Source organism: Macrotis lagotis, chromosome 1, assembly GCF_037893015.1.
Source record: "Macrotis lagotis isolate mMagLag1 chromosome 1, bilby.v1.9.chrom.fasta, whole genome shotgun sequence".
In the NCBI taxonomy this organism is placed as follows: Eukaryota; Metazoa; Chordata; class Mammalia; order Peramelemorphia; family Peramelidae; genus Macrotis; species Macrotis lagotis.
The window spans coordinates 832,432,090-832,504,178 of NC_133658.1; the positions used below are offsets into that span (position 1 = coordinate 832,432,090).

The following is a 72,089-nucleotide window of genomic DNA, read 5'->3' on the forward strand; positions in this document are numbered from 1 at the left end:
TGAATATTGTGTAAAAAGTCTGAGTCTACTCTATATCCTTCAGTGATTTAATATCTTTCATAAAGAAATTTTCATTTGTTTTCCAGAATGAAGTTATGTTAGAAAATTTGTCCCAATCTATTAGCTCCTCTTTCTCACCATTCATTTTAGTTGTTCTTCTCTTCAACTTTTCCATTATTTTAAGCCTTTGTTGAACTTCAGACTCTCATACTGTTAGAATTTGCTATTTGAATATCCTGTGATATTGTTTAAGGAGAGAAAGTCTTTTTGATCCTTAGTATCTCATTATATTTTTATGCTATGGATTATATTAGGCTCATATCTTCAGGGAATAGAAGTGAATAATTTTTATTTTTCTCTTTTTATTGAAGTTTGTCTTCTGTTAGGTTTTAGCAGTTATCCTAGAAATACATTCCCCCCCCTCTAAATTAATTAATTTACAAAAAAGTTCAATTGCTATTCTTCTATCTTCTCACTGAGTCTTCAGTATCTCTCTGCAGCTTCACTCTATGAGCATAAACTATAGCATGTAACATTAAAAGTCAAACTAACCCATAGTAAAATTAAAACTGAACTGGAGATTTGGTCTTATTAGCACAGAGCTCTAAACAACTGAACTAGCTACCAGGAAATAATAGGTCAGTATAGTGAATATAATTTTGTGTGCCTTAGGAAGAAGAGGTCTTCTTCTATGTGTTTTGTTTATATAACACAGACTGAAGATAGTATATTGCACATATGCTGAAAGTGGGAAAACTATATCTTAATTATAGAAGTAGGTTTCCCTAAATTATATTTTCTGGGGGTGACAAAACAAACAGCTTTCTTTGCATATAAAAATACAAATGCTTTGGAATGTGGGCAACCTAAAACATGTTTTCTATTTTGTTTGAATTTTACTCCATGTAGAATCAATAAAAATACATTTGAAATTTTCAAATTATTTTTCTGACTTATATAGTGGATTAAAACAAACACTATATACAGATGAAATCCAGTTGTGAATCCTAACAATCAAGTTTCATTTTCTTTTCTTTTTTCATCTCTCAAGTTTCCACCCAGTTTAAATGATTGTTCATCCATGATATTTCCCCTTTAATCCCCCTCAAAAAATTCACATAGGATTTTGTGCTTCTTTAGTGCTCTTATAGGAGTAGACCTCACAGTTGATAAAAAAAATGGCAGTTATATTATTGATTGTATGATACTGAGAGATCTCCTTAATATCTCACTGAGCTTGTAAACTCTAACACTAGAAATTGCAGATCTGTGTTAGGAGAGGGATGTTTGTTATTAGTAGTTATCTATACCAGTAAAACATTAGATCTGATCTTTAAAAAGCATGCACACATTTTTAAACTCTATTATCTGCATTTTCATACTCTATGCTATAATGATATAAACCCTATGGTATAGCCATCTCCTCTTTATCTGGGATGACTCACTCATGCAATCTAGTATCATTCCAATAGGTCTGGAGTTCTCAGAGATGGCACAACACAATTTGATTCTAATTCAAACTCCCTCAGGTTCCTAGGGCTTGTCAATCTGTATGTATGTGTTTGCATGGAGATCTAGAGTGGGATGGGGGAAAATACTGTGAATTTGACCCTGGTTTGTTGACCAAAGGACATTCTTATGGTGAGGAATGTGTGACTTTTCCTGGTGATTTGGTTCTAGTGTACTGAAAACTTTACTGCAAAACAATATTATTCAGGTTAACAATGTGCAATGTGCATATGCATTAAGTCTACAATGAGGTGTTGGGGAAATAAAAAAAAATATGAGGAGAAAATTATATAATAACTCTTTATATATAATAAGCTTTATATATATGTCATATATAAATAATAACTTTAAGGAAATCAATTTGACTTTTAAGTAATTGATTATATTTATTTAATGATAATTTTAAAAGGAAACAAAAATAACTTAGTAAATTTAGCATGTAATTAGGCCTTTGTAATTAGAGATATGAAGTTTAAGGCAATATTAAAAATCATTAGGGTCTTATCTAGGAAAGGAAGAGGCAAAAAAATGTACTGTTTGATGTAGAGACAAAAAGAGTCACTATATGCTTCCTTTTGTTTTTGGTGGCTACTCTTGTCCCAAGGAGAGAGATGATCCTGAGGTCAGGGAATTAGAAGTTCCTATTTTCTATAGCCATGACTTCTTGTTCAGTCATTTCAGTCATGTCTAAATCATTGTGATACTGTGGATTTCTGTTCATGGGGTTTTCTTGAAAAAAAAAGATATTATAACAACTTGCCATTTTCTTCTTCAGTGGCAAACAGGTTAAATGACTTGCCCAAGGTCACACTTAGAAATTTCTAAGGAGAAAATGAACTCAGCTCTTCCTGACCCCAAATCCAGTTCTCTATTCACTCTGTCATCTAGCTGTTCAAAGCCAGGGCTAATATTTAAGGAATTTGATTTTATGTGGGAATGACTCTCAGTATCTAAATATCTCGAGTTGCTTTCAATTCATATGCTCTGATAACTCTTTTTCTACATTAGCTATAGAGGAATTTCCCTGTAAATTAGTTTCTGCTAACTACCTGGGTAGTTGACAATGACTAGAGAATTTCAATATTATGAATACTATGGTTGCTTTATGTGTGTAAGCAGACTTTGTGGTTTCTAAGTACATTGTTATCTCTAGAATAGAATCATTGCTCTTGATTCCAACCATGTAACATCATAACAAATTAATAATTAATCCACAAATATTTCATAGCACATCTCTAATTCATTAGGTTAAAATGGTAATAGCTCTTCTGAGAGAGTAACATTTTTGATTTAGGAAACTGGCTGACTCATATTCTTTCCCAAAGGTTGTAAAAACCAATTATGATTTTTATATGTAACATTCCTACTAATTATAGTGACTGTTAGACTAGAATAGACTTGCTATGTCATTGCATTGGGAAAACAATAACTAATGGCACAAAGTTATATATTAAAATAGCAACATGATATAGATTTTACGAAAGTACTGAATAACATGGAGAGTTGAATCTTGACTTGAAACACTCATTCATTGGAAATTATAGACAAGTAACAACTTCTTGTAACCTCAATTCCCTACTCTGTCAAGTAGGAATAATAATGCTCAAAGGAGTTAATTCATAGTTCATAGCGAGAATGAAATGAGATAATGTCTACAATGTCAGCTTTAAAATGCCATATAAATGAATGCTATTATTATTTTAGGAAATTTGGTTCCTGGCATTTTTCTGGGAAAAATAAAATTATAGTGGCCAAGTGGAAAGCCAGGATACCGGAATTATAGAATCATGAATTTGAATTGGAAGAGACCTTATCATCTGTCTAGTCCAAACCACACACACCAAAGCAGTTCTCACCACCAACATGTGGTCATCTAGTCTCTGCTTTAAGAACTCTAAGAAGTTGGAACCCACTACCTTTTATGGCAGTCACATTCCATTTTTGGATAATTCTATTTGTTAATTAGATTGGGAACTCCTTCAGGGTGAGAATCGACTTTTACCTCCTTTTAATGCTCAACACTTTACAGAGTATCTTACATATATAGGGATTTTGTTTGATTTTTGTTTTTGTTTTTGCAAGACAATGGGGTTAAGTGACTTGCCTAAAGTCACACAGCTAAGTAAGTATTAAGTGTCTGAGGCTGGATTTGAACTCCGGTCTTCCTGACTCCAGGACTCCCTATCCACTGCACTACCTAGTTGTTACATATAATAGATTTAATAACTTACTATTGAGGAAGCTTACTCTGATGTCAAACCCAAATTGGTTTCTTTACAACTTCCACCCATTGTTCCCAATTTTATCTATTTGGCTACATCTGAATACTGATCCACATTATAGCCTTTCAAGTACTTAATGACAGGCTGCTATTATGCTCTATCACCACCTGACCTTAGTCTTCTGGTCTACATGTGTCCCTTCAACTGATCCTCATGGTCCACCTTCATAATATCTCTTATGTTTCCTCTCTGTATTTGCATGGTCAACACAGTGGTACAAACCCTTATAACCTATTCTAATATACTCTTGGTTAGTATCCCTGCCTGAAGTCTCTCTCTACTATATTCTCCCTTCCAGATAGTGAAGGATCACATCAAATTACATCAAAGTGATTTTCTTTAAGTATAGATCTGACTGCATCTTGACTTATTACACTCCAGGGACATTCTCTAAGATAAAATAAAAAATCCTCTGTTTTGACTTTTAAAGTTTTCCCAAAATGACCACTGGTCACTTTTCTTACACTTTGCTTCCCTCTACATGTAGTGTGATCTAGCAATACTGACTTGAGCTCCCTCATGATATATGATGTTCATGTCCCAATTCTATGCTTTTTCACTGCCTGAATTCCCTGCCTCTTCTCATCTTCCTCCTGGTGTCTCAGGTTTCTTTCAGGACTCAGATCAGATTCTACTTTCTGCCAGAGACCTCCTTATTGCCTTTCCTTTGAAATTACCTTCCATTTACTCTGAATAAATCTTAAGTATCCATTGCTATTACATTTTGTCTCTCCCTTAGAATGCTAGCTCCTTGAGGGTAGGAACCATGTTTTTGCTTTTCTTTGTATCTCTGGTAATTAGTACAGTTTCTGATACATAGTAAGCACCTAAGAAATATTTGTTAGACTGATAATATATGAAATTAATTCCCTTCACATTCTGATTGCTAATCTCAACACTCTTCAATCTGTCATCTGGGTAGTGCAGTGAATAGAGTCTGGGGCTAGGGTCAGGAAGACCTAAATTCAAATCTGACCTCAACTCTTACTAGCTGTGTGACCACGAGCATGTCATTAAATCTCTGTCTCAGTCTCAACTGTAAAGGGTGCCAATAAAAGCTACCTGAAAGGATTGTTGTGAAGATGAGATATGATAATATTTATAAAATGTACTTGGTAGCCCAGTAAAGACAAATATTAAGTACTAATAAATATGCTAATTATCATGATCATCAATTTTCTTATATTGTAAGAGTCTACTCCAGCTGAGGTTTGGCATAGGCAGAGTAATGTGGGACTGTCACCTCCCTCTTTCTGGTAGCTATGTTTCTTTTAGTGTAGCCCAAGATCCTATTAACTCTAATGGCAGTCACATCACATTTCTGGAACATATTGATTTTCAATCGCAGTTTGAATGAAAGAAGCAGCTAGGTGGCACAGGAGATGACATACTAGGTCTGGGATCAGGATGATCTAAGCTCAAATCCTGCTTCAGACATTTACTGCCTAGGAGCCCCTGGCAAAGTTGCTTGATCCCTAGTCACCTCAGTTTCTTCAATTATAAAATGGGAGTAATGATAGCACTTACTTCAAGGGGTTGTTGTGAGATATTTATAATACTTGTAATGAGATAATATTTGTTCAAAATCACTTAGCAAAGTGCCTGATACTTACAAATGCTTATTCCTATCTCATCTTCATCCCAATCCAGTAAAAAAAAAAGCAAACCAATAATTTTTCCAGAAAAAAATAACTCTCTAATCATAGTACCATTATCTTCAGCTTTTAAAGTTGATTATACTTTTACTCTAATTTAATTCTATTTTATTAGATTCCTAGCCTTTCAAAATCCCTTTGGATCTTGACTCTGTTGTTCAGTGCAGGCATTATCCCTCTCAATTTTTGTCATCCCCAATTTAAATGAGCACTCTGTCTATGGTTTTTCAACAGAACATTAATAACAAAATGGTGAAATGTTACAGTCAAGCCAGATCCTTGGATTTCTTTCTCCATTGAAGTCCTCCTATCAAGTTGACATTAGCTTCTGAGTCCAGTATCTGATCATTTCTGAATCCATTTAAATATATCATCTGGTCCACTTCTCTCCATTCCCCCTCCTCCCAATAATGGTAGAGGACAGTATTAAAATCTTTGCTGGAAATTATATACAGTATATCTACAGTATTCCCTTCAGCTACCAATTCCATAATTTTATTTTAAAAAGTAAATGAGATTAGAATGATGTGACAGATTTCTGATGAAACTGAATAGGTTCTTTGTAATCTATAACTTACCTTTTTAGATGTTTGCCAAACATCTAATTATAGCTTCTACAAAATTTCCAGGATCTAAAATCAAGTTCATGGTCCTATAATTACAGACTCATTTTTTTTCACATTTATTAAGCATTGGGTAGTTTGCCCTTTTGCTACTTTATGACAATTCTGTAGTTTTCTATGACCTTTCAAATATTTCTGAAGATGATTCATCAGGAGCATTTGCTAGTATAGATATAGATCATCTGTATAAAATGACTCAAATTTATCAAAGCAACCAGGACAAGTCCCTAAGTGCTCCCTTTCAATCTCTTTATTTATTGTTGGCATTTGTTATTGTTTACTTGTTTGCAGTCATGTCTTATTCTTTGTGGACCCTTTGGGATTTTTCTTGGCAAAGATACAGGAGTGGTTTGCCATTTCCTTCTCCAGGTTATTTTACAGATGAAGAAGTTGAGGCAAACAAGGTTAAGTGACTTGCCCCAAGGTAACACATGTGTTTAAGGTCTAATTTGAACTCAGGGAGATGAGTCTTCCTGACTCCAGGTCCAGTACTCTATCCACTGTGCCATCTAAATGAATCATTGTTATTAAATAAAATCATTTTCATTCAGTCATTTCAAGTACAAATATCCGTTTTTGAGGGGCTAAAAAGCAGAAGAAAAGTAAATGAGTAACTCCACTCTCTGTCTTTTTGTGAGTTATAATAATTCCATTCAACCCATACAAAGGTTCTGCCTCTCTTTTGCTACTCCCTTTTCCCCAATCTGGCTTTTAAACAAGCTTTTGTTATTCTGATCTTCAGACATCTTTTCTGTCTTCTGCAATTCATATGTAGCTTTTATTGCATTGAATCCTCTCTATCTTTCCACAGAATATTTTGAAAACAGCTTTCCCAAAATATAGGGTGCATGCCAGACTATACAGATTTCCTCACCATCTCTCTCACTAGCTACAAATTGCAGAAATGATCATCCTAATATTCTTCAGCACACCCATTATTTCTAATCCAACAACCAGTAAGAATCAAATCCAGGACACAATTGTACATATTCCCCTAACTGATACTATCACCTTTTGAAGAACAGAATTACCACTCTGATAAGTCAAAAAGTCATTATCAACTCTGATAGAGACAGAGATAGAGAAAGACTGAGAGATATAGAAAGACAGAAACACAGAAATATAGGCAGTCACAGAGAGATCCAATACATGTATATTGTTTCAGAATTGGAGTGAAATTAAATGTTTTTAGGTCACAAAGGATTGTTCAACAAAAGGAAGTTTTCTTAACCATATTAAGGGAAGGACTTTTAGGGAAAAAAATAGAATAATCATTGAGGAGGAAGCATTGATTCTCCTAAGTACAGTTCTCCTGATAAAGTTTATTCTCTTGATCTGAAGTCTAAGCCTGAAAGAGGAGCTCCAGTCCCCCATATCCTCACTGTTTCTGTACTTATTTGACCGGGGTATGACATCAGCATCTTGAAACTTAATACTCTGAGCAAATTAAATCTTGGTAATGCTTTCAATTCCCTTTAAGAAAAAAACTAGCCTAAACTACATGAAGTTCCCTGCTTTAGTCCAATTTATTCCATTCAAATCAATCTCTTTTCCTATTGCTTCTTCTTCAAAATCAAAAAACAGAGATCAATCCATCAACAAAAAGTATTTATTGGGGCAGTTAGATGTCTCAGTGGATAGAGCACCATCTTGGAGTCAGGGGGAACCTGAGCTCCAGCCTCAGAAACTTGATACTAACTGTGTGACCTTGGACAGGTCACTTAACCCTGTTACTCCACCAAAACAAATAAATAAACAATCATTGATCAAGATCCTCTTCTGTGCCAGATGAAGTACTAAACATTGGCACCAGTTGGTTTTTTTTCATTTTCAAAGAAGACCATGACATCAGGGAGGTGATGCCATGACAAGCATGTGAGTTGGATTTGAATGAAGGCATACTGAGCTAAGTAACCAACCTCACTTTCTCCTCCAGAGCCATTTGGGTCCAATGGCAAGATATGAAATTAGGTCAACTGGAGATAGCCCTGAATGCGAGGCAATTGGTGTTAAGGGACTTGTTCAAGGTCAAACAGCTGGTAAGAGTCAAGTATCTGAGGTTGGATTTTAACTCCTGTCCTCCTGACTTCAAGGCTAGTCCTATATCCACTGCACCACCAGTAATGCAAATTCAAAGGAAAGATAACTTAGTCTACTAATGAGGTAGACAATTTAACTGGGGTAGATAACAAATATATATAATGTATATATATATGCATATATATATATATACATATATATGCATACATAATGAATGTAACAGTAATACATACAAAATAGTTAAGGAAACAGGGCATTAACATTTAAAGGAATCAATAAAAATATCCAAGAGATAGTGATTCTTTAACTGTGTTTTGATAGAAGTGTGAGATTCTTTGAAATGGAGGAAAAATGGAAAGACATAGGAACTGGGATAGTTAGTCCAAAGATATGGAGTAACAAACTTGAGAAATATAAAGGTCAGTATTACTGAATCAATTCTTTACTAATGAAAGAACTCATTCTGAGAAGAGTTTTGAGTCAGCGATTGTTTGTCAGGTAGCTACAGATTATGTTTTGTAAATACAGTCAAACAATTTTGCTCTAAAAGATATATCATTGTGAGAACGGATTTAAGCCAGAGTAGTTTTTGCAAATATTTTTCTTTTCTAAAGGGAAAAGAGAAATATGAAAGTACTCATATATTTGCACATGAAAATGAGCCCCCCAAAATCACATAAGTCCTCATAAGTGCTAAATAAATATTTATTGAATAGAAGTCAATCAGGTAGAAATTTGATATTTTTACTATGAAAAAGGGTTTTTTCCCTAACCATTAATTACCATTTTCCATCCAAAGAAATAGTCCAGCTGAGCCCATGTTTTCATGAGAATATTGAAATGAGAAATCTGTGACAGCGATCTCAGAAAGAATGCTTTAATACAACATTACCATCAGTGTAGTGGGAGTTACATTCTTGGACTTTACATAAATCCATTTTAAATATCAGCCAGAGTGAATTTGCAGGTAGATAGATTTTAGGTGGCCCAGAGTTTTTCAATTCATGTTTATTACTAAAATTAACATGGCAACCTTATTTCCAAATTTAAAACAAAATGCAATTACATAATTATGAAATTATTTACATTGACAGTTACCTGGATACTTTTCCCAAAAGTAGAAGTGCTGGTATTACAAAGTAGGAATTTTAGGTTTTGGAAAGACCTAGTAACAAATGGTTAGTAATAGTAGAAAACTTTGGCTAGGGAATCAAAGGATTTGGGTTCAAATACTATCTGCATGATATTGTCATTTGATCTCTTCGAGCCTCACTTTCTACAAATTTAAAGTGGGTAGGTCAGAAGAAATAACTTCTCTGGTCCCTTTTACCTCGATAACTATGATGTTCTGTTCAATTACTCTTTGTACCTCTGAGACAATGACATGCCAGTCAATCCAATAAGTGTTGAGTTGTTTCAGGCACTAGTGGATAAAATTGTTTTGAGAGAATCTCTTCAAATGAAAATGATAGATCATCAAGTCACTAATACAGATATTTCAGTAGGAAAATAGTCTCTATATTTTCATGGATTCAGCAATTCTATGTAACTCTGTGTGGTGTTAAGCAACCTTCAAAGTTGGACCCTATACATAGACACACACACACACACACACAGACAACACAAGCACAAACACAAACACAAACACAAACACAGACAAACAAATCTCAAATTTCTAAAAGACCATCATAGGGTAAAAGGGAAATTGCTCTGTTGGTAATGAAAAGGTTGGTTTTTATTTTTTTTATCTGTTTTCTTTTTGTCTTAATTCTGCATGAAGAGAGAGAGAGTAAACAGTCAAGCAAAAAATTATGTTTCTGTTTCAGATTTATCACATGAAATCAAGGAGTTATTTTTGAATGGCACATTTGCAAGTTGCTCTCTTTCCAAACACCCTTTTATTTTCATAACTATCCATGTCAGAATGTAATGAAAATGAAAATAACACAGAGCAAAAATCCAATTATGGGGAAGATAGAGTAAATATTAGAAATATTTAAAAATATCAGAAAAATTGCTTATAAGTAAATTAATTCATTATACAATTTTTGTTGTCTCTATATTATTGAAATTTGACATAATTAATTTCAATTGGGGCTAATTCAAAACTCTGTAAGTTATAAACTACAGGGATCATTTTATGGAACATTTCTGTTAATGGGATAGTGGAATAATTTATGAACCCCTACTCTCCCTTCCATTATTTTGTCAGGATAAATGTCCTTTTTAGCTGCATCCTCATTTTCTGTGAATTCATTTGAAGTTACTTACCTGCATTAATAATGGGCATTTTATCACCCAAGAAGTTCCCTATATCAATTAAGTCAAGGACCTTCCCCATCTTTGTTTCAGGAGAAGGTCTCTCTAGAATCACTTTTCATTGCTCCTTTACTCTAACTTCTTTTAAAGCTATAAGACTCAAGATAGGGAAGAAGTCAGATTTAGGTACCATAGGGATTTGTCTATAGTGGGTCTTCAATAACTATGTATCAAATAAATGCATTAATATTGTCCCACTAGGAAAAATGCAAATTCTTTGTGTGGGTATAGTGCAAAGAAATCTGAAGCCCATTTTCTACTTCTATTCTGTCATTTAGTCCTCAGTTAGTTTATCTTGGGGAGCAACTAGGTTGCTCAGTGGACAGAGCACTGACATTAGAGTCAGGAGGAGAGAAGTTTGAGTCCAATCTCAGACACTTGACTCTTATTAGCTGTGAGACCTTGGTCAAGTCACTTAACCCTGATTGCCTTAGCATCCAGGGCCATCTCCAGTCATCCTGATTGATATCTGGGCAGTGGATCCAGATGACTTTGGAGGAGAAAGTGAGGCTGATGACTTAGCACAGCACCCCCTCACTCAAATTCAATTCATGTGCTTCTCATGTCATCATCTCTCTAATGCTGTGGTCTATTTTGAAAGTTAAGGACAAAAAAAAAACCCATTAGTTAGCTCATCTGTAAAATAAAGGGAAATTGGGTTCTTTCCTAGCTTCAAGACTTGCATTTCCATGATTCACTGTCACTGACATCACTATTGTGTATCATTGGACAGAGAGATAGTCAATAATGTTATATGAATTGGAATCTCAAATCTGTGAAGGGAGGATGAAAAATCTTGGTACCAATTAAAAGTGTTTAGAAACACCATTCAAAGACAAAGTAGCATATGCTACGTAATTGTATGTCTTCAGTCTGAAATGCCCTCCTCTCCTTTTTCCTTATGGTACTCTTGCATGTCAGAACTTACATATAGTGTGAGAAGGGCAGAGGATGACATGCATTTCAAGCTTTCATCCCTCAATACCAAAGGTAGTATTATATTTCATCCTACAATTTTCAATATTTCCTGTTTTACTTATCACTGAATCACAGAATCATTGATTCTTAGAGATATAGGTCTCTCCCAATCATGGAATCCCTTCCAAATGATGCCTAACAAATTATCATCTAGCTTCTACTCAAAAATTCCCAGTGACAATGAGACTATTGCATTTGGACTGCTCTAATTATTAAAGCATCTTTTTACATCTTTATATTTATATCTGTTCCTTCATAACAATAGATATCTGTTATCTATCTATTGGATATGGCATATATGCATTTTTCCTCTTTAATTTACTCTAGTTACTTCTAGAGCAGGATTGAAATTTTTATCGTCCACATGACTGTTTTTTGAAGAATTATAGTTTTTGCCTAGTTGAGGGCAATTTGTTATTTTTATGGGAAAAGACAGCAATTGAACTAATGTAAAAATCACTAATATTTAACTCTGAAATGCATTGTTAAATATTTGGGTATTACTGTCTCTGAGGTTAATGCAATTTGCAAAACCTTAAAAAAAATAAAGGAAGCCTGACCTTGAAGGTCTATCTTCAGGGGAGCTAAAAAAATTACTTGTCTTTTCCACCCAGGGCACAGAACTGGGAGTCAAGAGACTTCATCATCATCACCATCATCACTGTCATCACTAACATTTAGCTAGAGCATTAAGGTTTGCAAAATACTTTCTTTCCATATATTATTTCATCTTGTAACCTGGATTCTAGCCTCTCTGTCACTAATTAGCATACTTTTCTTCTCCACACACTTTAGTTTTCCAGTGATTAAGAGACATAGTAGGACTCTCCAGCTCTAAAATTCTTGCATCTTTTAATCTCTTCAATCATACTCCCATTCCTCACTTTAAGGTAGAAATGAAGGACAGGAAACATGACTTCTCAGACATGATCTCCCTGTTCTAATCTCAGAAACCTTCCTTGTAATAGAATTGAGGAAGGTGTATTGTTTTGAAAAGGATGTGAATAGAGCAGATGAGAGTATTCCCATAGGAGTGTAGAGCAGAACAGGTATCAAACTCTAGCACTAGGTTTATCCTCAACTGATCAAGGACTTAATATATTCTGTAAATGAATCTCAAAGAAGCTGCTCTAATGGATTTTATTATTTTTTTAATTACAAGAAAGAAATAAGCCTTGGATTTCTATTCTATTCTGAGCCTGAATTAGAACTCTGACTCAGGAAATGAGTTTGCCCATTTGCCCCTGGGCAAATCACTTCTCTCTCTAGACTTCAGGTTATTCTTTAAAATGAGAAAATTGGACTTGTTGACCCAGAGGTCCCTTCAGGTTCTATTATCTATTTTTTTTATACTCTTAGACTAGGTTAAAATGTTGAAAAACCATGAAATTTTCACTGACATATCAAGTAATTAATAGTAGACCACTGGGATTCTGCTTCTGAGATGCAGCATTGCCATCTAATCTCTCATAGTTCAATCATTTTGACGGCATATAATTCTGTGTTTGGACTTCAAGTTTCCCCGGAATTAAATGTTTTCTTTAATGTTTCTCTCTCTGTTTCTCTCTGGCTTTAGCTGCTTTCACAAATTAACATACAAAATAAAAATATCTACATGCTGTTTAAAGTATACTCAAAAATTGTTTATCAAGAAGGGAAAAAATGCACTAACTATTTTCAATGATTTTGACAGAAATCTAAGATTTCCTGCCTATATTTATCCAGGAAAAAATACTGTCAATGTCCTTAAATATTTTCATTTTTAATCAGTTGCTGGGGATAGAAACTTTTGCTGAATTGATCTACTTTTTTTAAAGTTGACTAAAGACTTTTCACAGGAATATTTGCATACAGGAGTAAAAAAATGAAACCATAAATAATTAGGTTAACCAAAGTTCTCAGTATATAGATATAGATATAGATGAGTAAGCATTGGTTTATACATATATATATTTATGCACATACATATATTTAAATATATATGAGGAATGGAGACAGATTGAGAGAGTGATGAAAGAGAAAGAATGAGAAAATAAGAGAGAAAAGTTTTATTATAGTCAGATTCTGTTTCAGAAATAATGTAATATTGGAGTGTGTTGTGGTTAACACAATTTGGAAGTTAGAAAACAGAGTTTATGTATATATATATATATATATATATATATATATATATATATATATATATATATATATGACAGGTATATATGACAGGTTCATACCTTTATCAAAAGGCATTCTTTTAGTAGTGGAGCTCCATCCATGGTGAGAAAAATATTGGTCTCAGTTTTTCAGATTCTTGCAGGAACTATCCACTGTTGCCAATTTATCTAAAGGATAAAATGGAAATTAATCTCCCCAAAAGCATATTTTAACACTGACTATAATAGTAACAACACTATATAAACTTTTAATATTTGTAAATTACTTTACACACATTCATTTTTCTCCTTTTTTCCTATCACACTACCTCTCCTCCCATCTCCCACCCCACCCCCAAAATACACTATCTGCCAGGGTTGTGCTGGTAAATGTTTAACAATCAACTCTATCTGTCTCTTTCTGTCACTTTCTCTTTCTCTGTCTCTGTCTGTCTTTTTCCTCTCCTCTCTCTCTCTCTCTCTCTCTCTCTCTCTCTCTCTCTCTCTCTCAAAAACCATTGAGATAAGTATAATAGATATTAACTCCTTTGTCTGGGTGAAAACTGAGATTAAGAAAAGTTAAATGACTAGAAGAAAGACAGTCAGGTAGTAAAGTGTCTGAAGCAGAATTTGAACCTGTGCCTTTCTCAATCTGAATGTAGTGGTCTATTCACTATGCCATTATGAATGGCATAGGAATAAATAACCTGCATACCCTTTATATCTAATTGCTTTCGATTGTGATAAAATCAATCCTTAAATGTTACCAAAAAATGTCAGGTTATGAAATCACATTTATAATGAATTTCTTTTTCTATTTTCAGGTTTTATATGGGGTGAAATTAAACAGATGTGGGATGGCGGACTTCAAGATTACATCCATGACTGGTGGAATCTAATGGACTTTGTAATGAATTCTTTATACTTGGCAACAATCTCTTTGAAAATCGTTGCTTTTGTAAAGGTAAGTTTTATATTACTCTTGGCTAAAGAAAAGGTTCTGATAACTAGCAGTTCTTTAAAAGTTGGTTATTGTAAAGATTTTAATTAATGAAAGCACCTAAACTCTTATCACATTATCAACATGCTCACAAAAGTCATCTGTAGCATTTTAGAAATAAATGAATGATTTATAGTCATAAAATTGAATTTTAGGAAGAGAAAAAGCTCATTACCCAATACCATCATATCTGTATCAATTTATGCCTCAGAATTACCTATAAGAAGTACTCTAATTAGTGTGTTCTTTCAAAAGCTAATGAAATTCCTCCCCTGCTCACATACTGGTTAACATATGGCAACCAAAATATCCATTTTTATCCTTGAGAAAATAACAGATAAAAACCTCATAAAGATCAAAATATTATACTTCCAAAACATTAGGATTATAATTTCAGACTAAATTAATATGATTTAATATCATTAAAGGGAAATAAAATTTCTTTTTTCCCCTGATCCCACTCAAGATGACAGTGCCTGAAACCACACACCCATTACTCCCCCCAGGTTTTATACAGCATCAATCTCACATTTAAATTACACACATTGCATAAAACAGCCTTTGTTCTTCAGTGACTAATGAAATTATTTTGTACTTGATAAAATTCTTACAACCAAAGTCACAACATCTTATCTTCTCCTCCTCCTCTTCTTTTCTATTTTCCTTTTCCTCCATCTTTTAAGAAGCATAGTGGTAAACTAAGAAAAATCCAAAACTTAAATATTAAGAATAAGAAGACTCAGCCTAAAGACCTGGATATGTCTCTTTCAGACTGTGTGAAATTTGACAAATTGTAGAATTTTGAGCTGGAGAACAATGAAGTAATTTTCTAGTCTAGATGTGTCCAATATACTGTTGGGTAAACATAATCAAGTTCAACCTGAATAAGATCTGGGAAATAGCAAAATAAGTAAAAATGAAATAACATAGGTAACATTTCACTTTAAAAATGTCATTATACAGTCAGTATTCATGAGAGGCAGAATTTCAGGTCTTCTTTTCTCCAAAAAAACAACTCTCTCTATATATAACATACTACCTCTTCCCCATCAAAATAATAATAATAATAATAATAATAATAATAATAATAATAATAAATAATGCACTATTTTCTGGAGTTGTGCTGCTTAAAGTTTAACAACCAGCTCTGTCTGTCTATTTCTCTCAGAAGCTCTATCTCTATTGTTATTTTGCTCCCTCTCCTTCTTTCCCTCTCTCCCTTTGGATCTCTGTCTGTCTCTAAATATAGATATGCATAATTATGTATGTGTGATTATATATGAACACTCATACATATGTATACATATATACATACATATGTGCATAAACATAAAACTATACTTTCAAGCTTAATATACATTATTAATATTTTATCCATCATTTTCTTAAGTCTAGTAAATCAACAAAACAAGAAATCAAGCCTTGATTTATAGTATTTTTGATTTCCAAGACATAAATGTTTACATTGAAAATTTAACAATCTCTTAGTAGCTCCATCAATATCCCTGTTATCTAATCCACTATGGAATTTTTGTGAGTTTGAATTGGTCTAAAACCAGTTTGTAGATTATTCAGGTCCATATCAGCATAAAATGAATTTTTCATTCTTTCTCCTGAGATAATTAAAAGTTCAATGGAAGTTAAGAAAATTTTAATTTGATTTTTCATGAACAATGAATTCAACTTAAAAATCTGAATGAACAAATGTCTGACAAACAGGCTAGCTTTGATTAGTTAAATTCTTATATATTTATTAAGCAGCCTATTTTGAGATAGAAAGAGATCATATATAGGTGATGTTGTGATATCACCATTATGAATTATGTGGGAATTATAGTTATATTTTTGCTCAACAAGACAATTCTATTGTTTTTACAATTAACTTAAGTTAAAAAGTGGTGTTTATTCACTAGATAACTTGTCTATTTCCATAGTTTTCATGGACGTTAAACTATGTTTTAAGAATAGAAAAGTTTAAACTTGTGAATTTTTCCTAAATTTTTTTGTTATATAATGATGAAGAGCTCATGAACACTGCAAGGATAATCATCTTTGTTAAATATAATGCATAATAATAGATTATATTTATTTTACAGTTTAGAATTTATTAAAAACTTCATACTAATAGTCATATTTGAAATCTATAACAATCCTGTGATATAGATAATGTAGCTCTTTTCATTATTGTTGCCTTACAGATAAGGAAATATAAATTTAGAGAGGTTGTGATTTGTCCAACATTAAACAACAAATGTAACCAAGAAGTGAAAAAAAACTATTTTGATTTCCATAGCTATTTTCTGACACCAGTCCAAGTTATCCTTGTTTCCAGTATATAATTCTTTTTTTCTATATTCATACTCTTCTCTTCTATACAATAACCTGTCTTTTAAATTATATGGGGACACTTTTCTTTTTTAAAAAAATTATTGTCAACTAAAAAGTAATACACTTTCTGAATCTGGAAAGTTAACCTAGTCCTAAAATTTAATAAAACACATTTACAACCCCTTTTGACATTATAAAATTATCGAGAAGAAATATATACATTATAGAATCTGATGAGAATTCCTTCCAGGTTTTAAGTCTAGACAACCATTAAAAATAATTATTTAATTCCTTGACAAACAACCTGGAAGTGAAAAAATGTACAAAGATAATTCTGACACAGAGAAGGCTTTTTGTAAGACATAACAATTGATTTGGATCTAATAGATATATAAAACAAAGGAAAGAAAAGAGAGAGGGAGGGTAGGAAGGAAGGAAAGACAGGAAGGAAGGAACGAAGGAAGAAAGGAATTGTGGAAACCTAAATAAGACCAAGATTCTCAGCTATTTAGTGAATTGTGGCAACATTGAAAGAAATAAGGTGACCTAGCAGAATATGGAACTCATTTGGAACCAGCTTGGTCTCTTACTAACCTGTGTGACAGTTGACTCTTATGGGATTTAACTTCCTCATCTGTAAAGTGAGAAGGTTGAATCAGGTGAACTTTGGTATCCCTTCCATTTCTTGTCCTGTTGTGCTAAAAAGGAATTAGTTTAGGTACAAACATTCATTTTTAGGTGTTTGCAGGATATCCATTAGGCATTTAAAAATGTGGTTCAGAAGATTGTAAGAGAGATTACAGCTGGAAATTATTTTTGGTAGTAAAACTATCATAGTTTAAACCATAATCATGGTTAAGATTGTTGGGGTAGGGAGTTTTAGATAGAAGAGACGAGTCAATGAAGAAGACAAGTTGCTGCAATGTCTAGAGAGTGTAGGAGCAAAGGGAGAATGATTTATCAAGGAAATGTAGGTGCTCTAATGTTTCAGATGATGTAGATATCTTGAAGGAGAATGAGGATTACATTTTAGAAGGTAGTTTCCATAGTGTGTTAGCAGTTCAATAGAGCAATGGATTCAAGAGGAAGTAGATATTTTAAAAAATGGAACTATAAGGACAAAGGTTAAATTTTCAACAAGTTTACTGGTGAATAGAAAGTGAGCTGTTAGGAGGAAAGGTTCATATATATACATATATATGAATATATATATATATACATATATATGAACCAAAAAATAAAACAAAGAAGACAACCCTGAAAAAATTTCTATCACTGAAAACAATATTGCCTTACAAAAGCTTATTTTCTGACTGACAGTTATGAAAATTTCTTTTACATGTTATATTTCAGTCTAGCATCTATCAACCATCAAGAAAATTTTTCAAATTTTCAATTTAAATATTTAATATATCCACCTTTTGTGGGTCACACTCAAAGATATTATTTTCCCCTTAGCTTCTCCCTAATCTTTTTACCTCCCTTTATTATCACACATGGAAGGAAATTAATAAAAGACCTATAAACATTAAATTGCTCATTGATGAATGATCAACATAGGAAATAGGGAATATGGATGAAGAACTGGCTTCAAAACCCGTAAGACCTGGGTTTAAGTCTCATTTCTGACTCTGGGCAATTAACTTAATCTGTTAGTGCTCCAGGCAATTCTCTAAAAATTTGATATTCCTTTAGCGGCTAACTCTGTGATCCCATTTGGGGTTTTCTTGGGAAAGATACTGGAATAGTTTACCATTTTCTTCTGCAGTTCACTTTACAACTGAGGAAACAAGGAGGGCTAAGTGACTTGTCCAGGATCACACAACTAGAAAGAGACTAAGACCAAATATGAACTCACAAAAATTAGTCTTCCTGACTCCAGGACTCTATCCTCTATGCCACCTAGCTGCCCAATGAGTTCCTGCCAAACTTCATTAGTAAAAGTACTTTCCTTATCTAGAACTTCCTTCTGCTAATGAAAAATGAACCCAGGTTCCTATTCCCTTATGAATTATCTAAATAGTAAGGAATCCATATAAAATAGATCACAGGATTGCAGACATCCTATAAGATAAGGAAGTATGAAGTATTTCTTCAGAATGTCTTGTGATTGTCTTTGCAACAAAGTTTTTGGTCACCTTTTGTTAATCATGTAGGACAATACTCAGCACTCTAATTTTTGGCAGATATCCTTTGGTGTGATTATTTTAGCATTTAAACAAAAAAGAAAAAAAAGGAAAAACAGCTTGCTTTCAACAGAGATCCCTCCCAGGCCACCTACTTCGCTTGTAAGACTGCTATTTGTATTAGCAAGGGATTTACAGTTTGTACAGGATTCAGTTTCTGAGTCCATCTCTATCTTTCTTTGTCTTTTCTTCTCTTTTTTCTCTCTCTGTGTCTCTGTCTCTCTTTATCTCTCTATGTCTCTCTCATTCTCTTTATATCTCTTTCTCTGTTTCTGTCTATCTGTTTCTCTATCTCTCTGTGTCTCTGTCTCTATGCCTCTGATTTCGTCTCTCTATGCTTAACTGTTTCTGTTTGTCTACGTCTCTATGTCTCTGTCTCTGTCTATCTGCCTCTAACTTTGTCTCTCTGTCCAGTCAGTCTGTCTTTGTCTTTCTTTGTTCTCTCTGATCAGCATAGATGTTTGATCTGAGCTGTGTCTAATATGACAGGCCAACTTGGGCAGTCTGGATGCACTCACAGAAGAGTCACCATATTAGTACTTTGCTCAGAATTTCTGACCTCTTGGAGTCACCAGCCTCAGGCTCCTGGAGTACACAGATTTAGACATGCATGGCTCACCTGGCAAGAACTGCTTCTTACTTTTGTCAGCTCATTCTATATTTTTCCTTTTACCTTCTAGAAGGTAGAAATTATAAACTGAACCCTGATATAGTGGTCAATTTTGTATTGTACAACATCCAGATGATTTATAGACAAAGTGTGAGTACAAAAAATGCTTCAGGTTTTAATGTGTTCAAAAATCTTGGCTTGAAGAGCTAGTGGGCTTTGGGATGTATGCCAGAATATTGTGATTCATTTGCATTTTGCAGTGCATGGACTTGTTTTAAAATGTGATTCTGAGATAGTATTTCTTTCCATAAATGGAATATTTTGATTATTTGTTCCCCTTTTCCCCTGATTTCTTCAGACTTGTTAGTTAATCCTGAGTTTGTTATTGCCTTGAGACACTGTTAAACTGTTCATGCCTATTTTGTTAACCTTATTATGCTGCTTCCTCTTTGAAGTTCTTTCCTTTTTTTCTGTCTTTGAAGTGTTTTTTCTCATTACATTTATTTTCAACATGGTGGCAGACAGGATGATATTAATAAGTTGTATATATATATATATATATATATATATATATATATATATATAGAGAGAGAGAGAGAGAGAGAGAGAGAGAGAGAGAGAGAGGGGGGGGGGAGAACTCAAGTTTAAAATTAGGCTTAGAGATCTAATAGCTTTTCTGTAGTCCCCCTTACAGAGCTGGAAGGGATTTCAGAGTGCATGTAGTCCAAAACAATATCTTCATTGCTATTTCTTTTACTCCAGTTCCCCTTTTCTGATAGAGAAGTTCATCCTGAACAAGATTCTTGCCTTTATGCATGTTGATTTATCTTTCAAAATTTTAAAAGAAATATTATTTTGGCAAAGATTGTTAGCCTGGTTCTTTTATAGAACTCTGAATAACTGTATATCATTAATCCCATAGATTCCAATCACATGATTAGGGGGCAAACGTTGCTATTTTTGTTTCACAGATGGAGAGACTGGTGTAATCTCCCAAATAATGTGATTTTCTAAGCACATCTTTGGATCTGTGCAAGTCATAGATATGTGATTTCCAGCAGTTTAATGCAATATTCTCTCCATTTGCCTTTTCCAGATTTGGAAATCTGGACAAAGTAGCAATACTAATTCTGTCTTCATCAGACTGCTAGGTGAAAAGAGAGAAGGGGTTTTGCCCTTATAATAAAGGATCATGACTTAGGTCTAGTTGAAGCACCACTAAGTAGGTGTTTGAGCCAGTAAAATATGTATTCATTTAATATGGAAATCAATATTATGTCAATTATTCCATGTCAATGAAGGCAAATAAACAAAATCAAATTATTCTATGAATGCCTACTAAATATAAACGTAGAAACACACCAAGAAGTGAGAGGTAAGCCCTTTCCCCACCCTACTGTTTTCTTCTAGATGAGGTGTAAATTCTCTGCACAAGTTGTGATTTTTGTTTACTGGAGTCTTCTTTACTCCTTTTTTTCTAACCCTCATTCAAGTCCACAGTTTCAAAGTTGTTTCAACACTGGATATCTCTGAGTGGACATCTTGGCAATGATAGAATTCATCTTTCTGAGTTGAACCTTTGGGAAAATAATTTGAAAAAAATATTAATTCAGACACACATAAGAGTGACAGTGAAGATACAGGAGATGGAGGAAATGAAGCTACAAAGACATAGACAAATGTGTGAGCACATACACAAACACAGATATCCCAGACTCCATGTGGACTTGGAGAAAAGTCTGTACATCCATAAAAACTTTCTCCAATCAGATGCACCTAGCAATAAAAACCACATAGAGATATGAAGATTAAAAAAACCAAATTAGCTAGAAACAAGAAAGGGAATTTGGTACCTTAGGGAGAAAGAGGAGAGGAAGAGATGAAGACTCCTGGCCTCATCTAAATCTTAAAAGAGGTCTATAAACTGATCATTTTTATAAACACAAAGGGGAAAAAAGGATGAATGCAGCAGGGAAAAATGCTCTGTGGAGCAATCAAGGTTATCAATTGGGGAAATAGAATTATGATTCCTTTATTTTGTATAGGCCCAGATGGAAGGACGACTTGGAAAAATTCTTGATACCTTCTAAAAAGGGGAGCTGAATTGACTCAGGCCTGAGCCCCTTCTATCTTTGGGCTGGGTTAGATAAAACTTATCATGTCCTATGACCTTTTCATTTTAGATTCTTACAGAAAAACTAAAAACACCTTGTGCAGAGAGAAAACCACGATCACAATTCTGGTATACCCAGAAGAAATCTCATATAAAGCAAGAAAACAAAGTATAAAGAAGGGTCCCAAAGTGAGTTCAGTATTTTGTGTTAGGAGTCAGAATCCAATTAATATAGGTACTATCTAACTCAGTTTTCTCAACTGGAAAATGGAGATAATCATAATACCAATATCTAGTGTTCTTTTGAGGACAAAATGAGATAATATTTGTAAAACATCTTACAAGTTTTAAAGCTCAATATGAATTATAATTTTATTATTGTTTTTAATTACATTAAAAAGTTGTAAATATACTAAAAATAGCATATATTATAAATGTAAAAGTTGGGCTTATTTGTATGAAATACCCACATACTTATATTAGAATGAATGAATGGGAGAGGACAGAAAAAGGCAAAATTTAAAAATTAAAGAATCTAAATAACAGAAAGATATTTTTAATAATGTTAATTAATGTGTAACTTGAGAAAAGTACCACATAAGAAATACTACAAAGAAACAACTGGGTGATGTTGAGGACAGAATACTGATTCTGAAATCAGGAAGACTCATCTTTCTGAATTCAAATCAGATTTCAGATCCTTACTAGCATTGTGACCATGGATAAGTCACTTAATTCCTGTCTGCCTTAGTTTCCTCATTTACAAAATTAGCTGGAGAAAGGAATGGCAAACTACTCCAGTAATTTTGCCAAGAAATCTTCAAATGGGGTAAAGAAGTATCAGATATGTCTGAAAATGACTGAATAACAACAAAGCAATGCCATGCTAGATGTGAATCAGAAGGTGAATAAGTCCATTGATTCCTTGAGTGAAGGAGACTCCTGGGACAAACTTAAAAATTGTGCTGTTTCTAAATAATAGAATATATACAATCATTCAAGCCAAATATTGGAGCTGGCTAGACATGGACCTGGAGGAGTGCCAGAGCTGGATCTGCAAAGTCCCTGAGGGAAGGAGCTCCCACCAAATGGAAACATGGAGCTCCAGGTGGTTTTGACCTGAAAGCTCTTTCTCTCTTCCAAAGAAAGCAGTTAAGCATGGGATTGGAACTCTTAACAATAAGCTGAAAGGATGAAGGATGGAGAGAGAAAGATCTGAGGTTTTTTTCCCTTTAGCAAATCCCAGAAATGAAGAGCAGCAAGGCTTCAAGCAGGCATTCACTTGGTTGACATGAATGACTATGAAGCAAAGCAAAAAGATGTTGGATTTGGCAGCAGAGAGGAGGGTGGCAGGGTAGAGATATTATTTTGCAAACAGGAAAAATTTCACCCTTAGAACCCAAGGCAGATAATTAGGGAGAAATTTTGATTATTTGGACAGTCATGGAAGGTAAGATCTCCTCATGTTGCTATCTATATAAGCCTACCTGTGATTCATGGGAAGACAAGGAGATATATCTCTGATATTTTGCCCATCTTTTCTATAGAGACCAAGTCCTACCTTGAAAAAAACCATTAGAAGGGATTATTTAATGAGACTGTTTATCATATTATCCTCTTTTTTAATTTTAGAAAGGTTTCATTTATTTTCAGTTTTACAATTTTTGCCCCAATCTTGCTTCCCTTCCCCCACCCCAACAAAAGGCAGTTTGTTAGTCTTTATATCATTCCCATTTTATGCATTGTTCTAAGTTGAATGTGATGTGAGAGAAATCATATACTTAAGAAAGAAACATATAGTATGAGATATAGCAGAATTACATAATAAGACAATTAAAAAATTAAATTAAAGGTAAATAGAAAGTCTTTGGTCTTTGTTCAAACTCTACAATTCTCAGGATACAGATGGCATTCTCCATCACAGATATCCTGAAATTGTGCCTGATTGTTGCCCTGTTGATATGAGCAAGTCCATTAAGGTTGATCATCGCCCCCATGTTGCTGTTAGGATGTACAGTGTTCTTCTGGTTCTGCTCATCTCACTCAGCATCAGTTCATGCAAATCCTTCCAAGGCTTCCCTGAATTCCTGTCCCTCCTGGTTTCTAATAGAACAATGGTGTTCCATCACAAAAAAAGTCTATCAGGCTAGGATTCTATTTGCCACCCTAAATATTGCAGGTCTAGGGGCATGATTTTTAAGTTCAAAAGCAAAAAGAAAATTACATTAGCTTCCCTGGTTGCTCTTAAAGGGAGAGGGTGACCCAAGTTTTTAGCTACAGTCTTGTCTCCTTTCCACCAAATGCTAGATACACACACCATAGTACTGTAAGTAGTAAATAAGTGTAGCTAGATTGCACAATGGTTAGAGCTCCAACCTTGAAGTTAGGAGGACCTTGGGACAGCTAGGTGGCACAGTAGATGGAGCACAGGCCCAGGAGTCAGGAGTACCTGAGTTCAAATCCGGTCTCAGACACTTAATAATTACCTAGCTATGTGGCTTTGGGCAAGCCACTTAATCCCATTTGCCTTGCAAAAAAAAAAAACCCTAAAAAAAATTAGGAGGACCTGAGTTCAAATTTGGCCTCAGGCACTTGATACTTACACCTAGTTGGGTGACTTTGGTCAAGTCACTTAACCCTGATTATCTCACATCAGGAGCTATCTTCAGTCATCCTGATTCATATCTGGCCATTGGACCCAGAAAACTCTGGAAGAGGAAGTTAGGTTCCTGACTTAACACAGAATCCCCCCTCATTCAAATCCAATTCAAATTCTTCTTGTGGCATTACCTCCCTAATATCATGATCTTCTTTGAGAATGAAGGACAAATGTCATCATTATTGGTAAATGAGTAAATCTATTTACCCAAGAAGATAGTAAATAAAACTCAAAAAAGTTCCAAAGATTAGAATATATCAGAAAATAGACAAGAGTGAAAATCTCTTTAGATAAGATTAAGATGAGATACCTCAGTCAAGAAGAAATACCCTAATTTCATCCAAGAGGAAATGTGCCACTTTCCCCTACATGTTTACTTCTCCCTCTCCTCTCCTCTCCCCTCCCCTCCCCTCCTCTCCCCTCCCCTCCCCTCCCCTCCCCTCCCCTCCTCTCCCCTCCTCTCCCCTCCCCTCCTCTCCTCTCCTCTCCTTCTCTCTCTCTCTCTCTCTGTTTCCCAAATTTTCATTTTCATCTCATCACACAGTCTCATAGGGTAAAGTCAGCATTCTCCCCATAATCCAGAATTATAACTTTTAGACATTATTCTTTTTTTAGGCAAGGCAATGGGGTTAAGGCTTAGGCAGTATTATTTTTAAAACTTTCCCTTCCTCACCCAGCATGGGTAAGAGTCAAAGTTTTCCGTACTATAGCATAAAAATAATAAAAACAAAATTTTGCTGCTTTCATTTATTTCTACATTAAATTCTTAAACTGAGATTGCATGTATGAACTCTCAAGAAATACTATCAGCTATCAGCAGATAAAATTAGAGAGAAATCATTTCTCTCCAGTGATAATTTCAGAAATGTAAGTAAAACAATAGTTTCCCATAGAAATAAGAAGAGCCCCTTCTGTACACATCCCCTACAGCTGTCTTTGGCTTAGTAGGAAGGATAAATCCTCTGTTCCTAAGATGTCTATTGGTAATGTGATAGCTACTACTATTTGCCAGGTTCAATGAGAATTAATTGGCTAATATTGGTAACACCATCTGGTGGGAAATGTAAAAAAAAAAAACACAGACTGATCTGAAAAATTGATTCATTCTGACCTCATTACAGACAAAATTCCCATTATCTCGATCTACTGTTTTTAAATGACAGTAATGAGGAAAAAAACAGAATCCAATGTCTTTTCTAGTGCTTATCCTGACCTCCTCCTATTTACCCTCCCCTAAAGTGAAGAACATTGGTATTCTCAGTAAAAAAACAAACAAACAAACAAACAAACCTAAGTATGTAGGGGGAAATAATTCCCATTTTTCTGATCATGCCATCACCTTGAGAAAGCAAACTCAGTTCTAACTTTGCTTTTAGTTTGCAGCAATATGCTGCAAGTCCCACTTTAAAAAAAAGACAAAACTGCACTACCTACAAATTCTACTCAGTTGAAGAGTTTCCAGACAAATGAACCTCATCCATCATTTACATATAAAAATCAATTTGTTTGGACAGTTGTGCAACTGTCAGCAATTAACTGTTTTTATTTGCTTGCTGTCATATACTTATTAATTTTCAAATATTGTTAATGCCTTTTTGATACCACAAGCATTTTCTAATATATATCATCTTGAACTCCCACCTCCAATGACCTAGTCTCAGAATGTTATATTTACATATGAACAAAACTACTAATGCCACAGTCAGATGAGTATAACCTACTATGAGATGCTTTGTCCAGATTATAGTGTTTAACAAAGTTATTTAGAACCATTTTTATTTTGGATCAGATTAATAGCATTACAAATGTGGAAGAAGTCTTGAAATGAAAGATTGTGCTTCAGATCTTTAAACAGATATTACAGAACTGAATTTTACATATACATGTATTTATACATAAGAACTATACAGATATGGTTTACTCTCACTTTTCTTTTCTGTTTTCTCCAGTACAGTGCACATAACTCCCGAGATTCTTGGGACATGTGGCACCCCACTTTGGTGGCAGAGGCTTTATTTGCTATTGCAAACATCTTCAGTTCCCTGCGTCTGATCTCACTGTTTACTGCTAATTCTCATCTGGGACCTCTGCAGATCTCTCTTGGAAGAATGCTGCTAGATATTTTGAAGTTTCTGTTCATTTACTGTCTTGTATTGCTAGCTTTTGCAAATGGTTTGAATCAATTATACTTCTATTATGAAGAAACAAAAGTATCAAATTGCAAAGGAATAAGGTGTGAGAAACAGAACAATGCCTTTTCCACGTAAGTTCCATGAATATTTCTTTTGGTTGGTAGCTTGGTATTGTGATGGTACAGTGTCTTTTTTGGAAGTTAAGAAATCTACAGTAACTGTGACAGAATGGGAAAGATAAGTCAGGAAATGCATTTGGATAGAGGGACGTGTTTTGCCAAGTAGAGACTGAATGATATTGAGCAAGTTGTTTAAACTTTGTTGATTCTCAGTTTAATCACTTGTAAAATGGGAATGATAGGTTCTCCCCAGTTACCTCACAGAGTTCCTGTGAGATGACCCTTGTAATAATCCTATTAAAGGTGAATGTCTCTTTTTAAGAGGCTTAATGTGGAAAACAAGGAAATGATCTCATAACAATAAAAAAATACATTAAAAACATAGTAATACATCTCTATGCTTTGTCTTAAAGACTACTATGATATTTATATTTCATAAAAATTAAATTTTTCATCTTTTTAATTATTTGAGAGTTTTGAAATCAAAGTGCAACTTAATTGAAAAACTTCAAATATGATATATACTTATATAGAATAAAATAATTTAACACAGACCTGAGAAGGTTGATGCTCAACATTTTAAACAGAATGCTATACTAAAACCTTTCTTTGCATCTCAATTTTCCCCCTTGAATAATACTTTTGCCACCTCCCAAAAAATTCTGGTCTCTGCTTTGATACAGATAGTGGTCCCTTATTACAGACTTTATGAATTGCTGCTGTTGGGGAAAATGCTATTTCTAGGCACCATGCCAAGTGCTGTAGAATGATCTCATTTGATTCTCACAATTCTAGGCTGAGTTTGTGGTGGGGTGGAGGGGAGAGGTAAAATTATTAACTTTCTACAGGTGAGAAAACTGAAGCGGAGGTTTAGTGACTTGGCCAGGATTGCACAGCTAGTAAAGTCTGAGGTCAGATATGAGTTCACATTTTTCTGACTTCAGAGGTAGCATTTTATCCACTTCATCACCTCATTGCTTCAGATATTCCTTTGATTCTGAGATTCCTTGTTATTCTTAAAAGTCAATGAACTAATTGTACAGCTAATTGATTTATTTGTGCAGCAGGATTGTCTATACATATAGTCTGTTGTCTGGATAACTAATATTATTCCTTTTATGGATACATATGTCTACTTCTGTATTTTATCCTAGCATAGAAAAAAAAGACAATATATTCATGCTGACATAATTGTCTTTTATGTTAACTGTTTTAACATCCTATATAGTGAGGACCTTATGTGTTTTATACTAAATACCTCCATACTGTATGATTTAGATAATTTTTCAGTCTCCATTTTTAATATTTTTCATCTATCAGCTATATTCCCACTGCTATGAATGTTTCTGGGTATAGTGACCCAGATTACCCATGACTTTCACTGACCTTTTGACAGCAACCTTGGAAGAACTGAAAGACACTAAGGGAAATCAGATAACCATAAATCATTATATTTCTTCCAGCCACAATTCCAAACCAATAGGCTCTTGATGGGAGCTGGAGGGTGAATGTGCTTTCCTGGTGAAAATTATTTAGACTTTGTGAGGGTTATTTTCCTTATACTCATAACCTTCTAGCAAACACTCTCTAAATCAAGAAGTATATAATATGCCAAGAACTATACTAGACACTGGGGAGGGGAGGAGGGAGGAAGGGAGAAATTTGAAATACAGGTAATGCAACATACCTTCTTCCAAGGAGCTAATATTCTAATGGGGTAGACAACAGTATATTGTAAATATACAATGATTAAATATACAAACAATAAATAAAGATAAAATAGTTAAATATATTGTAAATATATGATATTAAATATACAAAGAGTAAATAAAAAGTTAAAAGTAGCTAAATATAGGGGAGTTTCTAAGGTAGCATAAGAAATTGCAGGAGTCAGAAAGGTATTATGTAGAAAGTGCTTGAGCTATGTCTTGAAGGAAGAAAGATCTTTTTTGGGTGGGGGGGGAGAGGAAAGAGGGTATTCAAGAGACAGGTCATTACCTAACACAGAAATGGATTTGAAAGGACAAAAGTTTGTCTAAGTCATACAGACCAATCTGAGGGAGCAAGTAAGATAGAAAGATTGTTGTTGTTTGTCCATTCTTGAAGAGGACCATGACATCAGGAAAATGATGCCATGTTTGTAAGTGAATTGGATTTAAGTAAAGGGAGGGGGGATGAGCTCTACAAACCATCTGGATCCAGTGACAAGATATAGATTAGGTATGAAAATGTTAAACATGATCATACATGTACTACCTATATCAGAGTACTCACTCTCATGGAAAGGGAGGAGGAAAGGGAAAGAGGGAGAAAAAAATGTGGAACTCAAAATCTTACAAAAAAGATGAATGTTGAAAACTATCTTCACAGATATTTAAAAAAATAAAATAACATTTTTAAAAAGATTATAAGCTCCTTGTAGGCAGAGATCATGTTTCTTTTTTGCTCTTTGTATTCCCCAGTACTTTGCACAGAGCCAAACATCGAGTAGGCACTTAATAAATTTTAGATTGATTTATGAAAAAAATATATAGATTAGGACAACTGGACATGGCCCTAGGGGTAGTGGGAGAACTTAGTCTTTTTCAATCAAGCTCTTTCCCAGGACTCAGTTTGACTAAAGCAACAAAAGAAGTAATGAACAAAGAGGTTGGAATCACATTGTGAAAGGCTTGAAAAACCAGACAAATATAAATATTTTTTTCTTAAAGAAGTCACTAGGTTTTAGTGAGCAAGAGAAGCATGGGAATAAAAATTATTTCACTTTTTAAAAATTCTATTCCCCATGTCAAGGAGAGTCCCAGTCATAAAGCTAATAAATGCCTAATAAATGATTGCTTGATTAATTGATGACCCGATCTGTGCTTAAAAAATTTCATTTTGGTAGCACTATGAAGGATATAATTAAGAAGGGAAACATGAGGCAGGAAGAGCAATTAGGTTGTCATTGCAATAGAGTATAGATTAGTTTAGAGGTACTGCTGCATATAGCTCTGGATATGAGTTCAAATATAGTGTGACCCTGGGGAAGTCACTTAACATCCACCTGCCTCAATTTCCTCATCTGTAAAATACACTTAAGAGAATTGTAGTAAAGATCAAATGAAATAACATGTAAAAACTTTTAAACTCTACATAAATACTAGCTAGCTAAAGTACTATTTAGTTGTGTGAGGAGGTAGGGTACAAATATGAGAACTGTAGAAGTAAAAGCAGAAAGATTTGAAAACTTATTGGATATTTGCAATGAAAGAGAGCACGAAATTGAGAATTTGGGAAGAGTAGTAAGTACCTTAGGCAGCAATATGCAAGTTTGGTAGTGGAATTAGTTTAGTAGGGGTTTTAGAAGGGGGAAGAGAGAAAGTTCTGATTTGGATCTTTTGAGTTTTAAATGTCTCAAGAATATTCCATTTGAAATGTCCAATAAGCAATCAGTGGTGTGGCACTGACATTCAGGAAAGAACTGGGCTTGGATATATAAATATGAGAATCACTGGTACAGATATGATAATTGAACCTGTGGGAAATGACAGAACCTACCAAGAAGGAAAATATATATATATATAGAGAGAGAAGAGGGCTATGGGGGAAAAAAAAAACAACAGTTAAGAGGCATAATATGGATAATTAATTGGCTAAGGAGAATATTCCTGAAGTTTGGGCTACTAAAGCTTAAAATGCCACAGAATTGAAGATACTGTTATGTGCATTTCAATGTCACATTTCATTGGTGTCTGTCATAATATTTTTTCCTTTTTAGGTTCACTTTATGTTCTATGTGTACTGCCATTTCTATTTCATGGAGAACAACCAATAAATTATATTTGTTATTTTTCTTAAGTGTCTATTTGAATTAAAAAACCAAATTAATCATTAAAAGACTTTAGGGAATAGTTTCCACAAGAGACAATGGATTAATTGAATGCTAGCCTTAGTAAGGGGAAAAAAAAGCTCCTTAAACTTTGAACATAAGCACCAGGGCATAGTCTTCAAACAAGAGAAATCAGCTGTTGAAAGAAAGTTACAGCCTCCTCTGGGATTTTCTTCACTTATCTCAATACAAACCCTATGAAAGTAGTTCCACATGGAGGCAATCTATATTGAGATTTATTTTCATCACTTAGCCCTTGTGGGTACTGATTGATTCAATTAATTTAAGAATGACACAAGATCCAATGATGATGGAAAGCTAGAAGACTGATATCTTAACTAAAGGGGGAGAGAGACAGAGACAGAGAGAGACAGAGACAGAGAGAGAGAGATAGTTGGATTTGACAAAACATCAGATTGTTAACACCAAGATTAGTGGCTTAATTTAATTCAAGAATTTGCTAAACATCTTTAAGGTCAATGAGAAGTAATACAAGTCTAAATAGTGATTCATCTTGGTAAATAATAGAGAATAATGGGGTAGCAGCTCAGGAAGAAAATATGAGATAAAGGGATCATTGTAAAATTTGAATTTAGATTCTTTGTTTAAATTCAAATTGAAAAATTCAAATGAATGTTTTGCAGAAGGCTTCTAAATATTGCTTTTGTAACAGATGGGAATGCTTTAGGTATGAGTAAATAAATATTAACCAACCATAACAATGACATCTATTTTGTATACTATTTTCATTTGACATTTAAAAGTCATTTACTAAAATACTTACATCAGTTGGATTATGGAAGCTTTAGTAGGCAGCATGTTTTATTTAATGTCTATCTCTTTCTAAACTGTTATACAATGTAGAAACACAAGCTGAAGATTTTGTATTTGTGTATTAACAGTAGGAATACAGTGTTTGGCAAAGGAGATTAAGGAGATCATAGTAGAATAAGGAGAGTTCATTTATTGTCCAAATGTCACTATTACTTTTAATCAATGATTATTAAAGTTAACAGAAACAACTACTTCATTCCCAAGGATCAGATTTTCTTCTGTGAAGTTGAAACTTCCTCAATAATTGATTCCTTAACCCTTTAAATTGGATTAAGGTTACCCTAGTATTGTTGAGTCATCAGCAACAAGTAAATACTTAGAAGTAACCCAGAGAACAATGTACACATTAACAGCAACATTGTGAGATGATGAACCCTGATGAATGCAACTGCTCTCAGCAGTTCAGAGAGTGATGACAAGCCTATTAGACCAGCCATGGACAATGCTATCCGAAACCAGAGGAAGAAAAACAAAACAAAACAAAACAAAACAAAACAAAACAAAACAAAAAGCCCTTCAGAATCTAATGAACACTACATTCACTTTTTTAAAAATATCTCTTATGTTTCTTTCCCAATTCCTAATTCCTCATACTGAAAATGACTGATTTTTAAACATTCTTAACACAAATGTATATGCACAATATTAACCTGACTGTTCAGCACTGAGGGGGAGGGGTGTGGGAAAGGAGAGTGGAAGGAAATTTTGTACTTAAAAATATACATGTGCATATGGATGAATATTGAAAAATTTTCACAGCATGTTTTTGGAAAAATAAAATAAAATAAATGAATAGACATTTTAGTCTAGTTAAAAAAGTAAGATTTACTTCTCTCTTAAGAGTCAGATTTGGGGAAATAATTCTTAAACATTTTCATTCTGATATAGGACTCCTTTTGAATCAGGAAATAAGAATGCAAATTCTGTTTCTTACCTTAGGCATATGATTGAACTAATCAATTCACCACTTTTTACATGATTTCCCCATCAATGAAATGGGGAAGCTAAAAATTTCCCCATATGGCAAGGGGTTTTTGTGAGGCACAGTAGAGTGCCAGATCTGGTTTCAAAACCTAACTCAAACTTTTGTCAGCTGTGTTGTCTGGAAAGTTAATTAGACTTTTGACTTCATTTCTTCATTTGCAAAACAAAGAGGTTGAACTACTATCTTCTAAGATCTCTTCCAGCCCTAAATCTGTGATACTAGAGGTGTTTTGTAAACTGAAAAGTCCTATAGAAATGTAAATAATTTTTAAGGCAACATATTTATGGATTGAAGACAGTATATTCTTCCTAGCTCAATGAGATAGAAAGTTGTTTGAGAATATTTGTATTTTCATTAAAGTTCACTAAGTTCATGTAGAGTTTTCTTGTTTTTGTTTTTTATTTTTTTTATATTTTTATGGGGAAGTCTTTTTGACAGATAATGAGGTCCCAACTGAGGAACAATACTCTACTGGTGCAGATGAGAGTTACTTTGCAACAACTTACAGAATTAAACTTGACAGGATTTTGATAAATTAAAAGGGACAAGCCCACATCACACAGTCTCTTTGTGTCAGAAGTGGAACCTTAACCCAAATTATTCTCAGTCCAAGGCCACCTCTTTATCCATCATATCACATCATCATGGAGAATTATTTTTTTCAAAAGATACCTGAATGGGACAGCTAGGTGGCAAAGTGGATAGAACACCAGTCCTGGAGTCAGGAGGACCTGAGTTCAAATCCAGTCTCAGACACTTAATAATTACCTAGCTGTGTGATCTTGGACAAATGGATTAATCCCATTGCTTTGCAAAAACCAAATAATAAAATAAGTCACCTGAAGGGTTAAAGATAACATTTTGATTTCCAAATCTTCTAAAACCATTATCCATGCACATAAAATGGGTAGCAACATGATTTTAAAAGTCTAAAAGGAGGAGAAGGGAAGGAAAAGAGAAAGAAAGAAAGAAAGAAAGGAAGAAAGAAAGAAAGAAAGAAAGAAAGAAAGAAAGAAAGAAAGAAAGAAAGAAAGAAAGAAAGAAAGAAAGGAAGAAAGAAAGAAAGAAAGAAAGAAAGAAAGAGACAGAGAGAGACAGAGAGAAAGAAAAAGAGAAAGGGAGAAAGGGAGGGAGGAAGGAAGGAAGGAAGGAAGGAAGGAAGGAGGAAAGAGGGAGAGAGAAAGGAAAGAGACAGAGAGTTAGAGAGATTGAGAAAAATACAGAGAAGTTATTTTTTTTTTTAGGTTTTTGCAAGGCAAATGGGGTTAAAGTGGCTTGCCCAAGGCCACACAGCCAGGTAATTATTAAGTGTCTAAGACCGGATTTGAGCCCAGGTACTCCTGACTACAGGGCAGGTGCTTTATCCACTGTGCCACCTAGCCATCCCCAGAGAAGTTATTTTAAAATGATAAATTTAATTTCCTCAAATCTATAACTACAAAACTCATCACTTTTTACAACACTAGTAGATGTAGTGCTCTATTCAAAAGTTTACTACTTGGGACCAGTTTCAATTGTAAAAGAATTAGAATCACTTCTAGAAGTTTGAATACAATGTCCTATCCCTTATTTCAATTTTAACTTATACTTGCCTAAAAAATAGTGATGTTGTTGATATCATCATTAAATTATTCAAATGCATATATATATATACATACTATTTATATGTATTATCTATGTATAGAAATGTGTTTTATATTATGGTTAAGAGGTTTTAATTAACAATCCTTAATGATATTTTATCTTCCCCAGGTTATTTGAGACACTTCAGTCTCTATTTTGGTCCATATTTGGGCTAATTAATCTGTATGTGACTAATGTCAAAGCACAGCATGAATTTACAGAATTTGTTGGGGCCACCATGTTTGGAACATACAATGTCATCTCTCTAGTCGTTCTACTCAATATGCTTATTGCTATGATGAATAATTCTTACCAACTCATTGCTGTAAGTTAAATTCTTTTCTTTAAATTTAATATTTTGCCTGAAATATTCTCCTTTCTATCTATTCTCATGTTCCATGAAAATGTTTGGGAAATAACTTTCAGGAATGGTGATTTTAAAGTCACAGTAAAATTATAGAACTTTGTGAGTCTAATTCATTTTTTCTTTTTGTTTTCTTCATTTATTTTTCTTTCTTTTAGAGACTTCATCTATATAAAATAAACAATGCTGCCTGGTTGTTCCCTATCTCATTATAATCTGTGTCTATATCTTGCTGGTAATCTGAAAGATAGAAATAGATTTAAAGCTCTTGGTTAAGTAACTAGTCATATGTACCTAGTGAACAACCATCTTAGTAATTGTTACAGCTCTTATTCACCCTGACTTGTCTCTAATTGTTCTAAATGTTTTCTAATATTTGGTCAAAATATATAAAGCTGTTTGTCTTTTTTTTAAAGAAGTGTAGTGGTGGGAGGGGAAGGACTGATTGACCTAGATCATAGATCATGCTAAAATTTACCTTTCCTGGTAGATTACATATAACGTGAGCAATGTTGCCTGGTTGCTCCCTGTCTCATTCTAATCCAACCCAAGTGACAGAGTGATAGGAGCTAATTCTTGGTCCTGGAAGTTCTTTTGTCTCTTTGTGAAATGTTCACAAGGTTTACCTTAAGTATGTTTCTCTATGTCCCTTTCTATGCTTGGCATCCAGTAAATCCATTTGTCATGTGGGGCCCTGATCCCCTGTCTTTCTCATGAGAAAGTATTTCCTCCTTCTGTAAATATTTCCTCTGCCGTTGGCCATTTACTCTAGCAGATGCTACTACCAACTCCATTTGTTGGTGAGAGGTATTTCTGATGACTTTGCTGGATATCTAATTGTCATTGGACACCTGGGGACACCCACTTGATTCATATCATATCAGAAAAGAATAAAGACACAAGAAAGAATGGTAATATGTTTTGGCAGACACCTGGTGACCAGGTGGAAGGAAATCTATCCTCCCCACAGCAGTCTTCCTCGTTCAAAAAACACTGGGAAAGGGGATGGGGAGGGAGGAGAAAGTTCACAAGGACTGAAAGAGTATATAGCAATCCTTTTGTATGTGACCTCAGTTCTAGTTTGCTGCCTCCTGAGTTAATACTCTTTCCCTAGCCTTAGATAGTCAAAAGGCCTCCTGTTACCACATTAGACCAGCTCCTAGACATCCAAGACTGAAAGTAGGCTAACTAAGCTTCCACGTGTTGGATTGGAATCAGGCAAGAAATATGTATTTGGCATAACCACCAAGAGAAATAAATCTGAGAATGCTTTGAGGACCAGTTCCTAACCAGTCAATCTTCCCATTACAGGAATAAGTTTTTTGTGGCAATGATCACCATTATTTGTCAAGGAAAAAAATGAGTTTGAATACTGTATTATAATCTTATTAGATGATAGGAATATTATGGACTGCTTTCAGCAGTAAAAAATAATAATATTTGGGAGGAATATCATTGTGAGAATGATGTACAATTTTAGCTTATAGTCAAAAAATCTGAATCCTATATTAAATTCATTGATATCTAATGAGGTAAATCTCTAGAATAACTCCTGTAAAGATGTAACATGACACAATAGATAAGTAACTAGAATTTGGGTTCAGATCTTGCCTTAAATATATGCTGACCTAGAACAAGCCACTTAATTCCTATTTCCTTTAAGATTATAATTTATAAATTGAGTTTTGATCTCTTTTGGTAGAAGACATCTTGCTGTGATCTCATTATATCATTGCAATCACAGGTCCAATCTAACACTATATCAAAATAAAAGTGATACTGGGGAGCTTGATGACATGGTGGATAGAGCAAAGGACCTGGAATCAGGTTTGACCTTAAACACTTTCTAGCTGTGTGACCCTAGACAAGTCACTTAACCCTGTTTGGCTCAGTTTCCTCATCTCCAAAATGAGCTAGAGAGGGAAATGGCAAAACACTCCAGTATATTTGCCAAACAAATCTTAAATGAGGCACAAAGAGTCATTCAGGACTGAAATGACCAAACAACAAAACTGCCTAGTAAGATAAATTATTAGCATGTTCCAATTCTCTTGTTCCTCCCAAAATGTCAGGTTGATTCTGCTTCAGTTTAAAAGATTACTAAAACCATGGGTCTTTGGCTATGAGGTTTGTAAGGTTAACATTTAAAGAAGACCAAAGTCTCAGGTCCAATACTGCCTCTGGCCATGGTCTTATTCAGGATTAATTGGCTAAGCTTGTGTTAAATGTAGTTCTGAGAGAGAGAGAGAGAAGCATTGAATCAAAAAGGAGTCATAACCATCTTTCTCTATTGCAATCTCCCTAAAAGAAGAGAATTGAGACCAATGCAAAATGTAGCAAGCATAACTTTTACTTCTATAAGGAATAATAAAAATATTATTTATTCATAATTTATCATATAGTCCCATTCTCAAAGCCTCACTCCAAAGCTATGTATTATTGATATTAGAAGATTGCCTTCCCATTGAATGGTGATACATATCACTGCATTTATATAACCCTTTCATATTGAATTATTGAGGCATCTATTTCACTGAAGAAAGGAAGAGAGACTGGATTATCTGTATTGTTTTATCCCAGGACTAACAGAGTCCAATGTATTTCTCAGGAAGGAGTGCAAGTCCCTTTCTGGTAAGGAGAGGGAGGGGGATTAAAGGTTGGAGTGAAACTTGCCATTGATTGGAATCAGTGGTTCTGAAGTAAGGTAGAAACCTAGTTGTGGCAATTAGGAGGCCAGTGAGTAACTGGCATGTTCTTTTATTTAGGACCACGCAGACATTGAATGGAAATTTGCCCGGACAAAGTTATGGATGAGTTATTTTGAAGAAGGAGGTACTCTGCCTACTCCTTTCAATGTCATCCCAAGCCCCAAATCTCTCTGGTACCTTCTCAAATGGATTTGGACACACCTGTGCAAGAAAAAGATTAGACGAAAACCAGAAAGTTTTGGAACAATAGGGGTAAGGAAACAGAATGTTAGTATTGCTCTCTCACTTCTTTCAGTTATGTGTGTGAGAATCTCCTTTCATGCTTTAAGGTACATTTAAGGAACAAAATTAACCTTCTTTGTTCTTTTGTATGGCAAACCCACTGAGCATTCCCATGGCCTCCCTAAATACTCCCATCATCTTCCCACACTCTGGTATGAATCTATATTACACTGATTACATGTGTGAAACAGCAGGTGATGCCCACCACTGTGACCTAAGTGCCAGCAGCAATATTACAGAATTTTCTTGCCTAACAATTTTGCCAAATTACTGCATTCACTTTGAGGCATATTAAATGCATAATAAATGAAGATGCAGCTACAAAATTGTATTTAGGGTCATTAGAGAAATGGAGAACTGGATTTTTGTAAAAGTGTGTTAGAATAATAGTCAGATCATTAGAAGGAACCATCTAGACCATTATGTACCTGAATAAAAATTTCCTCTACAAGATACCTAACAGGTAACTATCAAATCTTTGCTTTGAGAACTCCAATGGAAGAATAATACATAGTCTTCTGTGTTAGCCATTCTATTTTTGAATAGCTCTAATTATTAGAAAGTTTTCCTTAAGCCAAACCTAAATCTTCTTTTTTGTAATGTACAATCATTGCTTCTATTTTTGTCCTCTAAAGTCAAGCAGACCATGTTTAATGTCTTCAATTTAGTAAAAACTGCGTCATGCCCCCCCACCCCTATCTTCAGTAATTTTTTTCCCTGGCTAAATACTGCCAGTTTTTTTTTCTCCTGATGATTCTCCTGCAGCATAATCCTGAGGCACTGATCAAATATCCAGATGATAACCAACATGTTCACCATCTCCTGGATACTCTCCAGGTTTTCAATATCCAGCTTCTATTTGTTACTTAGAATTATCCACAGTCTGATTGAAGTCTTTTTTTCCAAACTTATTACACATTTTTCTCCTCCACTCTTTCTCCATCACAGACAAAGTAGCCTATTTCTGTTCCTCCTGCTTTCCATTCCCTTTCTGATCCCTCTTCCTCTGCATAAGAGGAGTGGCCTTCTCAGCTCCACCTCTTAGAACGCCCAGTTTCCTTTAATGATCCACTCAAGCTTTTGTTCCTTTATAAAGCCTTCTTTGATATCTCCCAGTTGTTAATGTTCCCCATCAAAATAGTCTGTAAGTGCTTTGTTTATAATTTGAATTTAATTCTGTCCATGTTGTAAAACAGAGAAGATGTAAACTCTTGGAGGGTAGTAACTATTTTTAAAAAATATTCTACATATTTAGTATTACACACACACACACACACACACACACATACACATACACACACAAACATATATATATATATATATATATACATGCATATATATGCATATGTATAAAGATGTTAATTTTTTTTAAGTTGTGTCTAACTCTTTATGACCCCACTTGGGGTTTTCTTAGCAAAGAAACTACAGTGGTTTGCCATTTCCTTCTCAGCTTATTTTACAGGTGAAGAGACTGAAGCAAACAGGGTTAAAGCTAATAAATGTCCAAGGCCAGATTTGAACTCAGGAAGATAAGTCTTCCTAACTCTTAGCCTGGCATTCTATCAATTGTGCCACTTGGTTGCCCTTACGTATTGTTGGTTCTTAATGTTTGTTGAACTGATTTGAATTCCTAAAATTTAGTGCCTTGGGCTGAACAGTGTCTTAGCTGATATCTAATAGTGCTAAAGTACCTAGGGACTATCATTTTTTTTAATTCATATTAGCTTTTTTTTCTGGCTAGTCATGTCACTCTGTCTATTCTTATTGGGCTTAAAATATGCTAAATTCCTCAGAAGTTTTTGTATATAAAATAATTACTAGCTACTCTTATACTTATAAAGTAGTTTTTTTTTTAACACCAGCATTGGATTTTATATTTTTCCCAATTAAATTATATTTTATTGAATTTGATCCAATATTAGATAGTTTAACTTTCTGTTCTATTATTTATTTGTTTCTAAAATTTTATGGCATATCATCTATTCCTTTGTTCAAGTCTCTAAAAAAATGAAATTTACCAACATAGAGTAGGGGATACAACCTTGAAACACTGCTACATATTTTCTTACAAGGTGATCTTACAAATTATTGTCTACTTTTGAGTTTGGTTTTTAAATAATTTATTCTCTTAATTGCCCTATTATCTAACACATGTCTATTTAGTTTTTTTAAAGCATTATTTGGCTAAAATTTATATCTATATTTGGCAAAATTATATCCATAAAATTTCCCTGATCAACATGTCTAATAATTTTACCAATAAGAAAGAGGAGGGACTGAAGAGAATAAAGTGTATCTATTCTGATGAAACCAAACTAACTTTAATAATATGTGCTACAAATGGGTCAATAATTGAAATCAAGCTGATCTTGTCAGTCTGTTGATTCCACTATTTTACTCCATGTGAAAAAAAATTTGCTCTTCTCTTTGACCTTTTAAAGATCATTGACTGGCTCAGCAATCACATCTGCTGCCCATTTTCCCCCTGTCTAAGAATGTTGCTCATGGCTGTTGAGACAAATGTTCAATACATCTCTTCTTACTTCACCAGCATCTCATTGTTCTACCAAACTCTCCTTCATTTTGCTAACTTCCTTTTCCCTTTATTCTTTCTGATTTAATTTAGGTTCTCTTTTCTTTCTTCTCAGGTCTTTCTCATTCTCTTATTATTCCATCTCCTCAAATCATCTTCTTCCCCTTTATCCTTCTATCCTTCTTATCACATTACTCTTTTAATCCTCCCTTACTTCTTTCTCTCTGAAATCCCCTGTTTTTCTTATAATACCCTATTCCTTCTCTCTTATCCTCTCTTCTTTTCCTCTTTTTTCCTTGTCTTTTTCTTCATTCTTGCCTCCTTCTCATTTTCTCTTTTTTTTGTCTCCTCCTTTACAATAAACTCCTTGATAGTAGGCTTTAGCATTTTCAAAGGCTCTTTCATACTGAAAAGCAAAAATGCTAGTAATTCCCACAAGGAATCTAGGAATGTAGGTCTATATGTTACTACCATAACTGCTTAGGGCAGATCTTTCTTTTCATCTCAAGTCTCTCTTTTATGAAAAAAAGCATAATTTCATGCTAATCTCTCCTAAACCAGTTTTCTGGGTTTCACTAAGCTATACATATCTATATAATACTTTGACTATAATAGAAAAGTTTTTCAGAGATATGATATTAATATAGATTAGTATGGAAAGTAGCTTTAGAGTTTTAATATTTCTTGTCTTAAGCTGTTTTATGACTCCTGGTTAGACTTCCTTATGGCATAGTAAATTATCATGTTCATTCTATACCTCTATACATCAACAAATATCAATGCCTGATTTTTTTTCTAAATTAAGAGTTCATTAATTTTTCAACTACTTTACAGGTAATGTTAATTTGATGGGCCAATTTGAATGGGGATATTATAGTTAAAAGAAGTAGCTAGAGAACCTCTGGCCAGTTTCCATTTCATCAGTTGTGAGTAGAGGATGCTAAATAAGCATGGATTTATTCTATGTTATCTTCCAAGGTTAAATTTCAATGCATCTTGATTTATCAATTCTTCTTCATCCACAAATTCTAACACTAAGTAACTTCAGAGTCAAATAGTTACTTTGTCATTCCTTAACTATTAAAAAGGTAAAGAAAAAATACTAGTTGAAAAGAAGAGAAATGCAAGCAGGTGAATAAGAAAACAGATCTGTTAAATAAGAAAAAACTGGAAGAAGTAAAACAAGGATAAGGAAAGGAAGGTAATCTGAAAGTACCAAAGGAAATAAGATCAACTCAAAATTATACATGTTAGTGAAGACAAGGACTGGTACATATAATCTAGGATTATGCATAATATAATCAAAATCTTAATTGTTTCTTAAAGACAATTTTAAGAACTTTATAGCTGAATATGGAGACCTATGAATTTTATTATTTCTGGGCAAAACTGTAAAGAATAATATTGATTGAGACACTAATGTGCCTTCCTACCTGAATCTGGATGTCCTTTCCTCATTTCTTAGTATCAAGCTTTACCTCTTATTTCCTAGAAATCTAAAGTTTGATTCTCTCACTCAGGCTGATCCTTTGTGGGACTCTCTTGTGGTTTATTTAACCACAAATTTTGAAAAGAAGGAACACAATTTTTGATAAAGTATTAATGATTAATAATATTAAAATGTTACTTTTCACAGATGCCTTGTAATTTAAAATCTATCCATAGAGACAGGGCTGCCTATTATGCATATAAGATTTGAAAGAACTCAAAACAGTAAGAATATGACTGCGATCCAAAAAGATATTGATCAAGCTAGAATGCTGGACTAGATCTAATAAGACTAAATTTTGCTTGGGTTATAAACAATTCAATTCCCCGATGAAAGATGAGGGAGTCACTGAATCTTGGACAAGAGAATGATGTACAAATAAAGTCTTTATTTCTTTTAATACCCTAAGAAAATAAGGTGGGTTGTGTCCATAAGAACTTCAAAATTGGGGTGGCTAGGTGGTGCACTGGCCCTGGAGTCAGGAGTACCTGAGTTCAAATCTGACCTCAGACACTTAATAATTACCTAGCTGTGTGGCCTTGGGCAAGCCACCTAATTCCATTGCCTTGAAAAATCTAAAACAATAAAAAAGAAGAACTTCAAAATAAGATTTGTTATCAGTTACATACAGTATAGGTCCTCAAGATTTTACCATAATCCAAAAGTATTTATACTTCATTTGGAAAGTAAGTGTGAGTATTTCTGGTATGTAGGAATTTATTTGAAATTAAATGAAACCAGGGCAGATCAACTAACAAATTCAGATTTCTCATCTTTCCCCAACCCTCAACTCTTACCTAATTTCCACCAACTACTAATCAAATGTGTTTTTGTCTCTCCCAACAAGGCCTCCCCAACCCCACATAAAAAAGCAATTAAAGTGAAACCCCACAAAAAAATAAGCAATGCAAGCTATTATACTTCTCTAAAATTTCTAGGTTATGATATAGTTTTTAGGATATCTGCATACAGCTGTTTGGTTACCCTCAGTCTTTTCTTCTCCAAGTTCACAGAGTCAAAGATTTAGGACTTACTGACCATCAAGGTCAAACTTTCATATTTGTGCATCATCAACTTTTTCAAAGAACAAAAATCAATTTTCTCTCCCTTAAACTCCCATCCCCATCACTGAAAAGAAAAAAGAAAGAAATACAACCCATGCCATTAATATACGTTGTCAAAGAAAATTAATTCCTGCAATGTCCATGTCCAAATGATGGATCTCATTCTGCTCTCTGAGTCCCTCCTCTGCCTGAATCTGCTAAGAGATATACAGCATGCTAAATCATCAGTCCTCTGGAATTATAACTGGTCATTGGATTAATAAAAATTATGAAGACTTTCAAATTTTTCTTTGGCAGTGTTGTCATTGTATAAATTATTCTCCCACTTCTCCTGATTTCATCTTGTATCAGTTCATACAAGTCTTCCCAAGTTTCATTGAAACCATTCCTTTTATAATTTAGAATTCATATACCATAATTTGAGCTGCATATTATGATTTGTTCAGCTAGTCCCCAACTTAAGAGCACCATCTTTAGGGGCTTTTTTGGGTATTTTTTTGCAATATCAAAACCTAGAAACAGGAAAAAAACCCAAAACAACAAAAAACTAAAACCTTAAAATAGTAATATATATATATATATATATATATATATATATATATATATATATATATATATGTATAACAAATATGTATGTGTCTGTATATGTGGTGGGTTACTTTTTCCTCTTTATTTGATCTTTTTTGGAAACCTCTTTATTAAACAAATGAACAAAGTGAGGCAAAAAAAGGCTAAATGACATAAACAATTTTAATTTATTTAATTTTTCTATTATCTAACTCACTTTCTATAACTTGATTCTTAAAAAAATTCTTTTGCAGAATTCAAATATGGCTTTATGTTTCCAAAACTGTACTTTATTCTACTATGCCAGGTCCTACCAGACTAAATGTATTTTGTTTTTGGACAGGTTAACTATATTAGAAGAAGAGAAGAATGCTGTTCAAAGGGAGTGCTTTAAGTGTTTCATGCTACTGTTTTAGAGATAAATGTAGAGACAGTGATCTCCTTAAAGTAATGATGGTATCCCCCCAAAATCAGAGTAAATGGACTTCCCAAGAAAGCGAGAGTTTCCCTTCACTGGCATTCTTCAAGCAAAGTCTAAATGTCTGCTTGTCAGGCATACTATAGAGGGTTTTCTTGTTCAAGTATGGGTGGGACTATATGGCTTCTGAGGTCCTTTCTAACATACCTTCCATGTCTCTACTTCTTGGACTTAATCTAAGATATTTGATGCTCCAAAGTCTTGGTTGCCTGGTTCCTGATTTCTGTACTACAAGCTATTTGGTCTACCATTAATTCCTACCCATCCTGACTTGACTAGGACAGGACTCAAGGGTAAACTTGAAGTCATTTCTTCTACCTTCTCTATTTGCAGTGATCTGAATTCCAACTGTCATTCTTCTATTGTCATTTATTCACTTAAATGTCTAGTCAAGGGTTTAAGCTCTAATGGAATCCATTTAATATTGGTAATTTAACTATACTCCAGAATGTGATTATTGGTGAGCTTATCCATCCATTTATGGGTCACAGATGATGCTGTTGAAAACGAACCTTTTCAATTTGTAGTTTGAAGTTGACCTTCCTTTAAGAGTCAGAGACACATTTTAAAGGGAAAGAGTCACTAGACCTCAAATTTATTGAATAAAATAGTTATCAGAAGATGCAAGCCCATTTTCCAGAATGGTTTTGCACTCAGAAATCATTAACTCCCTACTGAAGGAATTGTTATTAGAACTGTTGTAAGGAAATAGGAGCAATAAACATATTGAGCAAGTTACTACTGATAACTCTGTTTGTACTCTTCTGTGTAGTCTATCATTTTTTGTAAAAAAATTAATTACTTTCTTAGTGAATTGATTAGAGTATTTTTACCTTGCTTGCTTGGAAAAACTATATAAACATTTGTTTTCCACCTTAGATATGATTTTTTTTTCTTACAAAACTCTGAGAAAACCTCTTTGTATTTGTTCAAAGTAATAAAGTGTTCACAGTCTAATTGACCTAAAAAGCAGGCTTTATTTGTGGAAGAGAATCTTTAATTAGAATATGCCACATCAGAATATTAATGTTTTTGGCCAAAGGTCACAACCATAAAACACAGCCTGTCTAGTTTTTAGATTAAGATACAAAATAATATTTGAATTTCTTCAGTTTTACAGCAGTACTATCTATCAGTCATGCAGCTTTGTCAAAGGTGAGCCGAGAGTATGGGTTTGATCTTCACATGGAACTAATGAGTTCACTTTGATGTTTGACCCCAGGCAGCACGCCTATATCTGTCTAGCCACCTCCCATAAATCTGTATTGCTTTGTTACTAGGGTACTGGAGGTGGTGGATAGAAATGCATAATTCATTATAACTATGGCATACAAAAGGAAGAGCAGTAAATAGCCATTAGATTTCAAATCAATTCAATTTAAGGAACATTTATCTAGACACATAATTAACAAAGAGGCAGGGTAATATAGCAAACAGAGAGCTGACCTTTAAACCAGGAAGATCTGGGTTCATGCCCCACCTGGACAAATACTGGCTATGTGATATTGAGCAGTCACTTAATTTGTCAACATTCTAGGCAACTCTAAAACTGATCATAAATGGCAAAGAGTGTAAGTCTATTTTATAAAAGGGAGTCTCCTCATCTGAGACTCGTATGTGCCAATAAAATCACAAAATTTGTCACTTTTTTATTAAGAGCCCACTTTGTACACCGCATTTTCTTAAGTATTGGAGATGAAAAGTCAATAACTAAACAAAAGTTAATAACTAAACAAAACAAATTTTTAAAAAATACACTAGCTAGACAGCTAGCTAAATAGAGTCCCAGGTCTCAAATTTTGATGTTTTAATAAGGGCATTCAAATCTATTGCCTCTTCTTCACAACCTTTACTAATTAAAATTATGGTTGAAGTGGGGGGGGGAAGAATTCAAGGCAATTGTCTTCCTAGTAAACCCTTCTAATCCCTGATTCACATAGTCTTTTTGAAGGGTACATCCCCACCTCAAAGCGTCCTGGCGTCAAGAGATGAAATCATAGACTAGTAGGGTTAGAAGGGACTCAAGAGACTTCCCACTCTACTTTCACAGTTTATAGATTATTTGATTGGATCATTTCATATACAAAGTATCCTAAATATTCAACTTGATAATGGTAAGCCTAATCATTTTAGTGTCGTTTCATTACATTGGAACACAATTCAATGGAGGACTCTCTCTCTCTCTCTCTCTCTCTCTCACACACACACACACACACACACACACACACACACACACACACACACACACACATATATATATTTACCAAATAACATGCAAAAATATTAAGCTGCAGAATTTTTTTAGCATGTCTACAGCCCTGGCCCCCTTTCCATTATATTTTCTTTTCTTTTTTCCATTGTTTCATTTGGGAAGCAGAACATTGCAGGCTACCTCCCTTGAGGAATGCAAAAAAAGAATGAAAAAGCCCAAGGCTTTCACTAGTCCTAAGAACAGCAGCAGACCAAAACTAGAAAGGAAATGAGAGAGAACTATCCTGAAAATTGACTGCAGGGTACCTGCTGCATGAAGTGAGACTGACATTCTGTATAGTGGACCTGGAGATAACTAGAGACAGAAAGAAAGAGAAAATGTCACAAACTATTCCCTGGAGCCCTCCATTCCATGCTGTTGAGCCTTACCTTTTCTGAAGCAACTTGCCAATTTTATCAAAAGCTCTAGGTTATATCACAGCATCACACATTTTGGGGCATTCTGTCTCTACTGACAAGTTTCCTTTGGCATTCATAATGAGTTTTACATTCCTCTTTTCTCTGCTCCCATATAATCAGACTGAAACTACAATAATTCACTTACATTCATAGAGATATGAATTCTGACCAAAGTGGATGTCTCTTCCCTTTAAAAGTAAGACTGCCAGGACCATTTTAGCCACAGTACTTTAATTAGCATGCCATCCAGGAAACCATTCATTAAGCATTTATTAAGTATCTACTACTAGGTGGAACACTAAATAGAATATATTCAAGCAGAGCTGAGTTTAAATCCAGTCTCCCACACACTGTAACTATGTGACCCTGAGTAAATCACTTAACTGCCTCAATTTCCTTCCAGAGATGTGAGGCTAAATGAGATAATATTTATAGAGCATAATTCAGGACAAATAGCTAGTGCTATGTAAATCAGTTATGATTATTATTATTAATATTACACATAAAGCAATATGCTAAGTGCTGATTACACAAAAATGAAAACAAGACATTCCCTGTCCTCGGGGAACTTGGATTTGACTCTGTGGGACATAATATCACAAAATAACTCTCTTCAAGAGAACAAATTGGGAAGTGAATCAGTTTGACTTTTAGAGGAATCAAGAAAGATTTCACAGAGGAGTTAACAGCTGAGTTCAGCTTAGAAGGAGGACAAGGACTTTGAAAATCAAAGATGAGGGAAGAATTAATTCTAGGAGTAAGAATACATAGAGGTAAGAAATAGAGTATTGAACTTAGCAAAATGGCTCCTAGAACAGAAACCATCCTTAACTGTAATGCTTTAAAATATGTCGATCCCAAAATTTTGGGACCAAAAGTCATTTTTACTAGTCATCAAGTCCATCAACCCATCTGTAGGCAGGTCTGTATTTAAATCTTCCTAAGTGGATGACAATCTATCTTGCCCTTAAAGATTGCAAAGAAGAAAAATACAGAAATGAATCCATGCCAGGAGAATCTAGTCCTTGATATGTCTGACTTAACTAAATTTCTATCTTAATAATAGCAGCCAATATTGTATAAAATACTTAAAGGTTTTAAAAGTTATTTATCAAATGAGAAAATAATTATTAAGTGTTTATCACGGTTCCTGTTACATAGTGAGTTCTAGATAAATTTCAACTATTATTATTATTATTATTATTAGTTATCATTATAACTAAAATGAGGTAGGTAGTAGTATTCTCCCCATTTTGATGATAATGATGTTGGTCCTTCCTTTTCGAAGAAGACCATGACCATAGGGGAGGTGATGCCTTTACATGCATGCAAACTGGATTGGAGTGAGGGTATTCTGTACTAGGTCACTAGCTTCACTTTCTCTTCTGGAGCCATCTGGGTCCAGAGGTTAGATAGGAATCAGGATAACTGAAGATAGCCCTGGATGAAAGGTGATCAGGATTAAGTTACCTGCTCAAGATCACACCCACAATAAATATCAAGTTTCTGAGGCCACATTTGAACTTAGATCCTTCTGACTCTAGGGCAGTGCTCTATCCATTGCACCACCTAACCCCATTTTATAGATGAAGAAACTGAGGCTAAGAAAGGTCAAGTAACTTGTCTAGAGTTATACAGCTAGTAGTTGTCAGAAGGAAGATTTGAACTTGGGTCTTCCTAACTCTAAACCATTCACTGAACAAAACTCCCAGGTGTTTCCTGGGAGTGAAGTTGTGAAGGGACTGCATGGGGGGGGGGGGGGCGGAGTAGCTAAATCCAGAGTATCAAGGACCTTCCTAGACACTTCCCCAAATGGAGATTCCTGGAAGAACTCCGCAATGGGCATATTTGTTAAGTTTAGAGAATGTGGGCATGACAGGAGATCAGGAAGGGAAGTTAGGATTGAATTAGACCTGGGAATCATTAGCATTGAGAGAAATGGAAATGGTTGCAATCACTAAGCAAGAACATAGAGAGAAGAAAAGAAAAGAGACAAGGACCAAGTCATGGGAATTATTTCTGGTGAGTGGGAATGACCTTCATGAAGATTTAGGCAAAACTGAGGAGTAGTCAGTCAGGTAGGAGGAGAACCAGGAAAGTTTTGTATCATGAAAATCTAGAAGAGAGTGTCTTGGAAAAGAGGGTCATTGAAAGTGTCAGAGATTGTGAGGAAGTCAAGACTGAGAAAATGCCTTGGGATAGACCATGTCATTTTCCCTCCAAAATGCTTTAAAAAAATATGCTTTATTTTATTTTCAATTGTCTTCAGCTTCCTTAAGCATCATGTGAGCACTTGCCAGTGATGCCTGTTATCAATAGCCCAGGGACCTCTTATCACTCCATTTTAGAATTTGTCACTCCCATTTAATGTCTAGACACTAGACAGAGGTTTTTAACCTTTTTTGTATGTCATGGACTCCTTGGCAGTCTGGTGAAGTCTATGGACCTCTTCTCATAATATTGTTTGTTACCCACAGTCATAATGGAAGGAAATGCTAATTTTTTCATGAAAGTTAGTAAAATAAGAATATAATTTTTTTTCTCTTCATCCAAGTTCAGAGACCCTTTGGTAGTCTGTGGATTCCAGATCAACCAGTTTAGAAGTGACTTTGACCACACCCTTTTAGCAAAAAAGATGAAGGAAAATTGCTTCCACAACCAATTATAAGTAGTTATAAGGCTAGAGTAGAAATCATTTTAAAATTCCATTGTAAATAAGACTTTCATGAGCAGTAAATAAAATCTGCTTCAATATTTAAAATGTTAATTTTGAAAGGTTAATAAAATTCTTTTTAAATTTGTGCTGGAGATTTCGGCTATTTTTATGATCTCTACCCCATTTACATTACTCATAAATGACAATGAATCCCCCATTTCATTATGTTACAAAGAAACCTTAGCAAGGAATTTTTCATATAAGTTAAAATAGTTGAAGGGAATGAGAATTGTCAAAACAAGGATAGTCTGACAACATGGGTTGTTAATGATGAACTAACTGTATGGAATCTAGTCTTTTGTCAACTTCTTCTGTTCAGATTCAGGATGAACATGCCATGGTGGGATTGGGAGAGGGAAGTGAAAATGAAAGAGAATGGTAGAGAACACAAAGGTTCTCAAGAAGTTGCCTAAGATGTAGGGGAGGGAAGGAGCCCAGATCCCTAGGAACTCTAGGCCCCAGCTTTGAAGACCTAGTGCTCTGCCTTCAGTATATATTAGATATCCTCCTTAAACCCTCCATTTATCAGAAGTTTTCTTAAGTCTGACAACATATCTTTTTTTCTTTAGGATATTCCATTTCCTCTGCATTTATTTTTACTTATTTAGGAGTCAGTAAGATGGGACAATGGATTGAATATTGGACTTGGGGTCAGTAATACCTGAGTTCATACCCTACCCCTGATACTTATTGGCTAGTGATCCAGAGCAAGTCATGAAACTTCTCTTTTAGTGTTATGCTATTCATTATTATTATAATTATGACAAGAGAGTAGCTGTTCATTTTAAAATAGATATAATGGTTATCAATAATCTTAACATAAATACTTGATTAACAATGGTGATTGGTTAATTTTGGCATTAGAAGTATCTATTAGACTATGGATTTTCAGAAAAATCTTTAAAAAAAGAGAAATGATTGGGGTTTATAAGGAATATGCCTACCTATTCTAATCCAGTTGAGAGAAATGCCCATTGAATATAAACAGGCAATTAGGTCATGAATAAAGATGAGTCAAGATCGGAAAGTCAAGGGTATAAACTATATGTGCCAACTGTAATCATTTTTTCTCTGTCAATTGCATAATTGAATAATACTGATAGAATAATACTGTAAATTCTTGTTCTTCCTTTTGTCATTAATATGCTATGTGACCTTGAGAACATTATTCCAGCAATGTAGGACTCAGTTCCCTCATCTACAAAACAGAAGAGTTTGATTTATGGGATTTCTTAAAGATCCTTCTAATTCTACATTAAATGGATCCATTTCTTCAAGTTACATTGTTATTAATTGCACACGTCCTTTTAAATTATAAATAACTGTATATTTCTTTCTATATTATTTACCTTTTCTACTGAAGGGTGTAATTTGGCAAATATTATCTTATATGCACATATAAACATCATATTTCATATATACCCATAAATAATACAGACATATATGCATACATGTACATATTATAAATACACATATGTAAATGTACCATTTGTGCATGTTCATGATTATGCATATCTAAGTATCTATATATTCCATGTATATGTATGTATATATACACACCCATTCATACACAAAAATAAATGTCTAACATATACAGTATCCACCCCCCAAAAAATATATGGATAGATACATAGATAGATATATTGGTTCCATTACAAGTACAAATATACTTTGGGATCATCAGATGGTTTATTTAGGGGATATAGTTAATATTAAGTAAAATGTAAATAGGAGGGTAAATATGATTCCTAGTCCTCATCTATTCCTCCAAATAACATAATTTTTATTCCAAAGTCAAATACAAATAAAATTATTATTTATGCCACAATAACCTTGCATTCCTGAAGATGTTTGATTAGTATCTATGTATAAATGAACAAAATGACTAATTGTATGAGAGCATATAATATGACAATAGTATGAAATCCAGAGTAGGTTTACAAATCTGGAACTTCAATGTGTATTGCAATATAAAGTGATGAAATTAAAGTCAAAGGGATTAGATTCAATTCCTGTTTGTCCTATTTTACTGCATAGATGACCTTAGCTGAATAACTCAACCTCTCTCATTCTTAGTTCCTTCATCTGTAAAATGAATTTGTTGCATTAGAATACTTCTGAGGTTCCATTAAGTTCTCAACCTGCAGCCTTTACTTTGTGAGATGAAGAATAAAATTCATATATTCTAAGGAAGACTATAATTGCATATATACACATATTTATATATCCATAAATAAAATTGTTATCTTATATGGACCTATAAATATACATATAGGCATATATATTATTAGGCAGATATGTTTTCATATAGCTATACATACATATAACTATGCCTATTTATAGATATACATATATCTATAGCCATGTACACATATTTGTAGGAATATACATGTATGTAGCATGTCACTATTTTGTGTGGATGTCTATTGTGACCATACATATACACACATGTGTGAACATGCACGTATAATATGAATCAGTTTTCTCTTCATTGATATATAAACTTGAAGTCAGAGATTGCTTTTTTGGGGGGGTTTGTATCCCCAACACTTTGCATAGTACAAATGCTTGTTAATTAAGTCAACCTTATTTGCAAGAATAATGTTAAAGAACTTGGTATATAATTAAAGTTATTTTAGTTCTTCAAATTTATGTTGACTTAATAATCAAACATTTGCCTAGTTATACCAATGCTTAGGGCATTACTAATCGTCTTGATTTTGGACTATCTCATTAAGAGTCTAATAACTCCATCTGGTGGCTGATTTTTAAACATGGCACACTCAATTTGCTCAATTTGGTTCTGATTTTATATAGACCTTATAGAAGTTATCATCTTTAAGACCCCAACTCCCAACTCCTTTGGGTTCTATGCACTCATATTTAGAAATCCAAAAATTTCATGAGAAATTGAATAGTCTTCAAAATAATTAGTGACTTTCACTCACATGCATTTAGCAAGTCATATTCAGTCCCATTTGTTTCTTAGAATTATATTAATAATTCTGAATCACAATTACATTTTTCATGGCTAGTGGAGAATCATATCCAACCATTCCACTCAAGGGAAAAAAATGTGTATCTTGAGAACACTTTGCTGAAGTATGAATCCATGATTATTCATGTATTTAGCTTTTATTAGAAGTTTATTTTACATGCTTTCACAGGATTACTATGAGGAAGAATTAAGAAAAAGAAAATCTTGCAAAAATCAAAATCCTTTGTCTTATCAAGAAAATAGGTGGTTTATTATTCAGTTATAAATGTATATTCAGAATATTTGAAATGAGTATTTTTCTGTTTTTTTTTTAAATTCTGTTACCTAAATGTCTCTACTTTTTAATTCTTTTTACAAGTATAGCATTGGTAAGCATAAGTATATGCTTTTTACAAGTATGTTATTTTTATAAGCATAGGCTTATTTCAGGCTTTAGGTATATCTCCCTCCTATATTACTAAAGTATTACCCAATTTCTTCATTATCTTAAGGGGATGTTACCAGTATCACCATCTTTTGACAGTTAACTCTTTCAGGTTTGGTTTTCTACCATTATGAACACTGTTTTTTGGTGGGGAGGTTCCCCTAACTTCTGACTCCCTTTCTGTTAGTGTGAACACAGTAGTAAATGTTTGCTACTTTCTGTCATCTATGATTATTTATCTATTATCATTTGTTAGACAAGCAATGCTTCTGGTATTTTCCTATGGTTCTAACATATTTAAAGACTAAACCTCTATTCTAACTTTTAGTTTATATCTTATTTTCTATACTGAAATTATATTCCTCTACTATTTATTATTTCTGTGTCTACATAATTCTTTTAAATTTTTATTTTTATTTAAGGCAATGGAGTTGTGACTTGCCCAAGGTCACACAGCTAGGCCATTATTAAGTGTCTGAGACCATATCTGAACTCAAGTTCACCTGACTCCAGGGCCAGTGCTCTATCAATTGCACCACCTAGCTGCCCCCATCCTCATAATCCTTGTAAAAAAAAAGTTACTTGACAAGTAAACAAATGTCTCTTTCCTTTTCAGAGGCGGACAGCTGATAATTTAAGAAGACATCATCAGTACCAGGTAAGTCCCATTATGACTACATGATAATGTGATATTTTCTTTTCAATGGGAACTTAAACAGAACTCATAACTGGTTATTTAATATTGGTGCTTTTGTTATTAAATGTTTTAGGAAGTTATGAGGAACTTGGTGAAGAGATATGTTGCAGCAATGATTAGAGATGCTAAAACCGAAGAAGGCCTTACAGAAGAAAACTTTAAGGTAAGCATTTCTTTGTTCACCATTGCAAGAGAAGCTGAATTATTTTAGTAACTGGACAATTATATAATAAGAACCTGAAATGCAGCTAAATCCCCATGTTCCAGCAGCCTTGAATGTCTTCATATTTTCAAATGGAAGACTGCCAAAATAATATTAAAGAGTAAGTTACATGCTGGCTCCAATTTACTGAAACTTTAAGTTATTGTTCAGAATACTAGAATACTCATAATACAGAGGGCCTCATAGGATTCTGATTTTACTCCAGATTAAAAAAAAATGAAGATTTTTATTTTCCCCAAAAATTCAACATTATTTTTCAAATCCAAAATGTTGTTATTCAGTACACAGTTATATTATTTCTTTACACACAAACCAATAAATATTGATAGGTTGTGTTGAAGAGAGTACAGAGAATGATCTTAAACTTTATAATTTATTTAAGGAAATGGAACAAAGATAAGTAAAACATAGATAATCAATAAAACATTTATTAAAGAACTACTGGAAATAAAAAGAATCAGGGTTCCTTCCTCCCATGGGAAAATAATATATGAGAAGAATTACAAGTGAATACCTATGAGTAAAGACTAAGATTTGCTTAACTGGAACTGAGAACATGACATGAGATTTATTGAAATGTGGAAGATGTTCAGTAGGCAGATGGTCAAGAAGATGCTAAAACATGAGCAGAATTTACTTATAGAAAATAAGGGACAAATTAAAGTGAGAAATTCACTTCAAGGTAATAAACCTAGGAACCAGAAGAATAAAAATTAAGCTAATGGCAATATTGATTATGATCTCCTATTAAAATTTTTTAAATATTTTGAGAAATTACAGATCTGCAAATCCTTAAAACTAGAGATAAAGATTTTAGAATCTCCTACATATGAGGGTGATACATACATAGAACTTTCTGAAAAATACAAAAAATTTTTAAAAAGAACAGATTATAGGATCCCAAGATAAGCCTTTGTCCCAAGTACCTGATAGGCCTTTTTGTATTTTCTTCCCTAAAGTAAAACAATGATCATATGTCTCTTTAATCTCAACACTATTGGACCACAAATTTGGGAAGTGGGAAGGGACCTAGGAGATTAAATAATTTACTATTTACCAGTTGAAAAAAAATGAGACATGAAGAGAAAAAAATGACTTAGCAATTTCCCAGTAGTTTTCATAAGGTCACAGAGTCACTACAAAATAGCACACTAAATTTGAGAATCAAGACATTTCTAAACATTACAAAAATTACATGATGTCCTAGTGAATAGAACTGGGAATCAGCAAGACCTGTGTTTGAAATTTGCTTTGGATACTTACTTGTATAACCCTGGACAAGTCACATTAACCTCTCAGTTCTCAGTTTTAGTTTCTCATCTATAAAAATGCAGAAGATGACAATAGTACCTAAAGTATTGTTGTGTTAAATGAGAAAATATATGTAAAGTCTAAAATGCTTTGTATATATGACTCTTTGTCTTGCCAACCTGCTCCCCCCAAAGTCCCTGAGAACCAGATATTTTACCTTTTACTCCTTCCCCCAGGGTCCTTCAATACTCTTCTGAAGGTTTGGGGATGTCTACTCTCTGTCACTGTCCCAAGTCCTCAATGATCTGATCTCCTCAATTTTAAAGGTCTCCAGCATTCTGGTTCCATTTAATCATCCATCAATTGCATTCTCTTTTACAAAGAAATATTTATTTCAAAAATTTAACAAGAATAAATATATAAATATCTCTTCCAACAGGTTATAGTTCATATGTATATATAAACATATATATTCCTATATACATGCATCCATGTATATATATACATATAAATATATATACATGTATATCATGCTTTATTATACATATCTTATATAACATATATACCAGTCTCTGGGAATGAGGTTCACAACTTAGGTCACATTTTTTAGGTTTGGTTTTTTTTTTTGGCAAGGCAGTGGGATAAATGACTTGCCTAAGGTCACACAGCTAGGTAATTTTTATGTGTCTGAGATCAAATTTGAACTCAGGACCTCCTGACTCCAGGGTCAGTGCTCTATCCACTGTACCACCTAGCTTCCCCTCACTTTTCAAGTTGTATCAAATCCATCAAGTTCCAAGTCCAAGGACCCTGGCTTCTCTGGGCTTCCCTTCTGGACTAGCTTCAAGATCCAGCTTAGGATCCTGGGCTCCCAAATCCAGTGACTCCACACCTTATACCTAGAACCAAAAAGGACAAACAAAACAGGTCAAAAACCTCATCACCATTTTTCCTGGTCCACTTTATTGTCTGGTGCTCCTTCAATGAGTGAATGAGACACCACTATAATCAGAGCCACACTGTCTCAGTCTGGCAGGTTTAAAGATGTAGATAATTTCAACTATGTAGCCAATGGAAGTAGGCTGATTCTTTCCACATGGTACTCCAACCAAAAAGTCTTTTCTCAAAAGCAAGTCCACATGAATGCCTCAATCTCATGTTTTCCTGCTAGACATTTTGTTTTAGACATGCTCCATATATAAATGTCTGAAGTGATGATGATGATGATGATGATGATGATGATGATGATGATGATGATGATGATTCCTGGGACATCTGATTTTAGAAAAATTAGCATCTAACTTCTTGACAATGAATATAAAAGTGTCAATATTAATTTTGAAATGAACCCAAATTATTTCCCATATTTCATCATGAAAACCCTAAATTCATCCTACCCCCTCCTTCTTTTTTACTCTCTAATGATTTTAGGAGCTAAAACAAGACATTTCCAGCTTCCGTTTTGAAGTCCTAGGATTGCTGAAAGGAAGCAAACTTGCTTCTTTGCGATCTTCAAAAATTATGAAGGAGCCTCCGCTGGAGACAGAAGAGAAGAGTGACAGCGAAGGCAGCGACAAGACAAAGAAAAAGAATTTCAGCCTCTTTGATATAACTAGCATGATTCATCCAAGGTCAGCAGCCATAGCTTCAGAAAGACATAATGTGAGTAATGGCGCTGCCCTGATGGTTCATGAAACCCCCAGAGAGAAACAGAAGAAAGTGAACTTTGTGGCTGATGTCAAACACTTTGGATTATTTCATAAGCGCTCCAAACCACACTCTGCTGAAGCAAACAGCAATCAGATCTTCTCGGTTTCAGAGGAAGTTTCACGTCAACAGGCTGATGAAGAACTTGGGAAACATTTTCAACTGGAAGCTAGAGGACTGACCACCAAAGGTGAACAGAGCATACCAGGCCTCAGTGAACAGTGTGTATTAGCAGACCTGAAAAGAAGGAACAGAGACACTTTGAATTTCCATTTCAGTGACAGCCTTTGCACCTTGGAATCAGAGAAGTTGATGGTAGAGGACACTGTGCCCATAATCCCAAAGGAAATGCATGCCAAGGAGGAGGCCAGTGCTAAAGACTGTGAATTAAAGATCACAGAGACTGTAATACATGAAGACTATGTAACAACGAGATTGTGATACTTGAAGAAGGAAAAGTATACAAATATATGTGTATATACATTTTTTGCCTAGTGTTTAGGGTGGGATGTTTAAAATCTATATTCTTATGTGATAGCATTTATCTACTGTGTCACATTATCTTGTAACATGACTAAGTAAGGGAAAGGCAATAGAGCACCTTTCTGTTTTTTAGTCTGCTTTTGCTTTCACAATTTGTTTTACATTTTTTAATAAATTAAAGCATCTTGTATTCTTTTACTGTTGCAATAATACTCAGACAATTTTTAATCTTTCTTTTTTTCAATTAAAGTGCATTTTCTCTCATATGGCAGTTGATTCCAACAATACATATTTTTATATGTAAGAATAATGTAGATAACTTAAAAATATTACATTTTAGTTTCTTAAAGATAATTACTGACTATGAACTTTACTCTAAATCTTGAAGTTTGAGTTTTAGACATAAATTTAAAACTTAGATGTTCAAAATATAAGTATAAATATGAAAAGCTTTAATACATTTCTGCAACCTCTTGTGGATTATCATTTAATTATTTAAATTAACATTTCATCTCTTCTTTGCCATAATTATTTTGAAAATAACTCTTCATGGACAAGTATTCACAATTAATTTGCAGAATTCTTAGGTTTTGCAGTGTTTCCTTTCAATGAGTAAAAGAAATGTGTGTGCCTTGAGGATATCTTAATGAATATTTCTTTCAAAAGATTCAATCAGAAAAACAGCCACCAGTCTAAGAAACTGTTCCCCCCCGCAAAGTAGACTACCTATGTAATATTCAAGGTCTTGTACATGTTGACTCATTGTAGAATAGCTGAACTTAATAAAAATATTTTTTCTGAATGCTAGAAAAGAATGATATTTTGTTAGAAATATTTTCTGAATCATAAGTAAATTTCTTTGATACACACAGATGTGAATAAGAACTTTTTATAAAGTTTTAATTATTCAAACACTTGAAATTTTCTACCAATACAATAAAACTTTAGGATTGAAACTGTTAAAGTTAATATTTTATGGAAAATTTAAGAAATGTTAAAGGCTGCTTGCGCAATATTTCCAGACAACAATCAAATTATGCAATAAATTTAGGCAGTCAAAAATCCAAGTTACAATTAAACAAATAGAATTATTGATTCAAAATTAATATAGTAAAATTAAGTCATGGTGACTGAATTCCATTCCCTTTAGAAACCATTTCATTGTACACTAAAAAGGGGCCCAGGGATTATTCTATCTCCCTTTCTCTCTTTTTCCTTTACTACATTGTTACATAGTTTGCTTTCAAAGTGATTTCCTCCTAACTAATTCATTATAGTATTATTCTGATATCAAAATACATATTCAACAAGGTCACTGATGCACATAATGAAGTATTTTCTCTTGGCTTTCACAAGATAGATGTTACCTTCAACTATAAATTCCTAAGCTGAGATTGGAAATAGTTTTATTTTAGGATAACTTGTAATCATCCCAGTTAATTTGGAAAAGTGTTTAATCATTTAAACAAACTTTTTTTCATTTTCTTAGCAGAATCATGGCTGATACTGGCTTGCCCAAGGTCACAGAGGTAAGGTCAGATATGGAATTTGAACCTAGGTCCTCTAATTCCAAAGGTAATAACTGTTCTTTCTATTTTACAACAGGAATCAGTATCACTTGGTGACAGTTTCATGATTTGATATACTTCCCTTTTTGAAATTCAAGACTTTTCTAGTCACACAATTTTTTTTCAGAATTTTTTAATGATCATCAAAAAATTACTCAGCAATCAAATGTATCAGATCTTTTAGTACTGTGGGATATAGGTCATCTGAAACTAGTATTTGAATTCATCAAGGGGAATTACTTTTTTTCACATATGTCTCTGTTTATCTTGGGCTTTAACTTACTATTAACCATTTCTGGCCACTCAATACAAAGATAATTCTACTTAGAAAATAGGAGCAAAATATCAACCAATCCTGACCTCTCTGTTAGTTGTTATCATATCACTTAACCGAGAGATGGTACAATCCCTTCTCACTCCTTTTTTCCTTTCTACAAGCCTAAAACAAACCTTAAAAGAAAAACAATCAACTGCAACATCCGGATTTCCAGTGAGAGATATGTGTGTGCTTGTATAATCTGTAAAAAAATAAAAAGAAAAAAGTAGATTAAAACAGAAGATATGGCAGTAGAAAGAACATGAGATTGGAGTCATCTGGATTGAGAACTAACACATTTAAAGATTTCCCAAGAGCAGTTTAGATTGTTAATGAGTAAGGAAATAGGTGTCCCAGAGGAAAGATACAGCTGTATATTTATACAGTAGGAAAAAGGATATGAATCTTGTTCAGGAAGTGTCATTCTCCTAGAATAAGATAAGCTTATTGATGATAGGAACTGTTTATATTTTGCTTCCATGTCCATAGCATGTCTACTATAGAATCTTTTGACAGTAGCGTTAACTGGAAAGATATGTGTGTATGTATGTGTTTATTTATGTTTGTATGCATATACATATGCATATATATTCATTATCTTAACACCAAAGTTTTGAAGCTAATCAAATTATTAAAAGATTAAAATAGTAATAGAATAAGAATTTTTAATATGCATCTTTCAGAGTTGAATATATATAAAAGAAAAATAAAAAAGGAAATCAGAGTGGAATTGTTTTTTTCAGGGGAAAAAGCCATATATTTGAAGACTTGGTAGCTTCTGAATGAGATTATCAAAGCATATATATATTATATATATATATAATATATATCTTAAATTAGATCTGATATAAAGACAAAAAGTATAAAATATAATTTTTATTTCACAATAAAATATTAATTGAATGAATCCTATGTTAAGTGTAAATTATATGTCCAAAATCCAGTCAACTGAAATAGAAAAGGAAGGTAGTCAAAGTTTTGAAAGGGCTCACATTTTAATATATGAATGAAGAAAGAGTAAGACATAATATAAAGGGACAGGCTTAACTAGAAATCAGGAGGGAAACCCCAGCATTCCTTGGGACCTAGCCAAAAAAAAAGAAGGTTCTATATCTTATTTGGTATCATTACTACTAGTAAAGTCAAATCCATTTCACAGTGCCAAAAGAGAACTTTCTTTTCTGAATTTTTAGGAGTTGTGACTGCTAAGGTTGCTGCAGTGATTGCAGAGGCAGTCATTTACATTTACATAAAGATTCCTACTGTGAAAGATGGGTGCAGGCACTGGATGGGAAACAGAGGCTAGCATTTCTTTCAAGTTTAGGCTCTGTTTCCCACCTTCGTGAGTGATTAATGAGGGAAGAAGAATGATGGACTGCCTCTCAATAAAACTTGTCGTTCTAATAACAGCTGGAAAGTATGTGCTCATAGTCTGGATAGTGCTTAGGTAGTTCCTAAGGTTTTAGGTTTAGATATATGATTCTTGATTATCTTCAGCTGGGTCTGGTAAAGGTGACCCCAAAGGTTTGACTTCCCTTGCAAAACACCCCTGTCTTTTCTTCAAGGTGTTTTGCTATTCTAACCAGACTGATATGCCTGCTCAGTTGGTGACAGGCCATCTGCAATCAATGGAAGGAGAATGATGAAGCCACTTCTCCACAGATGTTACTTCCTAAGACAACAACATTAAAACAAGGCTGGAAGGATTGCAGGTGATCTAAGAAGTGTTATTATTCAAGAGAAGAGAGCAGCTTTATAAAAACCAGGGAACTCCAGAGTTCACTCTTCTGTTCACCATTGCCTCTTAGAATTTGGGAATTAAAAACATTCTTACACACAATTTCACAATAAAATTAATAATCAATGGAAGTACATAAAATATACATTCTAAAGTAAATAAGTACTATTACTATGAGATACTATTCCTAAATATTCCTCCAATAAGAAGTAGTCAGAAGGAAAAATATAAATTTGAAAGTAAACATTAACAAATCTAGGGCATTTATGAGCTATGCACAATAAAAATATTCCATAATAAAGAGGTTAGCAATACCAAAATACACATGAAAAATTCTTGAAAATTACAGGAGAAATAAAGATTACAGAATCAGTAAATAAAATTAACTATTTTAAAGGCTAACAGAAGTAATGTGCCATTAGGTAATAATCCAAAACAAAAGAAAACAATTAAATTATTGAAATTCAAAAAACAAATAAGGTAAAGTCACAATAAATTGATAAGAAAGAGAGAATTAACAGAAATTATAACCCATTGATTCTACCAATTTAATGTGATGGATGATAATTTATATGAAAATGCTCAAACTAACAAAGTAAGAAATAGAAAATTTTAAAGTAACTGAATCTAAGAAAGTTCTAAATTAGAAAGCTCTTAATGAACTAATAAAAGGGGTAGGGAGAATCTCAGTCTAAATAGATTTACAAGTGATTTCTAACAAATGTTTATAGAAAAATTAATAACCATTCTATAAATACTATTATCAATAATTTAAAAGAAAGCACTTTACTGAACTTCTGTCATGGAACAATTATGTTCTCAATGCCCAACATATTTAGGTAAGAAATAACATTATGGACTTGATTTCATTAATGAATATTCATTGAACATTAGTCTTCAATAGAAAATAGCAGGAATAGTTAAAGAAGCGTTATTTATTACAATCACTTTGGACTTATTTTAATGATATAAGGATTTTGAATATCTATTATAAGAAAAATTGACATGATTAACCATTGTTTTTTGTCTTTATTTTTGTGGGGTTGTTAGAGGGGTTATTTTTGTTTTATTTTGTTTTATTTGGCTTGATCAATCTATGTAACCTCCAATGGGAAATTTCCCCTACTAATTCCCATTAACACACTGAAAAATTACAAATGTAGAGAATTGCCAACAGCTCTACAAGTTAAAATAACTAGCCTAAGATTACTCAGTCATTATGTATCACATGTGGGAATTGAACCCATTTTATCCAGGTTCTGATGTCAACTTTCTATCCGCTCTGGCAGTATATTATTATACTGATAGGAAAAAGAAAACGCCTTCAAAAAAATGCACTACTCAGTTATATTGTTTTTTTTCAAAGAGAAAGTAAAATCAACTCTTTACCTGAAAGGAACCCTAGGAATTTTCCATTTAGTTTTTACATAGTATATAACTTGCTAGCTAAGGAAATGAAAAGAAATTAGAAAAATAAGCAGTGTGGAAAAAGAAAGCAAAATTAACCTTGCTTTTCAGAAGACTAAATCCCCAAGAATCAATGAAGGAACTTTTAGATATTTTAGTAGGTTTGAAAGGATACAAAAAGGATAGAAAAGATATCTACAAAAATTAGCATTTCTATGAAATACTAAATTAAAGAGAAGTTATAAAGAAAGGTTTTATTCAAAATAATCACAAACTCTACAAAATGTCTGAAAATTATTCACTAAAACATTCTTAGAATCTACATATATGCAAGTAAAAACATTACTTTAGGAAATAAAGGAAGGTTTAATTAATTGTAGAAACATTATTTAAGTTTGTGTCACACCAATATAAATAAAATGATCTTACATACATTCTAAATCAGCTTAGATTTTGTGTTAACTAATCAAACTATTCAGCTGATTATCAACAGATTTAGACAAAATAATAATAAACATTCATCTAAAATGGAAAACAAAAGTAGAAGTTAATGGAAGAAAGAAAATAACAACAATAATAATAATTATGATGATAATGATTGTCCTGAAGAAGACCACGACATCTGGGAGGTGATGCCATGGCAAGGACATGAATTAGATTTAAGTGAGAGGATTCTGGGCTAAGTCACCAGCTTTACTTTCTCCTCCAGAGCCATCTGAGTCCAGTGGCCAGATATGGATCAGGATAACTAGAGATGACTCTGGATGTGGGGCAATCGGGGTTGTCCAAGGTCACATAAGTAGTAAATGTCAGAGGGTGGATTCAAACTCCAGTCCTCCTGATTCCAAGGCCAGTGCTCTATTCGTTGCACTATTTTATTTATTAATCATTTTGAAGGTGCTAGGCACTTACATAGGCACTAAAGGCTGGATATACAAATACTAGGAAAAAGAAAGTCCCTTCCCTCAAGTGTCTTATTTTCTAACAAAGGAAGAAAATACACAAAAGGGCTACACATAAATACACATAAAGGCTCTGGGTACGGAATGCTTTTTTGAAGTCTAGAAATCAAGGGCTGAGCATTCATAAAATACAGGCCAAAGAACAAGAATAATTCACTAATGAAACAAATGGGGCGAGCCTCGTGAGAGATACATATTCTAGGATGAGAAGGCTAATGATGTGATTGGATGCTACAGGGTGAGAAGATGATAGGAGCTGAGGGAAATTCCATAATGAGATAGCAACAAAGGTTGTTGTTTTACTCTGAAAATCAAAGGCTTGGCTGGGAGGGAAATAACTATTGTCTGAACTGGGTCTCTTCAAAATATGCTGGAACTTACCAATGGAGTTAGCATTAACAGTTTCAACCTATACAGTTAGATGGCACAGTGGATAGAGCACCAGCCCTGGAGTCAGGAGGACCTGAGTTCAAATTTGACCTCAGAAACTTAATAATTACCTGTGTAACCTTAGGAAATCATTTAGCCCATTGCCTTTCCCAAAAAAACACCCTATAGTATATTGCAGTAATCATCAAAATATAGTTTATTATAGTTTAAAATTTAAAAAAACTAGATAGGTAGACAAGATGGTAGAGTAAAGGAACTCTCTCCCAAACCACTCCAAATATCTTTAAATAATGGCTAAGCAAATTCTAGAGTGGCAGAACCCATAAAAAGACTGAGTAAAATAATTTTCCAGCCCAAGAAAACCTGCAAGATTGGCAGGAATGATCTGTTGTACCAGGGTTAGAAAGGATGCACAATGCAGGCCAGGAAGCTCCAGAGTGTACCAAACCCAGGCATCAAGAAACAGTCTGTGAGGTGACTAGGTCAGTGACAGCTGTGGCAGTTTTCAGACCCTGAAGCCCAGGATTTCCAAGAACAACTTGGAAGGTCAGCAGGAAAACTCTGCCCCACTGGAATGAGATTAGGGAACAGTACAGTGTAGGCCTCAGCAGCATAGAACAGACTCCAGAGGACCAGGAGCAGACCTCAGGAGTCACTGACTCAGTAGAGGCAGTTGTTTCCAAAGCTCTTAGCCCAGGGATGTAAAGGAGGCAGAAGTAGATATCAGAGATCTCTTTACTTTCACTGAGGCAGGACTCTGAGCTTTGCCCATACTCAGATCTAAGTCACAGTCTTGTGTCCCAGTCTCAGAAAAAGGAACAGAAGCCCAACAGAGCTTTCTGCTGCAGTGTAGCAGGGACCCTCTTCACAGCCTTAAGACAGATGGGAGTGCTTGTGGTTGCCCACAGACCAGAGGACAGACCAGGGAAGTAGTCTTAACCTCTCTTAAGAACTTGAAAGAATTGAAAACTTGCAAGCTCCTAGAAGTATCTCTGAAAAGAGCAGATATCCTCAATAGTTTGGGATAGTTCATTCTGGACTCTGGAAGCAGAGCCCCTAACCTTAACAAAGGGCTAAAATCAAGTCATAAACTAGAGAAATGAGCAACAGAAGAAAAAGAATCCAACCATAGACCATTACTATGGTCATATTGGAAATCAAAATACATACTCAGAAGAAGATAGCAATGTCAAACTTTCTACATCCAAAACCTCCAAGAAAAATATAAATTGGTCTCAGGCATGGAAGAGCTCCAAAAGAATTTTGAAAATCAAGGGAGACAGAGGAAAAGTTTAGAAGAGAAATGAGAGTGATGTGGGAAAAATCATAAAAACTGAGTCAGAAGTTTGGTGAAGGAGATATAAGAAAAAACAAGAAAATACTGAAGAAAATAGTATCTTAAAAACCAGACTGGGTCAAATGGAAAAAAATAGTCCAAAAAACTAATAAGGAGAAGAACAACTTAAAAAGAATTAACCAAATGAAAAAGGGGATGCAAAAGTTCACTGAAGAAAATAATTTCTTAAAATATAGAATGAAATAAAGGGAAGCTGATGACTGGGAGAAATCAAGAAGCAATAAAATACAACTAAAAGAATGAAAAACTAGGGAAAAAAATGTTAAAAATCTCATTGAGAAAACAATTGACCTAGAAAACAAATCCAGAGAGATAATTTAAAATTACTGTACTACTGAAAGCCAGGACCAAAAAAAAAAAAAAAGAGGCTAGGCATGATTTTTCAAGAAATTTTCAAGGAAAACTGCCCTGATATTTTAGAAGCAGAGGATAAAATAGAAATTAAATGAATTCATCAATCACCTCTTGAACAGATCTCAAGATGAAAACTGCCAGAAATATTATAGCCCTATTTCAAAACTCTAAAGTCAAGAAGAAAATATTGCATGCAGCCAGAAAGAAAAAAATTCAAATAGCATGGAGTCACAGTCAGGTTAACACTAGATTTAGCAGCTTCTACAATAGGGAATATTATATTCCTGAAGGAAAAAGAGTTTGGATTACATCCAAGAATCAACTACCCAACAAAACTGAACATACTCTTTCAGGGGAAAAGATGGATATTCAGTGAAATAGGGGACTTTCAAATTTTCCTGATGAAATGACCAGAGCTGATTAGAAACGTGTTCTTCAAATGCAACATTTTAATGAGGCAAAAAGGTAAACAGGAAAGGCAATTATAAGGGACTTAATGATGTTGAACTGCATATATTCTTGCATGGGAAGATGATAATGCTTAAATCATATAAACTCTTATTTATTAGGTCAGTTAGAAGGTGCTTATATATAGGCAAGGCATAGGTGGAAATTGAATTTGAAGGGATAATATATTTAAAAAGATGTAGGTAATGGGTAAGAGAAGAATTACTGGGAGAAAGGGGAGGTAGAATTTCACATAAAAGCTTTTGGAAAGGAGTAGAAGGGGGAAGTGAGGGGGAATGAGTGATACTTAATCTCATCAGAATTGTCTCAGGGAGGAAATAACATACACAGTAAACTGGGTATAGAAATCTGTTTTACCCTAGAGGAAGGGATGGGAGAAAGGGGGTGGAGGCAATAGGTGATTGTGACAGTGGGTAGTCAGATGCAAAACATTTTTGAGAAGGGACAGGATGAAAGGGGAGTGAGAATAGAATAAATGGGGGATGGGAGAATAGGTTGGAGGGAAATATAGTTAGTAATAGTAACTGTGGGGAAAAAATATTGAAACAGGTTTCTCTGATTAAAGACTTCATTTCTCAAACATAGAGAACTGAATTAAATTTATTTAAAAAAAGAGTCATTCTCCAAATTATAAATGATCAAAAGATATGAACAATTTTGAGGTTATCAATGCCACCTAATTAAATCATTTTTAAAATGTCCTAACTTACTCCTGATAGGAAATATTCATATTGGAACAATTTTGAGGAACTACCCTATGCCCATTAGGATTGGCTAATAGGACAGAAAGAGAAAATGACAAATGTTGGAAGGAATGTAGGAAAAATGAGACATTAATACATTGTTGATGGAGTTATGAAATGATTCAACAATTCTGTAGAGAAATTGAAACTATGCCCAAAGCACTTTAAAATCATGCCTACCCTTAGACTTAGCAGTGCCACTATTAGGTCTATATTCCAAAATAGATGAAAAACAGGAAGGAAAAGAACCTATATGTATAAGGGTGTTCATAGCATCCTTTTCTGACAGTCAGGAACTAGAGACTGAGGTGATGTCCATTGGTTGGGGAATGACTGAACATTTTGTGGAATGTGATTAAGATGAAATGGTATTCTGCTTTAAGAAATTATAAAGAGGACAATCTCAGTGAAAAAAAGTCTTAAATGAGCAAATACAATGGGAAATGTACAATTTACAAAGTAACAGCAATATTGTAGGATGATCAGCTGTGAATGCTTTTACCTTTTTTCAGCTGTAATCCAAGAGAATACTGTTACCCAAGAGAATTCTGAAGGATTTATGGTAAGAATATTATCCATCTGAAAGACAGAGCTGACTACAAATTGAAGCATACATTTTTCTTGTATTCTCTCTTTGTTTTTGGAGGGGGTGGGGTTATGTTTACTGTTACACCACGGCTCTCCTGGTAGTGTTTTTCAGGACTACACATTATTACCCTATATCAAATAACTTGCTTTCTCAGTGAGGGGGGATGGATTTGGAAGAAGGGAGAGAATTCAAAACTCAAGGTTTAAAAATGAATGTTGAAATTTATTTTTGCATATAACCAGGGGAAAAATAAAATAAAGAATTATATCTTTAAAAAACCAGATAGTGGTACTAAATTGATAAAATCTAGAAATAGACAGATTATTCCCATATTTGATAAAGTTAAGTACACAAAATTCTGAAAGAAGATTTGATAAAATTTGCTAGGAAACTGGAAAGCTTTTTTTATCATAAAATAGGTTTAAGCTCATTTCCAGAGGATAGATAATGAAATACATTTCCCTCTTCTTGGAAGAGAAGTGAGATATTATGAGTGCAGGATGTTATATGTTATCTTTTGTTTTTTAATGCAGAAGAGATTCTAAAGGGCATATCAGGAAATGAGTTTGATGTAGAGAACATATATTATTTATTTTATTTTTAAAACAGCAAATTGAATTTGGCAGGAGTAGAACTCAAACTTTCTAATTTAAAACATTTGTGATGTTAGACAAGTACTTTAATCTTTCTGGGCCTTAGTTTTGGCATTTTTACACTAAGGGAACCAGACAGACTTCTACAGCATCTTTTAACTCTAATTCTTTGATCCGATACTAGCAACTTAAATATAAGTCGAATCATTATTAAATTGAATTCAATTTCTGATCTAAAGTAATTGATCATGACATGGAACATCATAGGAAATAAAGGTGGTTAGGAAATAGTGGTGAAAATGTAATGTCAAATTTTGGAGTACCCTCAATTTTCCAAGCAATCCAGAATTCTTATACTACTTTAAATTGGGGCTGTGTTTTATAGTAAGGGATTAAGTCTGATTTCAGAGAAGAATAAAGATTCAAATTTTTCTTGTAGTATGCTTTTTGATTTTTAGTGATATGCGATTTAGTCGTGGAATCCCACATCCTTCAGTTGATTGTTCTTAAGAGTTGTCAGGAGAGGGGCAGTTAGGTGGCACAGTGGACAGAGCATGAGCCCTGGAGTCAGGAGAACCTGAGTTCAAATTTGGCCTCAGACACTTAATAATTGTCTAGCTGTATGACCTTGGACAAGTCATTCATAACCCCATTGCCTTAAATAAATAATTTTTTTAAAAAAAGAATTGTCAGGTGAAATATACTGATTAATAAAAAGGCTAAAGGTAATATGAATCTGAGCATACTCTCTTCTTTCAGAACTTTCAACCATGTAAGAGGAAATAAGACATACATGTATATAAATAAGAGGTGACAGAAATATAAGGAACTTTGTAGAAATTTTTGAAATTAGAAAATAAATGGAAAAAAAAGAAAATAAATAGAAATTCCTACTCTTCCCTCCTTTCTAAAATCATAATCTCAAATAAATTAGAAATTAATAATAGTACAGAAATTATTTAACATTAAATATACATGATCATGTCTACCTGATTTTTTTTTTCTAATTATAAAATGAGAAAGTTGGGCTAGTCGTTTTCCGGCTTATAAAAATGTCATTTGATATGACGGCAAGTACACTGCATTTGGAGTCATAGGACAAGAGTATAAATCCAGGCTTCACGTTAAATGACAGTGAAACTTTGAGCTAATTATGTTCCTGGAAAGCGAATATAGTACATTAACTATTCCTGCCTATGATTCTACCTATTTTTATATTTGATTTGTTGAGCCCTTTTTAAACCAGCAAGTTCATTTCTATAGGTCTTGTCAAAATAACCTTCTTATAGGTTTGAAAAATCCCTGTTTTTCCTGATTTATTGACTTACTGATTTAGCTAGAGAGTAACTTAATTCCTATAAAATGAGATTGTTAACCTTTACCACTCACAGAAACATACCAGAAATCCTTTCACACAGGGATTTTCTAATTTATTTTACTAATGTGAAGAAATATTACATTTATAACTACATTTTTTTAAAAAAAAGTAGTATCTTGATTAAAATCATAATGGGACATTTATATTCTTTAGTGAAGCTTATGCCCTAGGATTTATATAGGAACATTAGAATCTCAGAAATAGAAATAGTTCTTACAAAATGTAGGACATTTTGTAGGTCAATGGGATGTTACAGCTGCAATGCAAGTAAGAGTACAGATAAAATAATGTTGACAAATGAGCCAGGAAGGTTATGGTCTTTAGCTCATACACATACATACACACATTCACACACATATATAATAAACATATAATATGTTATATGTATATATGTATATTATATATATATATATATATATATGTATATATATATATATATGTAACTTAGAAATTTATTTTGTCCATATGTAATTGGGACAGAGTTGGGGCTTCATATTCTTGCTACTTTGGGTAATAGTTTCATAGAGTGTATTTAGAAGTCTATCTAATTCAGCCTCTGCATTTTATGGATGACAAAATTGAGTTTAAGTAATTTACCCAAGTTCACCTAGGCAATAAATGACAGAGTTGGAATTTGAGCTCAGTTTCTCTGAATTCGCACACAAATGTCTTTCCATTTGTGTGTACTTGAATAAGATATTTCATTCTTGTGATGCCTCATTGTCACTGCAGAGAAGGAAGGAGGAATTACATTTTAGGAATGTGTAAAAGATTTTCTGTTCGTGAAAATGGATTGTAAAATGCCTATTAACTCTTTTGGTGAGAGAGATTGCTATGTTACTATCAAATAGATAGTAAATAGTTTGATATAAAAAAGTATTAGCACAGGTCTAGTACTCTTCCATTCAATAATGCATGTTTTCTGCTAGTTTTATTCCTTATTTCTTGTTTTTAACTTCATTTATAAAGTAGTTAGGAAGAAATTATTATAAAACTACAATATTAATTAATTCCTTGTGAAATTCATATTTTAGTCCGAATTTGACACAACATATTCAGCCCTGAGACAAATGGGGAAAAAAATTCAGCACCAAAAGAGTTAACAGCAATATTTTTAACCTTAGTGAATGAATTTGGTTCAGGAACATAGGAAAAAAAATAGTAAGAAAGTAACTGGGGGGCAGCTAGGTGGCCCAGTGGATAGAGCACTGGCCCTGAAGTCAGGAAAACCTGAGATCAAATCCAGCCTCAGATTCTAAATAATTGCCTAGCTGTGTGACCTTGGACAAGTCACTTAACCCATTGCCTTAAATAAATAATAAAAAATAAAGTAACTGAAATTTAACTTTTCATAAATAAAATACATGTTCATTTAAAAACATATAAAATTTTCTCTAAAGTTTTTACTATCTAGACTATTTGTAGCTATAAGAAATCTGAAATATCTCCAGACATCCATACCTTAGTTATCAATCAAGAAATCAGAAATATAGTGATTTTGAACTAAGAGATTCTGTTATATTTGCAATCAATAAGCATTTTTAAGCATCATGTATGACAGGAACTATGCTAAGAGTTGAGGATTCAAAGACAAGACAAAACAAAATAAAACAAAACAAAACAAACAATAGCCCTGACCTCAGTTGAGAAGACAACAAGCAATTAAATAAGTACAAGCTAACTATTTACAGAATAAATGTAAAATAATTTATAAAGGAAAGGCACTAGAATTAAGAGCGTTTAGAAAAGGCTTCTTGGAAAAGGTGCCATTTTATGTTAGATTTAAAAGAATCCAGAAAACACAGTAGGTATAGATAAGGAGGGAGAGAATGACAGGCATAAGATGCATCCATTGAAAATTCCTAGAGTTAGGGGATGGAGTTTAAGGAAGGACAAAGAGGTTAGTGTCACTGGATTGAAGAGTATGTGGTATGGGAAGGAGGAGAAAGTATAATGAAGACTAGGAAAATGATGGTGTGGGGAGGAAAGAGGTTTGCCTGAAATGAATCTAGGTTGTGAGGGATTTTCAGCACCAGACAATTTTGAATTTGATCCTGAAAGAAATAGGGATCCACTGGAGTTTATTGAATGGAGGGGAGATAGTCAAACCTGTGCTACTACTTTTTATATCAAACTATTTACTATCTCTATGATAGAAAACATAAGCCATTTAGATAAGGAACAAAAGTAGTAAAATCCCATCTTTGTTATTTCTGTGAACTCATTTTAACTTCAAAGATGCTGGATAATCTAATATTCCAAATTGCTTTTATTTCAAATAAAAAGCATTGTAATTTGCTCAAAAAGTACTATAGTGGTCAACAAAAAAAGCTGCAGTGTTTATAAGAGTTAAATTAAGCTGAATTTTCAGATTGGGGTTTTTTTCAAAAGTTTTTATTTTTAATCTGCTTTTTTACCTTTAGAATAATTTCCTTTTTCCATTTGTTCTGAAAATTTCTATCTTCATATTTCAATTTTCTGATAAATAATTCTAGATAAACCAAATGAGAAATATAAGAAATTAAATTTTTTAATAGTCAATTTCACTTCTTAGCAAGGATTACAACAACTGCATTTTTTGAATTTTTCTGAATTTGAATTGTCCCTGGTCTCCCCTCCTTTTTTTTTTGTTTTACTAGTTGGGCAAGAAAAAGGTAGGACATAAAACAACTAATAATTCTGAGAACATAGGGAAAAAAAGAAAGAGCATGTGATTAGGGTCAACATTGTTGGGGTTCCGGTCCCAGTTCATCCATAAATGAACTCTCTCACCCTGAGTAAGATTTTTCCTTGTCTTTGTGGCTCTTTTTCCTTGTCTGAAAGTTGAACCAATTGGTATAGATAAATTCCTAGTTTACTTCCTTCTTGAAAATTCTATAATTGACCATATTACATAAATTAAACTTTTTTAAAAAATAAATTAATATGAATAGCAAAAATAGTTTTATGGAATATGAATAAAAGTGATTGTGAATAGTGAAATTAATGTGAATAGAGAAAACAGTTTAATGGAATATGACTTTTATGAAAACATGGATCCGATTCTGTTTCTCCCTATTCAGTAAACTCCAAAGGCATCCCATTGTCTCCAGATTGCTCTTTTGGGAATTAAAATTCCTTCAAAACCTAGCTTCATCCTATCTTTCTATATATCTCCTATATCTTACTCATCACCACATATTCTTCTATTCAATGACACTAACCTCCTTACTATTCCATAAAGCAAACCTACATATCTAAGTTCTTGGCAGTATCTGTGGTTGTCTCCCCATGTCTAAAATTTTCTTCTTTCTCCACTTCAACTATTGACCTGTATGTTATCTCCTCCTATTATATTATAATTTTCTTTTTTTTTTTTTTGGTTTTTGCAAGGCAATGGGGTTAAGTGATTTGCCCAAGATCACACAGCTAGGTAATTATTAAATGTCTGAGCCGGGATTTGAACTCAGGTCCTCCTGACTCCAACTAGCTATCCCTAGATTATAAGTTTCTTAATGGAGGAATTCTTTTTGTCCCTTTTTTTATTTTAGCACTTCTTACTCTGACTGGCACATATTAAATACTTATA

The 72,089-nt window shown here is 33.7% G+C and overlaps 1 protein-coding gene across 1 annotated transcript; it reads left to right on the forward strand.

Moving 5' to 3' along the window:
* Window positions 1-13,945: 13,945 nt before the first annotated feature.
* Window positions 13,946-56,913, forward strand: TRPC4 (transient receptor potential cation channel subfamily C member 4). Its single transcript, XM_074217236.1, has 8 exons — window positions 13,946-14,150; window positions 14,369-14,508; window positions 26,390-26,703; window positions 34,134-34,329; window positions 37,134-37,328; window positions 52,914-52,955; window positions 53,068-53,157; window positions 55,900-56,913. The coding sequence occupies exons 2-8, from the start codon at window positions 14,395-14,397 to the stop codon at window positions 56,614-56,616; spliced, it is 1,668 nt and encodes a 555-aa protein (XP_074073337.1). The 5' UTR covers window positions 13,946-14,150; window positions 14,369-14,394; the 3' UTR covers window positions 56,617-56,913.
* Window positions 56,914-72,089: the final 15,176 nt, after the last annotated feature.

Excerpts from the sequence above, each read along its gene's own strand:
- TRPC4 (XM_074217236.1), top strand. The coding sequence starts at position 14,395 with ATGTGGGATGGCGGACTTCAAGATTACATCCATGACTGGTGGAATCTA. Across the intron at positions 26,704-34,133 it reads CAGAACAATGCCTTTTCCAC|GTTATTTGAGACACTTCAGT; the intron begins GTAAGTTCCATG and ends TATCTTCCCCAG. Across the intron at positions 34,330-37,133 it reads ATTCTTACCAACTCATTGCT|GACCACGCAGACATTGAATG; the intron begins GTAAGTTAAATT and ends TCTTTTATTTAG.